The following is a 72089-nucleotide window of genomic DNA, read 5'->3' on the forward strand; positions in this document are numbered from 1 at the left end:
GATTAAACTTTTGTCAATGAAACCGGTCAGAATTTCTGTCTTTAGGAGATTCTTGTTACAGAGATGTACCACACAAAATATATCTCATCCAATCAAGGATCTATTGCAGTACAGAATAGACCAATCAAAACTCAAAAACAGCATAACCTGATAACTATCAGCCAATTGATGGAGAGCACTACCTAACCACTTAATTTCCTTGAGAACTGTACTGAGAGGCCTGAGGCCTACACTGCAGGGCAGCAGCAACACTGAAGGGAGTGGGAAACAAGAAAGGATATGATGAAGAGGAAGAGAACTAAAGGGCAGAATTTTCTCGACTGAGTTTCTTTTTCAGATGTCAGGACCATTTAGGGTCACCAACTGTGATTAAATGTATTCCTGGAGGTTCCATCACATGACTTGCCCCCACACTCCCAGGCATTAGTCAGCCAACACATCCATCCTCGTGACGCACTGCCTCCCTGCACCAATTGGAAAGCAAAAAGACTCATTAACCAATTGGATGATGCTTGACAGCCAGCTAAACAGCCTTTTTTCCCATTTTCAATCTTTTTATCTCTGAAAAAGAGAAATGTTCAAAGAAACTGACAAAAAAAAACAATTCTGGAACTCCCTTACTAACAGGGTGTACCTGCACCACATGGACTGCAGCAGTTCACCACCACCTTCTCAAGGGCAATTAGGGATGGGCAACAAATGGTGGCCCAGCCAACAACACCCACATCCCACGAAAGAATCAACCACATTGCTGTGGATCTGGAGTCACATGTTGGCCAGACCAGGTAAGGACAGCAGATTTCCTTCCTGAACAGGCATTAGTGAACCAGATGGCTTTTTACAACAATCGATGATAGTTTCATGGTTACCACTACTGAGACTAGTTTTCAACTCCAGATTTTATTAATTGAATTTAAATTCCACCAGCTGCTGTTGTGGGATTTGAACCCATGTCCCCTGAGCATTAGCTTGGGCCTCTGGATTACTAACCCAGTAACATCACCACAATGCCACCATCTCCTACTAGCACCCCCACCCCACCGGCCACATGGGTAAGACTGCAGTCTATCAAGCCCTGCATCTGACAAAATCCTGCATGCAGGCGGAGCAGATAATCCTCTGGGTTTGACTGGCCGTATCTGACTGGAAGCTGATGTAATCTGCTGCCCTGGCTTCGAGACAGCTGTTCCCTTGCAGTGTAGTTATGGGCGGCTGATTGCGAGACCCTGCAGGTGTCAGTAGCCACACCCTATCCAGACACACACAAATTCATTGCCACGGTTACCTTGACCACCAAGGGAAATAGATGGCCAATCACTCTTTCTGCCCTCAGGCACTCCTCTATTAGGACACAGAAGTCTGTGATCACCAGCCATGAGAGCCGCAACCTACTCAGACACTGGTGCTGTGACGGATCCAGGAACCTGGCCCTCCGCCTGTCGACCCTGCGCTGAGGGTAGCACCTTCTTCTATCTCCTGGACCTTGGCCAATCCCTCTGCATATGGGCGCATTACTTGCTGCAACGGCCGCCCCTCCTCCTGTTGCCATTCCTCCACCTGTGGCTGCTGAGGTGGGTCTTACTGCTGCTCCACCAGATCCACCGACGTCCGAATAGGTGGAACCCATGCCCCTGTGAAGCCTCAAATACACAAGGTTCTGTCACCCTGTTGAATTGGCAGAATATGCTGCAGGAGGCTTCGGCAATATCTTTCTCCCAAACACTATCAGTAGCCACCGTTATTAATGAGCCTGTCCTGTAATGGCATTGCCTCTGCCTACAGCTGACCTCAGCCGTGCCTCTTTCTCCCTTGATCGTACTGAGTGCCTGTCATTATCAGACCTCAATGGGTTCCTACTGTGTTCTCACTTCATTCTGAGTTGCTGAAGTCCAGACTATGCTTGGGTTCACTGTGCCTCTGGTAAAACACCATTGTTCCGGGAAAATGTTTGTTAGCCACCTCGATAGCAAGTCCATTTGTCTCCCGCCACTGCTGAGCAGCTTGGCGATAGCATACACAACCCTGGGAAAAGCAAGAAGAGGCAGGAACTTCTTGGGGAACAGGCCCACTGCCATTTTTCCCGATTTCCCCCACCCGGCTGCCTTGAAGCCTGCCTCTACGATGCTGGGAAAATTCCCTCTAGAGATGAAAGGCTGTCCAGCTGTACTTAAGATGTTTTTGAGGAACCTCCGCACTCTCGTCAATGGGACAGGTCAATGTAAGTGTGTGACATGGGTGAATCGGTCACATTTGTCCCACCAGCATGTTTGACAGGGAGATGCAGGCTTATTGCACCCATCACTATACCTGGCCAGGAAGGATGCTAGAGTCCCTCAATTGCCCATTCTTAATGTTACTCAATGTTACTCAGTCACCTTCACACTGCTCTTTAGAGAATGCGAAGATTTCAATTTCTCTCAATCTCATCTGGATTCTAGAAACAAAAACTGCAATGCCCAAGTTATAATTTTTTTATACAGAAACATTTCATAACTAACTGTGCTAATTACATAAAATTAAAGATTGTGAACCCAGTTTAAGCAATAATGTAATATAATAGCTGTGTATTCTGGAGTTGCCTCATCTACCTCATGAACAGCAGCTCATGTGTGATCATAAATGACTTGGCATGAAGCCTCACAGCTCATTTAGCAAGCCATCAATCACTCTGTGAGGCATGGTGACTTAACGTTATAGGGTTTAATTGACAAAGTTGTTTGCTTTGGGAACAATAAGGCTCCGAGTTGTGTATGCTGGGAGTGGACCAGGCAGTTCCATTATGGCTGGTGCAGTCGAAGTTTGTATCTTACACATGGCAAGATCGTAAGACAGAAATGACTGTCCTCCCACAGACACTGAACCCACACATAAGTTTATGGCTGCATTATAACAACCCATTTGCCTACCTGCATTTTAAATAATATTGGAAGCAAATGGGTTAAAGCTTCCTGATACTTGAGATTAAATATGTAAAGAGTATTAATATGTAAAGATTATATTATATAAACATTATAGCCCCCACCCCAATAAAAAAATACAGTGTGTCTATATATCATATATACACAAAATATATTTTTTCTTTACTCTTTCATGGGACTTGGGTGTCACTGGCAAGGCCAGCATTTGTTGCCCATCCCTAATTGCCCTTGAACTGAGTGGCTTGCTCAGCCATTTCAGAGGGCAGTTAAGAGTCAGCCACATTGCTGTGGGTCTGGGTCACCACTCCTTTTTTAATTTTCAAGATTTATTAATTGAATTTAAATTCAACCTGCTGCTGTGGTGGGATTTGAACCCGTGTCCCCAGAGCATTAGCCTGGGTCATGAGATTATCAGTCCAGTGACATTACCACTACATCACCAACAGTGCAGGCTGCTAGTGAGCAAGATTTTCTTGGTGAATTTTTTGTTATGAAACCCTAAATCAATTCTTCATAAAGGAGTTTATCATTTTTCCACAAATAGTGTACACAGGAATTGTTCTCCTAGCCTCTGCTGGAAGGCACACCTTCACTTGTGACCAACATGGTGACATAACTAACATCTTCCAGTTCGATAACACTCTAAGATCCCGGCCCTCCTCTAATTCTGGTCTCTTGAGCAACTCCAATTTTCATCGCTCCACCACTGGTAGCTTGTTTTCAGCTGCCCGGGCCCTAAGCTCTGGAATTCCCTCCCTAAACCTCTCTGCCTTTACAACGCTTCTTAAAACCTACCCCTTTGAGGAAGTTTTTGTCACCTGTCCAGATATCTCATTATGTGGACTGGTGTCAAATTATTGCCCGATTACACTCCTGTGATATGCCTTAGGGACATTTTGACTGTTAAAAGGTGCTACATAAATGCAAATGGTTGTTGTTTCTTTGCAGGTTGCTCACAACTGTTCCAGGAAATGAGCTTCTTTTGCATTGTGTGCAGTACAATAGATGGACTGTGTAAAATGACTCACTCAGGATTCTTTTGAGTGCTTGGAAGCTAGCCCAAAGCTGTCAATTATTAAATAACTCAGTAAGGGCTGAGTACACACTGATACTTGTCCAGCATCAAGCAGTTTAATGATTGGCTAAACTTGCCTGTTGCAGAGGTGCCATGTTAGAAGGCAATGCGCTATGTTAGGTAATTGCAGGAATTGGTTTGCCTGGCAAGAAGCTTTGGCTGCTGGGTGCACATATTACAGAATCGCTGAGTGCAGAAGAGGCCCTTCGGCCCATCGAGTCTGCACCGACACGTGAGAAACACCTGACCTACCTATCTAATCCCATTTACCAGCACTTGGCCCATAGCCTTGAATGTTATGATTTGCCAAGTGCTCATCCAGGTACTTTTTAAAGGATGTGAGGCAACCCGCCTCCACCACACTCCCAGGCAGTGCATTCCAGACTGTCACCACCCTCTGGGTAAAAAAAGCTTTTCCTCACATCTCCCCTAAACCTCCTGCCCCTCACCTTGAACTTATGTCCCCTCGTGACTGACCCTTCAACTAAGGGGAACAGCTGCTCCCTATCCACCCTGTCCATGCCCCTCAATCTTGTACACCTCGATCAGGTCGCCCCTCAGTCTTCTCTACTCCAACAAAAACAACCCAAGTCCATCCAACGTCTCTTCATAACTTAAATGTTTCATCCCAGGCAACATCCTGGTGAATCTCCTCTGCACCCCCTCCAGTGCAATCACATCCTTCCTATAATGTGGCGACCAGAACTGCACACAGTACTCCAGCTGTGGCCTCACCAAGGTTCTATACAACTCCAACATGACCTCCCTACTTTTGTACTGGGGTCTATCTTACAAAACCCACTAAGTCAATGTCAGGTGATCCACCTAGTTTTCTTATTCAATTTTTCTGCAGTGATTTTGATTTTTGATACAACTGAGTGGCTTGCTGGACCATTTCAGAGGGCAGTTAAGAGTCAACAACATTGCTGTGGATCTGGAGTCACATGTAACCAGACCAGGTAAGGACAGCAGATTTCCTTCCCTAAAGGACATTAGTGAACTAGATGGGGTTTTATGACAAATTGGTCATTTCACGATCATTATCAAGACTAGGAGTTCATTCCAGATTTATTCTGAAGTTCTCTGTAAAGCGTGGGATAGCATTGACATTAATGACTGGGAGGAGCTTGCTACCACTCGATCAAAATGGCAACAACTTATCCATCAAGCTGTATCATGCTTGGAGTCCCAAAGGCTTAATGAGGCAGAGTGACAGCAAAAAGGGAGCAAATCCTGCACTCAGGATCCCATTACCTCATGGGGCATCCTAGCCCCAGGTGGCTCAAGGTCTGCAGCTTGAGAATCGGCCTTTTCAGTCACATGAAGACCCACAACAGAAACTCGCAACCCTGAGTAGATGCCGTCCACCAATCGAGGGAGAGCCGATGATGGCAATGATGATTAAAAAATTGAATCTAAACTCCCCAGCTGTCATGGTGGGATTTAAACTCACATCTTCCACTCATTAGTCCAGAACTCAGGCTTACTAGTCTAGTAACATTGTCACTACACCACTACTTCCATATTACGCTCTTTAGAACAGTAACTACATTTCAAAGGTAAAAGCAAAATACTGCAGGTGCTGGAAATCTGAAATAAAAACAGAAAATGCCGGAGAGAGAAACAGTTAACATGTGAGTCCGTAAGACTCTTCAGAACTCTTTCTTCCTTTTTAAAGATGGTGTGCCATGTAGCTCCAGAACTGGCACATGTTTTAAGCAAAGCAGAGCATTGGGTATCGTGGGCAAGTCACCAACTAGCTCTAGATGCACCTATGCATTATTGCAGTGGTGAGTCACTGTGGAAATTCAAAGGATGCTGTTTTGAGAAATACTGATGCTGTCACTACAGTGGTATAAACGATTCTGAACACAAGTTGTCTACTTTCAAAAAGCTCACCGTAAGCCCTGATCTCAATTGCATCACTCGAGGCTGGGATGGGTTGAGAATTGCTTTGTGAAGAGGCAACATTAAAGAAACTATACTCGGTTATATAGTCTGCCACTCACACTGTCTTGAATTATCTAGAGTGTTACTCTGGCAGGTCAATTCCAGGGAATATGACATGAAAGCAAAGGGTGCATGAAACTGAAATCTCATTTCCTGACCGATCATAACCTAATTTAACAAAGCATGCCAGGCCAACAGGCCTTCAAAAAAAAAGTAGCTAGGTGCAAGCAGAGAGCTCATGGCAGGAAGGATGATGAAAGATGAGTGCTAACCAAGATGTGAAACAACAGAAAAACTGGCCTAAAAAGGACACAGAACAGAAAACCACGAGTTAAGAGGCTAGATAGAGAAATGGATAAAAGCTTCAGTAAGATAAGACAAGAGCACAGGAAAAATGACACACTGTGGTTAAGGAGAGTCAGAGGAAGATTTGGTAATAACAGAGAGACTTGCGCTTATATCTGCACTTCAGAACATCATGGGCCACAAAGTGCTTTGCGAAGTACCTTTGCAGCATAGCTACTGTTGAAATGTAGGAAACACAGCTGCCAATCTATGCCATTTGTGGGAGCTTACTGTGCAATGAAATAATGATCCAGAACATCTGTTTTTTTTTTAAAAAGTGACGCCGGTTGAGGGATAAGTATTGGCAGGACACTCCATCCCATTCTCTCAGTTCCTTCGCCTCCGTCGCATCTGTTCTGATGATGCCACTTTCAAAAACAGTTCCTCTGACATGTCCTCCTTACTTAACCAAGGTTTTCCACCCACGGTGGTTGACAGGGCCCTCAACCGTGTCCGGCCCATCTCCCGCACATCCGCCCTCACACCTTCTCCCTCCCAGAAACACGATAGGGTCCCCCTTGTCCTCACTTATCACCCCATCAGCCTCCGCATTCAAAGGATCATCCTCCACCATTTCTGCCAACTCCAGCATGATGCCACCAGCAAACACATCTTCCCTTCACCCCCCCTGGCGGCATTCCGCAGGGATCGTTCCCTCCAGGACACCCTGGTCCACTCCTCCATCACCCCCTACACCTCAACCCCCTCCCACAGCACCTTCCCATGCAACCGCAGAAGGTGCAACACCTGCCCCTTTACTTCCCCTCTCCTCAGTGTCCAAGGGCCCAAACACTCCTTTCAAGTGAAGCAGCATTTCACTTGCACTTCCCTCAATTTAGTCTACTGCATTCGTTGCTCCCAATGCGGTTTCCTCTACATTGGAGAGACCAAACGCAGACTGGGTGACCGCTTTGCAGAACACCTTCGGTCTGTCCGCAAGCATTACCCAGACCTCCCTGTCGCTTGCCATTTCAACACTCCACCCTGCTCTCATGCCCACATGTCCGTCCTTGGCTTGCTGCATTGTTCCAGTGAAGCTCAACGCAAACTGGAGGAACAGCACCTCATCTTCCGACTAGGCACTTTACAGCCTTCCGAACTGAATATGGAGTTCAACAATGTTAGATCATGAACTCTCTCCTCCATCCCCACCCCCTTTTTTTCCAATAATTTATATAGATTTTTCTTTACCCACCTATTTCCATTATTTTTAAATGTATTTCCATCCATTGTTTTATCTCTACCTTTTAGCCTATTTTGATTCCTTCACCCCACCCCCACTCGGGCTATCTGTACCTTGCTTGTCCTGCTTTCTACCCTTAATTAGCACATTCCTTCGATAATATCACCACCTTCAACACCTCTTTGACCTTTTGTCTGTGACATCTTTTGGTTATCTCCACCTATCACTTGCCCTTTATCCAGCTCTACTTGTCCCACCCCCCCTTAAACCAGCTTATATTTCACCTCTCTTCTATTTTTACTTAGTTCTGTTGAAGAGTCATACGGACTCGAAACGTTAACTGTGCTCCTTTCTGCAGATGCTGCCAGACCTGCTGAGTTTTCCCAGGTATTTTTGTTTTTGTGCCGGCGATAACTCTCCTGCTCTTCTTTGAGATAGTGCCATGGGATCTTTTATATCTATCCAAAAGGGAAGGCAGGGCCTCGGTTTACCGTTACATCTTGAAAGATGGCACCTCCGACCTTTGTACTAGAACTGGTGTCAGCCTGAACTATGTGCTCAAGTCTCTGGAATTGGACTTGAACCTGGAATATTGACTCAAGGGAATGTCAGCCTTGGCTCAGTGGCAACACTCACCTCTATCAGGTGATTGATGGTCATTTTATGCTGCCACACACTGAGCTGAGGCTATACTGGACATGTGGGTTCCCCTCACCTTTGGGGAAGTACACAAATCTTTGGCTTTTGCACAAGTAAGGAACTTTGCAATGACTCTGGTGCACAAATTTGTGGGAATTGTCCTGGGGGAAACTCAAAGAAGTGTTGAGGCTGCAAAAGAGCACTAGTTTCAGTCAGTGAACACCAACATGCTTGGACATGGAATCCTTCTCTGTTGACAGGCTGTAGCATTAAGCAAGGAAGCACATTTGGGCAGATGGGTGCAAACCAACCTTAGGGAACACCACCACACTAAAATTACAGCTCCTGATGGTCTGAGGAAGCAGATGAAGTTGCTAGCTCCATCAAATATTCGCCAGTGGCTGGAATTGCCCCATACAGCTTAATCAAGAGCAAATGCGACCTCAAAACCCACTGACAGTTGGGTTTCGGTCAGGTTGCACAACTTTAAACAGCAACCTTCTCAATATGCAGATAAATGCAGTCATGTGCACTTCCTGCATGTTTTGGTGCAGGAGTGCAAGCCTCAGTGCTGTCTGACTTCCTTCCATTGCACCCACTCTTTATATAAAAAAAATCAAAAAAAGACAAGCAAATTCCCCATGGGAAACCCATAGTGCTTGCAAAATGGTAACTCTATACAAATAGCACAAAGTAGTTGGCAACAGCAAAAGTAAAAGTCACAAGTAGGTTTCAAAGCAATGCAGCACATACTTCAAATGCACTTCCATTTTCTGCCATGTGCCAAAAAACCCTGGACAACCATTTCACAGAATCAAAGAATTGTTACAGCGCAGAAGGCTGCCGTTTGGCCCATCGTGGCTGTACCAGCTCTCTGAATGAGCAACTCACCTAGCACCATTCCACCCCCTTCTCCCTGTAACCCTGCACATTCTTCCTTTTCAGATAACAGTAATTGCCTCTTGAATGCTTTAAATTTATTTAAGAGATAGAGGAAGAGGTTCACAGCATTGCTTATATGCAGCTGCCCAAACTAATGCTTGCAAACCAGGCAGATGCAATTGGAAAAGTTCAGACTCCATTATTGTCATCACACTCGAAGGGGAGACTCTCCTTTTACCCCACTTTCACGTTAGTGGAAAGGACATGCATGCAATCTGCATGATACCATCAAGAACTTGGAACGCTGCATGTACACAAGTTAAAGTTGGCACGTTGATGTTAACCAACACGTAAGCTTCTCTAGGCATCTGGTTTGTAATTAGAAAGCAGGGCTTTGCTATCATCTATTGCAAGATGAAGGACATCCACTTATCCCTAAGCTTCAGCACCACCATAAATGATGTGTAGGATATTCTCCAGCTTAGGGGCTAGGCTGCTGTCTAAAAATGCAGGAGAATCCATTTAGCTTTAAAACAAAAGGTAATTTCACACTCCCAGTGGGGAAGTCACATCAGGGAGCATGGGTCAGAGGCTGGAATACAATATTAAAGACCTATTCCACCCTATGCTGCTGCAGGAATGTTGAATTATCCTGTTTTATAAAGAGTCTGCAAATCAGCCAGTTTTACTCCTACTCCAGGTAGTTATGGGTTCCAGACCAAGTGGAGAATATGTACATCTGGACTGACACTTCAGTGCTGTATTAAAAACACCCCCTTAAGTGAATGTTAAAGATCCCATGGTATTGTCCAATAATAGCAGAGACTACTTTGTTTCCTGACCAACATTCATCCAGCCACCAACACTGGATGATGATCTGATCATTTCTCATTGCTGCAGTCTTCGATTAGCAGGCATGGCTTGCCCACATAAGTGCCTCTGGATAATTAGTTAGACGCAATGTGCTTTGGGCCACGAGACTTAAAACAGTTCTGATCCAAAGTTTCCCACTCACCCACCTCCCCCACCCCCAAAACCCACTGAAATAGCAAGATAAAAGACCACTGAAAATAGCTGCCGCTCCCTTAAAAAAAGACAGACCGCATTGAGTAGTGATAACTGCAGAACAGTCCTTAAATAATAAAAGGCACATGAGTGAGATGGCACACAACCTAGAAAATGTTTATTTTGCCACATTTAGAACACCAAAAATCTCTCTACACTTGAATATATGAGAAGCCAAAGTAGCATGCGGTCAGATTTTTCATGCTAAAGAGATTGGAAAAATACTTTCTTCAAATTCTACCAAACCCCCCACATTACTGTCGGAGGTGTTAACAAAATTACAGAATAGCCATTGCTTGCAGGCTTAATCCTTGAAAGTCTGTTAAGCCTCTCCCAAGGCACAAGACTGCCCCTCCTTCAATCTTGGGGAAATTCCACCATTGTTCCTGCATTTTTAAATAAACAAAGTATTTTTGACATTGGGAAACTCTAAAAATGGGATCTTGAGCATTTTGGGCGTCAGGTGGCCAGGAGGGAACCCAGGGCCTCGCCACCGCCTCCCCCTTGCACCGCCCCCCCCAAAAAAAAAATCAAACATACTCAGGTCCCAGCTTTTTCTCAAGTGTTCTTTGGAAAAAATATGGCCTCCTGAAGATTAAGAAAGCAACTATAGCAGAAAAGCAGAGCTGGCATTGACCAAGTCTGGTGGCACACTGGATAGTTGCACTATTTTCTTTTTAGGCCACAACCTCTGGAAAGAGGTGGATATGGGGCAGGGGGTAAACAATCCATTTTATCCCCACAACACAAGACATCTCTCCCACATCTCCACTAGAGTACATGCACCCATCAGCCCAAATAAACCAGTGAAGAAATGGAGGAAAGGAAGTTAAATAACTTGCTAATAACATTGGACAGACAGGCCATGCTTTGGAAGGCTTCAGGCTGTGACACGGGTGTGCAACAATCGATCACTGCTGCAGTTAACCAGATGTCACATCTTGGCACGCACAATCTTCTCAAGAGCTTCAAGTGCCACATGCCATGAAGACGACACAAACAGATGGTCCAAAACACATTTCAGACTCCACAGTGGGAGCTGCCTAATACGTATCAGCGTACACGATTCTAGCAGAGGGATCCTATCCACCCTTTATTCCTCAATGTTGTTTGTCAATGTAACTTACAAAATCGCACCAGGACAGTGATGCAAAGCCTTCACAAGGGAAGAAATACATGTTCATGCCCCTAATATTGGAGAAATGTGAGTGTTTAAATGCACTGGAATTAAGATACAAAAAAAAAAAAGGGGTTGCCAGCTACACAGAATAAAAAGGGTTCAAGGACAAAAAGGATCTTGATCAAATAACCCAAATATAAATTTTAAGAACATACATTTTCACAAGTATCATAGAACCAGCTTTAATTGGGCACTCAATAACCCTTTTGAAAGAGCATTTTCCCAAAGACAGGCTGAAGGTGGCAAAATTGTGATCTTCACTTTTGTGATAAAAACTAGAGAATCCTGACCAGTACACAAACCCAATTGGGATGGTGTGGGCACAGAAGGTGGTAGTGGCACAGGCAAGAGTGCATTTCAAATGGAAGAATGCCAAGTGTACCCTGATCACCAAGGTTCCTGGACCAGTGAAATGATTTACACCATGCCTATAACACATTGCTTCGATTCCTTTGGACTCTACCTAAAAGCTGTAGGGGAAAGGTAAAGAAAGAGGCATTCTTGACCTCCAAGCCATAAAATTGATGGCAATGTCCTCAAACCTTTTATTAAGCTTCTTTCCCTCCACCCCACCCTTTTCCCCAGAGATTTTGCATCTGCTCACAAAAACTTAACATTGTCAGAAGTTACAGAAGCTTCTCAGCTGAACCAAGCTGTGGAACATGCTGAGTGTTTGGTTATCTCAGTTAAGGCAAACATATGTGCTGTCCAACTCAAAACCACCTAATATAAAAGGTTCCCTAGAACAAGGGGATAGGCCTCACGCTAGATCATGGCCCGTCAGCATTTTCTGCAAGGCTCCTACTAAGGCCAATGAGGGTGCCCCGCAGAAGGTGCTTTTCTTCAGAGGGCGCTGAATCTTTGTGGTCCTCTCGGGGGAACTGAGGATGCCCGAAAGAAACCGCAGATGAGCTGCATTTGGCAAGTCGATCATTTACATTTTAGTATTCATTCATTTTAAAAAAAAACATCAAAAGCAGGATAGAAAAAAAGGTACAGACATTAATTTCCTTTTAAGGAAAGAATTTTCATCGCGATTAACATTCACAGTTGTGGCAAAAAAATACAGACAAAAAAATATATATCGACAAAAGTCTGCATTTAAGATGGAGACTACATCACTTCATAGCCACTTCGGATGCCTTTCATCAGCACGCATGCGAAGATGATTCCAAGGAGCTGAAAGATTTTAAAACAAAACGTAAAGATATTTTATAACATGAAAATTGATCATTTCTCTCATTACTATTTGACAGATCTTGGAGCATACAAAATGGCCACCTCAAAACACCTCCTTACCAGTATATTTTCCAATCTCTACCACGCACAAATTCCAGCCCACATCATTTTAATTGCTGGCATTAGCCCCAAACAGTGCCATCAGGAAATATACCACTCCACTTCAAAGTGATTTACTGTTCATGAAGCATCGAGATGGCTGAGATGCAAAACAAAATCTAAATGTAAGTCAGCCTTTTCCAAATTCTGTTCTGAGAACAGCTGCTTTAGGAGGGTATCCTCACTAGAAGTAGGAGGCTCATTATTAAACCAATTAAGAGCAATGTCAACAAAGAAGTTCAAGCTTTACTGTCCACTTGAAAACCAGTTTTTTGTTGGAAGGGAGACTTGCAAGACCCTTCCCAGCATTTACAAGATCACTAACAGTTACAGACAATGGAACAAGAGAATACCATCAAGAGTGATTTTGAGCCTGTCTCTTATTTTAACTCACTTTCCCAAGGTTCTCTAAACCAAGAGACTTTCTCCTCCAAACGACAGACTAAATTCCAAAGTCAGTGTAACCAAACCATTACTTCCGTTTGGTTGAAGCTTGTTCTCCCAGTCCCGCATCTTCTCAACCTTGGTGGTTGGGCTCAGGAATACAGTTTTCACAAATACAATTTAAAAGTAAAATGTTGCTTCCTCAATAGGTTGACGGTCAAGTGAAACACTGACAGGACTGGTCTGCAGAAGAGTCTGACGTGAGATGGTCACTGCAGGTCTCAGCTGCCACGTCAATGAATAACTTGTGCAGAAGACAGCAGTGATATTATTGAAACAAGATCCTGAGGGGATTGGATAGGGTATATACCAGGAGGATGTTTCGACTTGTGGGAGACCCCAGAACCAGGGGACACAGATAAGAGGTCTACTGTTGAAGACTGAGATAAGAATTTTTTTCCTCTGAGGGTCATTAGTCTGTGGAATTCTCTTCCCCGGAGCAGTGGAGGCTGGGTCATTGAATTTATTCAAGGCGGAGTTAGATTTTTGATTGACAAGGGAGTCAAAGGTTATTGTGGAGAGGGGCAGGGGGACACAAAAAAAAGAGAATGTGGAGTTGAGGCCACAGCCAGATCAACCAGGATCTTGTTGAATGGTGGAGCAGGCTCAAAAAGGGCCAAATGGCCTACTCCTGCCCCCAGGTCCTATGTTCCTAGGTAGCCAGTATGTCATATCATAAGAGCTAAGTGCATTCTACTGAACTGCTGCACTGGAGTGAAAGGGTCAGAGCTCCAAGTAAGAATTTCCATTTCCCAGCTGCCAATCAAAAGTGGCAAGAAAACTGGCACTTTGTTTAAACGCTACCTACTTCATGCATTCACACCCCTGAAGTATCCATTCCCAGAAGCATTGGTCAGTTGTATAGTTATCCTGCATGCCTTTTGGAACAGTGTCAATTAGTGCCAGTCTAGAAATTGGGCGCCCACCTCCCCACCCTCCTAGAACGAGAGCGCAGGTAGCCTTCAGCACATCATGCCACAGAAAATGACAACACAGGTCAGTTGGCCCTTCATGAGTCACTTACACCCCGCCCCCAGCCCTGTACCTTCCTCTCTACCCAAATTCTCCTTTACAGGACGCAACATCCCTCAACTGTTCCATGTGGCAATTGATACTGTTCTGATAACAGTCTGCTGTAGAGAGCTTCCCCCCCCGCCCCCTCTCCACAAACCAATCTTCCCTCCTCACTGCGGTTTTTAAAATGTTGACACCTTGGCTCTCCAGAAGAGGTAGTCTTTCTGAGCTTGCTGTATCAAGTGCTTCAACATTTTTTTTTTTAAATCCTAAATTCTTTGGCTTTTTTTGCTCTAGTGAAAATAGTCCTCACATCTTGAACCTATCCCCTCAGGACCATTTTCGCTTATCACAGGGAGGTGCCCTGCCCAAAGGGAACCCAACAAAAAGACGAGTAAGGAGCTTAAAAAAAATGGTCCAACTGTGGAAACAACCCAATTCCAAAGGTTGTTTCCTTTATGTGCGCTACATAGCAAAATCATAAACCCATCTTTTGGAAAAAAAGTGGATTACAATGCAACAAAGGACATCCTCCCTTCCTAATCATCAGTCCCACTCATCTAGGTGTGGTCGCCCATTTCTGACCATTGCAGGCTCTTGCTTGGCTAGTTGTTTGAGAAGGGAAGGGAGATAATTGCACAGTGGATAGGACAATGTTTATACCAGCTACATTTTGACTAAACCAAGTAATGTGGAGGAGATCTTTAGCCTCGCCACTCCGGTTAGATGAAATAACTGACTGAAAACAGCCAGCTAGGGGTCTGCAATCGTGCGGGCTGTTAAATTTTGCCTTACATTTCTGTGCCACACAGCAACTGTAGAATTTTTCTTACCTGGAATAAGGCAATGCCCAGAGCTACGCCTGCAACAATCACAATGTTGTTTTTAAGCCAATCATTAATAACGTTCACACAACCCTATGGAAAGGTGGGGAGAACAAAAGACCATTAAAACAGTAGAGTGCGCACGCGCGTGAGAACGAGCGAGAGAAAAAGATAATTATCACATTACCCATTATTAGCAAGGCTGCATGACAACTCAACGCAAGGTAAACCCAACTTGCCCTAGGGTACGTGGGCAATTTTTAAGCTACACCCCAACCTCAAGACAAGATCCCCAAAATGCTCTATTGAAAGGGTTATAGACAGCAGTGCATCGCAGAGATAGTGCAGGGCAGCTTCACCATGCAATCCAAATTTTGTACTGCTCGTGCCTTCAGGTAGACAACAACTCGCCCAAGGGCGAGAGTCAGCTCTATATGCTGCACCAACCTTCGGCCTACCCAATCTGCACCCTGCCAGGACTTGTTGAACCTGCTGGAGGGGTGACAGGGAAGCTCGGTGCTCTCATCTTTCTGGGCTTCATCACAACAGAACAAAGTCCACTTGAGAGAGCATCTACCATATTGTTCAACTTTAAAAGCTTCGGGGTGTGGGCACTGCTGGCAAGGTTGGCATTTATTGCCCATCCCCAAATACCTGGACACAGTGGGGTGGCTTAGGCAGCTCTGGAGCTAGGAAAAAGACATCTGCATAAGGACAGCAGGTTTCCTTTTCTTAAAGGGGATTAGTAAACCAGTTGGGTTTTTACAACACAATCCAACAGCTTCATGGTCACTTTCACTGACCAGCTTTTTAGAGCTGATGGCAGAATATGAACTCGTGTTCTCTGGGTTATTAGGGCTGATTTCTAGATTCCTAATCCAGTTATATAACCACATCACTGCCCAAGTACTCAACCTGCTCCATCAATCACTTAGCTCCCAAACGTGTGCCTTCTCAATGGATCCCCACTATGGCAAAATGGCAGGTCATTCTAGCAACAAGGCTGGCTTCAGCATTTTACAGCGTGCATAGATTCTCATGATATCAGAAGGAACAATCAGCCAGAAGCAAGGCATGTTCTGACGTGTAGCAAGGCTCCCCTCCCCAAGTGCTGCAAATGGATGTTAAACTCCCCTAGCACATCAACTCTATCAAACCTGCACAGCAGGACAGGGACAGTGATGGCCACAATCCAAAGGATCAAATTCTCCACCATGTTTCTCTACTTGGGCTGCCTCAGTGACCATAACAGATTTGGGGCAGGAGGCACTCCTCTCTTCCTCCAAAGGCCTCCCGTTCCCATCTTGTGGGCACCTACACAATTGCGTGAAAGATGAGTAGTTATGAATGGATACTCACCTCTTGGTATATATTGACAGCAGTCACATTGGACCCACAGTCGTGTGCGGGAACCTTACAACAGGAATCAGGAACTTTACGGGGAAACCAGTCTGTGTAATAGGCACTTCCACAGCAGTGAAACTGAAAAGGGAACAGGATACACATTCAAGTGAGCTAATGCGCATTATGCTGCTGATCTCAGAGAGTACAATCATGGCTGCATGGAAGGTCAAGTGTGCCAACCCTGTACCACAAGGCTGGTTGAATTCGTCAATTTTTATTTTTTGGTGTGGGAGGTGGGGTCTGCAGGGAATAATTCTCAAGCAGTCAGTGCAATTTGAATTCATGTTCTCTGGCTTATTAATCTAGACCCAGGGTGACCAGTCCAATAACAACTTGCACATTTGAATTACGTTCTCCCTTCAAGCAAGTGAACTCCAGCTTCATACCTCAGGTTCAAAACTTCAGTGACATCCGAAAGTTGCAGTTTTGGCAGGAAATCTGAAGGGACTTGATACTATTGTGAAGACAACTTCAAAAATACTTTAAAAAAGGCAGCAGCATCACTGAAGGAGGTATGGTTGCCAGTGTTCATCTTCACTCGCTCCCCAGATTGCATCTTTGCCCATAATTGAACAGTCCAAGGAAGATTTTAAATGTGTTCGCCTGGAAATGCTGACCTTCCCCCCCGCCCCTTCTCCCTAATTTATTAATTTGACATCACACTGGAGAAATCTCTCAAATCAAAAAAGGTACTTGCTTCTTGCAACCTCCCCCCACCAAAACAAAAATTAATGATCACTTAATATTTGCTGCTAATTTCCCCCACTTGATGAAATTTAAGGTCAAACAGGTTCAAGAGCTATGAACTCACCTGTTCCTGTAAGCTGTCAATGTTGCGGGCATTGTCCGATGTGTTGTAATGCTGCATAGTGGCATTAAACGACTTCTCAAAGACACCACGAATCTGTCAGTGGATGAGAGTAATTTCCAAAGAAATCAGTACTACACAAGAAACAAACTCTAAAATGCACAAATAGATGTAATCTCTCAAATTTCAGGCATTTATGGACAGTGAACAAGGGTTTGATGGTCACATGCTCTCTACTGCTGTCTGAGGAGACAATACATCATAGTGGTCCCCTAGAATTCTTTGGCCGTTCTTTATGGAATACACCCTTCTTCAATAAAGCAGATTGTGTCAGAGCATTAACCTCCACCCTCCCCCAAAGATTCTAATACAAATTTATCTGCTAAAAATCTGATTTGAATGTCACAAAAGGCTTCTTTTCACTGCAACATTAAAACTATGAAGCTTCAGTTTGGGTTTCCTAGGTTATGGAGATGAAGAAATCTATGGGCTTTTGATGTCTTTAACCTGGATTATCCAATTGAAGAGAGGGTTTAAAATAAGGAGGGTTACCAAGTCGGAATGCGAGCAGAAACAGGAAAAGGTCAACAATGCCACTTAAGTTGCACTGCCCAGACCAAAAAGGAAACTTGAAAGTTAAAGCTAGTGTGTAAAGTTTGTTAGCAATATCCAATTAGTAAAAGGCATCAATGTTTTTAGTTGATAAGGAGGCTACAAAATAGAAATCCAAGCAAATTGGATAAAGTAATACTTTGAAACTTGCATTTGCTCATACAGCCAGAGCAATGGAAAGGTTTTATTTTGTCAGAAGAATGGCATCTTGAGGAACACCTGATCAAAGCCGATCATTCCCTGAAGTTCTAAGCCCATGAAGTGGCAAATTCTTGTGGTAGGCCAAATTATGTTACTGTGTGCTCAAGTTCTACAAAAGTCAATAAATTGCCTTTCAACCTAGCTATCTTGCGATCATAGACAGTCCAATCTGGCTTCTCAGTCGTCAAGGACAACAGCCCTGCTCGCGCGCAGAGTTTTCCCCAGAGCTGGGACAATGCACTACGCACCTGGTCCTTGAAAACATAACCAGCAATGGCAGCAGCAATTTCCACAATGAAAATCAGGAGGAGCAGAACTGCAAACTAAAGACAAAAAGTTCATTTTACCATCAGCAAAACATTTGGACAAAACAGCCCGCTTGATTGGCACCCAATCCACCACAATAAACATTCAATCCCTTCATCACCGATACACAGTAGCAGCAGTGTGTACCATCTACAAAATGCACTACAGCAACTCGCCAAGGTTCCTTAGACAGCACCTTCCAAACCCACGACCTCTACCACCTAGAAGGACAAGGCCAGCAGATGCATGGGAACACCACCACCTGGAAATTCCCCTCCAAGCCACTCACCGTCCTGACTTGGAAATATAATCTCCATTCCTTCACTGTCACTGGGTCAAAATCCTGGAACTCCCTACACTACACGGACTGCAGTGGTTTAAGAGGAGGTGGTGGTGAGCTACTGTCAAGGGCAATTGGGTATGGACAACAAACACATACTGGCCTTACTAGAGCCATTAGCATTCTGAGAGCAAGTTAAAAATTTTGACCAAGGACTTAATGAAGTTCTCTTCCATTACTGGACTAACATTGCCGTACACCCACCCAAAAACATAAGCATAGCTACAGGCAGCTCAATACCCACCAGGAGTACAAGAACACAGATAAATTCAGTGTGCCCAGGTGCCACAGTAGGACAGTGAATATGGGGAGGAGCCTTCCATTTTTAACACTTATCCTACAAGTCTGATGCAAATCTCACTGGAATGCAGATAGTGGTGACCTGCACACCTGGATTGCCAATTTGCACTGTGGCAGTGCCAAGGTGGAAGCTCACTTACCAGTTTTTCCTGCTGGCATAGAAACAATGTCAAAGCAGTCAAGCGGCCCTACTAGTCAATGAGTGGTGTGCAGCCTTCCCATGGGCAGTTGCGCCAAATCCCACGTTAGAAAGTGCTGCAAGTGCACTAGTCCATTGCTACACAAGACCGGGGCTATTTGGGCAGGCAGCAAGTGGAAAAACGATGATGTAAAGCTTGACTCTAGATTTTTTTTTAAAAACCCTCCTCTGAGCCACATCAGATTTACAGACTGGTGAATGACCCCCTACTATCTGAATTGCAGTTGCTGATGATTTAAACAGTCCAGACAGATCTCTTACCGTGGTCACCATGCAGTAGTTTTCCTTCCAGGCACCACAGCAACCAAAGAAGGCAACAAAGTTGATGACTACTCCAACTATGATGATTACAATGGGAGCTCCGGAGGCAGCGACACTGGTGATATGTAGGGTGCCATTCATTTTGGTCTGGACCAGAATACCAACCACAATGAGGGCAATGCCAGAGATCTGGAATGAGGCAGAGAAAGAGCAACAGTTAATACTGGGGCGGAGGGGGAGGAATACAGAAAAAGGGTTACAACATATTTAGAACACTTACTCCTTCAGGAATTTACAGTATTATAAATATTGGTGAGTAGTGCAAGAAACATTTACAATGATCAAACTGGGGTATAACTACACTCGAGCACATAAGACAAATCATACAATACATTCATTGATCAATAAAGCGGCACATCATTGAGTCATATTACAGCACAGGAGCCAGCAAGTCAGTCCATCAAGTTCATACTAGCTCTTTGGGGGGGGGGGGGGCAACCCAGTCAGTCTCATTCCCCCACTCTAACCCCATAGCCCTGCAAGTTTATTTCTCTCAAGTGCCCATCCAATTTCCTTTTGAAATCATTCATCATCTCCACTTCCACCACCCTCGTAGGCAGCGAGTTAGTCATTACCACTTGCTGTGTAAAAGAAGTTCTTCCTCACATCCCTTTTGCATATCTTACCTGAAACCTTAAATCTGTGCACCCGCCTGCCCCCAGTCCTTGCACCATCAGCTAATGAGAACAGCTTTCCCCACCCTCCCCCAGTCCTTGCACCATCAGCTAATGGGAATAGCTTTCAAGTTTCACAAGTGCTCATCTTTGGGCATGGTCACCACATTATAGTCAGAGATTGGCTTGGAGCCAATCAGGACCCTTCAAGTAAAAAGCTCAAACAAACAGTGTGCCCGGACAGCAAGGAGCCTCACTGGAAAAATATCCACAACAGGTAGCGTTTTCCAATTCTCTTTGCTCTTAGAAGGCAACTGATCCATATATACCTCCACGTGTGTGCTTGTATGTCTATTGCTCTATGTGTTTCAAATTGATGACCAATGCACCTTAGGTTAAGTGTAAAAAATAGAGGGGTAGCAACTCAACCAGGTCTAATTCCATTTGCACCTCATGTCCACACACAAAGCAGCAGCCATTGGATGACCAAGAAATCAGGCCGCATTGATTTCTTTTCACACTGCAGCCCCACCACCAGTCTCAAAATCCACAAGTCCAACTGTGGGGCCATTACTCCAGCTTAAACCAGCCAACACAAATCAGCAAAGCAAGCCAAGACCTTCCAGACTATGCATTTACTGGCTGAACTATTGCGAGGAGCAGGCCAAGACTTCACTGCCCGATAGTTAACCCAGAGGAGTTACAACACAATTGCTAGCGAGTGGAAAAATGGATATCAGAACAAGAGTCAACAGCATAACACACCAACATTTTAAAAAAAGCTATTTGTAATATGTTGAAGAGGAAAAGCAGTCCCAAAAGTGAGTATACTACCAACATTCAAAATAAACTCAAGGCACCCAGGCTCAATTCCTCATCTGCGTTTGAGATAGTTGATACCATTTGGGTGGTAAATACAGTTGACCTCTTCCCCAAAGAGCACAAGAAAGGGGAAATCTCTTAAAATTCCTACTGATTATCCAGTGGTCCAATGCTGAATAAATTACTCCGCATGGTTAATTCTGCTGCTAACACTAACCAGACTCATGCTCAAATTCTTCATGCAAGTTACCAAATGGCAGCAGGACCCCCACCATGGATTTCTTGGATTAGTTTGCTTAATTCCTAGACAACACTGGGACAGTTGCAGCAATCCAATAGGGAAGAGAACATGACGTTCCACCACTCAATAGCTGCTCTTTGGATGAAGGGACAAGGTCTGTTTCAGGATGTCAGAAACACGGCTGGTTACCTCTTTCGATGGTGCAAGGTAACGTACGATTAGTCAGCAACAGAAGCCATTTGGCCATTGAGTGGTCTGATATTCAGGCAAGAGCGGCCTTTAGGGCATTCAAGACTTAATTGCCTTAAGTCACACCCACAAACACACTTATCCTCGATGGAAGACATTCAGCGGAGAAGCACAAGATAAAAAAAAACCCACTTCATTAAACAGTTACTCATGCTCAGTGAGATTGAAGGCGACAATGAAGCCACATTATCAGATGAGCAAAAGGCTAAATAAAGTTCCCAAATCAACTTTGGAAATTGCTTTTTAGCTTTCTCATTCAGGGCACTCCAGGATTTACTGAATTTTGAGGAAAACGCCATATCACAAGTTCATTAGGGTTTGGACAGAAAAGCTCCTGCAAAACAGCACACCCCCCACCCCCAGCAAGATCAACCATTGTGTGCAATGCTCCACACAAAACTATTCAAATGCAGATAATGCAGGAAGACGAAGCAGCTTCATTTAAACGTAACATTTTATGGGGGCAGAAAGGCAGCTTTTAAAAAAAGGATTCGGTAGTCTTTCTCAGAACAGCTTTCCACATTGAGAGAGATATTGGAGAGGATTTCATTGGTAGAGTAGCACTCTTGCCAGAGTCAAGAATTGTAGAATCTTAGAAATTCACAGCATAGAAAGGAGGTTGTTCAGCCCATCATGTCTATGCTAGCTAACCAGTCTAATCCCACTTTCCAATTCTTGGTTCGTAACCTTGGACATGCACTTTGTAACCTACAAGTATTTTTGTTAAACATGGAGAGCATCTTCCTCCATGACCCTTTCAGGCAGCGAGTTCATTTTCCCTCCAATCTTCTACTTCTTACCTCAAATCCATGCCCGCCCACCCACCCCCGTTACGGGCCCCTCAACCAAGGGGAATAGGACCTTCCTACTCGTGGTCTCAACCGCTCAAGTTTACATACCCATTTAGATCTCCAGGTTAACTTGTAGGTTGAGTCGGTAGTTAGGAAGGCAAATGCAATGTTGGCATTTATTTCGAGAGGACTAGAATATAAAAGCAGGGATGTGCTGCTGAGGCTTTATAGGGCTCTGGTCAGACCACATTTAGAATATTGTGAGCAATTTTGGGCCCCGTATCTCAGGAAGGATGTGCTGGCCCTGGAGGGTCCAGAGGAGGTTCACGAGAATGATCCCAGGAATGAAAGGCTTAACATATGAGGAACGTTTGAGGACTCTGGGTCTATACTCGACGGAGTTTAGAAGGATGAGGGGGGGGACCTGATTGAAACTTACAGAATACTGAAAGGCCTGGATAGAGTGGACGTGGGGAAGATGTTTCCATTAGTAGGAGAGACTAGGACCCAAAGGCACAGCCTCAGAGTAAAGGGAAGACCTTTTAGAACAGAGATGAGGAGAAACTTCTTTAGCCAGAGAGTGGTGAATCTATGGAATTCATTGCCACAGAAGGCTGTGGAGGCCAGGTCATTGAGTGTATTTAAGACCGAGATAGATAAGTTCTTGATTGGTAAGGGGATCAAAGGTTATGGGGAGAAGGCGGGAGAATGGGGTTGAGAAACTTAGCAGCCATGATTGAATGGCGGAGCAGACTTGATGGGCCGAATGGCCTAATTTCTGCTCCTATGTCTTATGGTCTCCTCTCTCAGGAGGACCGTTCCAATCTCTCCAATCTATCCTCATAGCTGAAGTTTCTCATCCCTGGAACCATTCTTATAAACCTCTTTTGCACTCTCTCCAACGTGTTCACATCCTTCCTATAATGTGGCACCAAAAACTGTACACAATATTCCAGCTGAGGTTTGAGTGTCTTATATAAATTCAGCATAACCTCCTTGCTCTTGTACTCTATGCCCCTATTAAAGCAGCCCAGGATACTATATGCTTTATTAACTGCTCTCTCCACCTGTCCTAACACCTTCAATGATCTATGCACATATACACCCAGATCCCGTGCTCATGCACACCCTTAAAAATTGTACCCCTTATTTTATATTGTCTGTCCATGTTCTTCCTACCAAAATGCATCACCTCCTTTCTCCACATTGAACTTCATCTGCCACCTATCTGACCACTCCGCCAACTTGTCTGTCATTTGATTCATCAAAATGTCACGCTATTGCTTCCTCTGTAGGAAGCCTTCCCATGGAAGAAGTGCTTTGTCACAAAAACATGAGGCACAATTGTACGGTCCCAAAGTCAATGGAGCTTTGAATGGCTCGCCATATGCTGTCAACTCTGGTTTGACAAGTTGACGGCCTAGATTATCAAGTCATTGATAATCAAGTCAGTTATCAGGAATGCAGCTGCACCAGCACAATACTAAAGCAGCTATTAGATCAGTTTGACACAAGTGTGCTGCCCATCGATAAACTAGATTCAAGGCATGAATATTCAGATGCCAGCCTGTCACCCTCAACTTAAAGAGGCCTTTGAGACCAAGGCATCATCTAATTACTACTTGTCCCACCAAACAAACTCATTGAACTTCAGTGATGTCCTGCACCGTGGATTCCTATAGTCTGTGCTGGATTATTTTGAGCAACCTAATGTCCTCAGGACACTTAAGTCTCGACTCCGCTTTAAATGTGGCTGATACCAAACAGCTCAATTCATGTAATAAGTTTGCAGTCTACAGTAATTCGAGATGGTCAAGCAAGCCAATTAGTTCAAGGGTAATTAGGGATGGGCAACAACTGCCGGACTTGCCAGTGACACCCACACCTCATGAAAAAGAATTTATAAAAAAAATCAATTTGTATTGCTATAGTGCCTTTAACATAGTAGAATGTCTCAAGGGGCTTCACAGGCACACAGATAAAAACAAAACACTGGGCCAAAGAGGAAGACAAGTAAGCTTTGGGCGAGGGGGGTGGGAGGGGATGGATTTCAAAGCCAAGGATCTAGTCAGCCAAAGGCAAATCTGCCAATGGTGGATGCACAGGACGCCAGAGAGCTGGAAACATGCAGATTTCCTCATGCACGCAGAGTGAAGGTTTAAGAGATGGGTTATTCAAATAACCAAGTCAGAATTTTGACAGAGCCCAGTCAGCTGTTCCCCACGTGGACTGGACACTGTCTAGATGGCTGGAAAGAATCTCCTGTGCCAGGTCCTGTTTGCTCAACTCTCAAATGGCCAGCGTTCCAGGGGAAAACAAAGAAAACACTTAAAGACACTCTGAAGCTCTCCTTGAAGCGCAGGAGCATTGACATTAATGACTGGGAGGAGCTTACTACCAGTCGTTCAGAATGGCAGCAACTTGTCCATTGAGTTGCAACACAAGTCACCACGTCTTCACGCTGAGGCAAGGAAGGAAAGACATGGAAAGCAAATCCTGTACCCTGTGGTTGACTCTTAAATGCCCTAGCAAGTCACTCAGTTCTCAAAGGCAATTAGGGATGGGCAAATGCTGGCCTAGCTTGTGATGCCCACATCTCATGAACAAATGACAAACACTCCGGATCCCACTGCCTCATGGGATGTCCTGCCCCATGTGCCCAAAGATCTGTCTTTGGAGAATCGACCTGTTCAGTCACAAGACAACTCATGGCAGAAACTCGTGACCCGAAGTAGACGGCAGCCTCAAATCGAGGGACAGCCGAGTTTGGGAACTGCAACAACATCAAATTATCAGTAACTCATTTTATCACAAGAATTAAGCATGCTCTTTATTGCATGCTTAATTCTTGAAAACTAATAAATGCATTTGAACTCTATAATCTGGACGAATTACGACATTCACAACATTCATTTCCTAACAGTAACTTAGTGTCTGGGGAGAAGAACAAAGCTTACACTCATCGTAGTTCAATGATTCAACAGCACATGGCAGTACCTTGCAGTTCCAGCAAACAGGCTTTGAATACAATGTTTTGAACAGATTCACCGACTAGCATTTCATCAATTGGTAAGTTGAACTCAACTAGCACTCAAGATAAAAGGAGAGAGAAATTTCATTTCCTTCCATGGGGTTTGCAAGGAGCTAATGCATTACGAGACAGGACTGAAGCAAGGTCAATCACAACATTTTAGAGGGAATTAAGATATTTGTAGAGTGCTGGGGGCAAAACAGCATTCATTCCTAGTCTAGAAAACACACACAATACAAATGGAGAGAGTGACACCAATCAACTAATTTGCTCAACTGTGCAAGAGCAAAGATGAATAAGCAATCTGCTGTTGTAGATTGGGGAAAAAAAAACAATCGCGCCCAAGTAAAAATAAAAATGCTAGTATGGCTTCGGTTGGCATGCCACATCTCCTCAACTAATGCCCAATAGGATCACAGGAGGAGGCCATTCAGCCCGTTGAACCTGTTCTGCCAGTTAGACCATGGCTGATGTGAATTGGAGCTCCATCTACCTGCAGTGGTCCCATACCCCTTCAACTCAATCTTGAAAGTTCCGAGCGTGCCAAGCACACAGGCTTGGCGTGGGCCGGGGGGGGGGGGGGGGGGGGGGGGGGGGGGGCAAATTCCAGATTTCCAATACTAGGTGGTGAAAACAAAAAAAGTGTTTCCCAATTGCCCTTCTAAATGGCAATGAAACAGCATTTTGGGAGTTGTCATCTTGGATTTAAGAAGAACACAAGCATACAAGACCAACATTAGGTTTGCCAACCCGAAACATTAACTGCTGCCCTTGCCAGATGCTGCTGCGTACCTCCTGCATCCACAGTATTTTGCTCTTGGATAGAAATAATGGGATAGGCATTGCTCTCAGCACTCTGGCTTAAGAATTCTTTAGCAAAGCCACTTTGCCATCGCCACCCCACCATTTTAAAAGAAACAAGAAGTTTGCTAACCGTGTCCAACCCCCATTGGTCTCCCATTATCCCCGAACATTCTTGAGGATTACCGAGGTTCCACCAAATTGAGCGCCGTGTTACAGGTTGAATTAAGAGTACTTACGACTGAAATTAAATACCTTAATGTGCTTTTCTTGCACTAAGTCACAGTAATTTTACCCCATACCCTAATGATTCATCAGAAACAGTGGCAACACCAAGTACGTTACAACTCAGGCCGAATTGAAAACAGCAGCAATGGGAAAAACACAAGCTGCTCGGAAAGAAAGCAACTCTGGTCTTGATAAGACATAGCTGGTAATAAACTTGCAGTCTTAACTGTTGGTTAACAGCTCAGAATCGACAGTGACGGCCTGCACAGCAAGCTGGATTAATCAACCTAATCGGGGCAGTGTCCGAGTCAAATTGGGATTGGTTTCTGCACACCGCCCCCCCCCACCACCACCCATTTTGGGGTGGGGAGGTTTACAGAAGGGGCTTTCCTCAGGGCAGCAGTTGCATCACAAGAGGCCATTCAGCCCATCATGCCTGTGCCAACTCTTTGAAAGAGCTCTCCAGCTGGTCTCATTCCCCTGTTTTTTTCCCGTGACTCCTCAAGTATTCCCACCCCACTCCCAAAGTCCCTTTTGAAAGTTATTACTGATTGAGTTCAATCATCCTTTCAGGTAATGCATTCTAGATCACTCCTCACTGTGACACACTCATCTCTTCTCTGGTTCTTTTATTAATCATCTTAAATCTGCGACCTCTGGTCACTGACCCTTCTGCCAGTGGAAACAGTTTTTCCTGTGTTTACTCGAGCAAAACCCTTCACGATCTTGGGCACCTACCAAATCTTCCCCTTAAGGTTCTCAGCTCCAAGGAGGGTAGCCCAATCTTCAACTTTTCACAAAACTAAAAAGGCACTGTGTCCCTGGTATTGTTCTAATAAATCTTCTCTGCACCCTCACCCAGGCCTTGACATGCTTCCTTAGGTGTAGTAGCTTGAATTGGCTGCAAAACACCAGCTGAGGCCTAGCCAGTGCATCGTAAAAGGTGGAGCCTAACTTCCTTACCCGTGTTCTACGTCTCTGAATCTAAACAGAAGTATGCTGCACTTTGCCTGATGTTTCTTCCCAATGGGAGAGAGAGAGAAACAAAAACAGGCCAGGTGTATAAACAGGAGACCAATTCGCTACTGCTAGGTTTGTACCAAAGTGAAAAATGACCTCCAGCGAGTTTGCGCTTTGCTCCACTAGTGAAGGGCTGCACAGTAGTAAGCTTCTATGGGCAGTTGCTCCCCACTACCTGGGCAAGTGGCCAGCTTTCATATGTGAGCGTAGAAAGAATATTAATTATTTCACTTGGGCAAGGGGAAAATTAGGAAGACAGTTACAACGGAGTCAAATTCTACCAACAGATTATAACTTTCCCAAGAGTTTCTGGATGGCAAAGCACAACCTCAGGTCACATGGCACCCTTTAAATGTAATGAAATATCATAAGAGCCTAAAAATTGGGCAGTGGTAGGCAGGAAGCATGGTCAAAGTTGGTGGAGGAGGATTGTCAGAGCATTTTAGGTTTTTTGATCAAAGCCAGGGTTGATCAAAAGGAGACTCGAGGCAGACAAGTTCAGGGAACAAGTTGGTACACAAGGTTTATAGAGATGTGTAAAGCTGGAAAAATTTAGAGCTCGGAGATGAAACTGTGGCACAACAGTAGAAAAATTAGCCTGATCATTCTCTCCCTACCTCAGGTAATGGGAAAGCAATTGTACTGCCTGTACAATCATACTAGTCTCGATTAACTTACTCAGCAGGGACTGTCGACTGACACCACAGGGAGTTCAGATAAAATGCTAAACTCAATATATAGTTTAGGAAGAGAGGCAGGGGGTTTATTATAATGGTTGGAACAGATTTCTCTCCTCTCCCTAGGCCCAAACATAATCACTCTCCATTTCACAACAGTGCATCTTTAAAAATCAGCACTAAATCTACACACAGGAAAATGCCCAGAAGCACAAATAGGGAATCAGACTTACAAGCCTAATCACCAGCCCTTAGAAAAACACGAACATGATTTAACTTCACAGGGACAAGCAAATCACCGAGAGTTAAAACTGCAGAGTTGACAGACACCAGTCTAGACTCACTCATATTTGAGCTCAGACTTCACAATGCTGCATTTAGCCAAGTGCCAAAAAAGCATTTTAAAATGATAGCTCACAAAGAGGATTTTCCTCACTGCCACCATTCCCCCCACCACTCCAAAACAAAACCTCTAGAGGAACTCTTTAGCCTGTTGAGTGATCAGTAATTCAAGCAAAGCAATCTTGGAAATATGGGCTGGCAGGGGGTGGGAGGGACTTGAATTAGATAGAGCACAACCTTATCACTCAATTGTCTCATAGCACTTCCCCATGCAATGATTTTGTGTGACTTGGGCAAACATGTCAGCCATTCTCAACAGACGCCATGAATACACAATCAACAGGAATAAGCAAACAATTAGTTGCCCATTGTTTAGTGGGAGCATTGTTAGATCAGACACCAGGCAAACATCCTGCTCTTCTTCTCACCAATGATGTTTGACATACAAAGTACTGTGGGCGTAGGGATTTTTCCCTGGGCCGAAGCAGCACAGAACCAACCTACAGATGGGCATCTGCCCAGGGCACCATGGTCAAGAGTGAGTGGTGGTTGGAGAGGAGTGCTCTGCTCTCCACCCCACCTTCACTCGTGCTCAGAGCTATTGCTCCAACCTGTGCTTCAGCCAAGAATAGGCAGACTCCCAAGCGAGATGGTGCGCCTGCTTCTCATGTCTGTAAGTAAACACCTGTACAGCACTATCTAGATCAGCTAAAGTACGTTTTTACTATTGGGCCTGGCTTTGGAAAAGCTACTGGTATGAATATATCCTGTTTCAGATATGAAGCGGGTTGCCAACTCTGGTTGGATGCATTCTTGGACGTTTCATCACATGATTTTTAACTTGGATAAAAGCATTGGATGAGGGGGAAGTGTTCAACTAAAAAGAAAATAATTAAGTTTCTTTTAAAAAAAAACACTTCATGGACTTTCCCTCTGGGTTGCATATGGAGCACGCATGGATTGCTTTTCAATCCCTGGATAATGTGAAAATTGAATTACTATCCTGACCTTGCAGACCTGCCTGCAAACAAAATAGCTACTCAAGAGACCCAATAATCGTCAGCTGCTGTAAATAGCACGTAGCCACTGACATTAGGCCAGGCTCTGCCGAGTTAACAAATCTTTCATTGCGGTGAAAGGCACATCAGCGTCGCTGAATAAAACAAGCCAGGATTCTGCCCACTGGCCAGTGAGCCCCTTCTCATTTGTCAGGAAATGGCATGGGCTGAGCTTACCCGTCAAACTCCTCACGGCCAAAAGAGTTCAGCCTAGTGGCGGAGCTCAAAGATTGCTCCAGCCCTTCACATAGCCAATGAGTTCAAAGCTTTCAGGAGAGGAGATAGCAAGAGCAAGGACGAGGACAATTGGGAAGTAAACTAAGAAAGAAAACTTGGCTGTCCAGGTGACGCAAGGAAAAACCATCTTGGCGACAAGTGCAACTCAGGTTGGAAATCAACTGCATCAATAGAGAGTTTACCAGAAGATCCTAATCTCTTACTCAATGGACATTTTAATTGCTAAAAGAAAACACCAAGTTAAATCCCTGGTTGACAAACATAGTTGTCCATTCTTCCAAATGAGTGTACAAACAAGTATAAAAAGAGAGCAAGCTAACAATGTTATTAAATAAGACAAATAACCAAGACCCCACACCACTATTTTGAAGATCCATAAGAACATAAGAAATAGGATGAGTAGGCCATTCGGCCCCTCAAGCTTGCCCCGCCATTCAATAAGATCATGGCTGATCTGCCGCAGGCCTCAACTCCTCTTTCATGCCAACCGAGTCCCTGTCTCTCAGGTGGATGTAATAGGTCAGGGGACTGACCTATTACACAAGCTGGGGACTCTCCCCAGAGTCCCGAGGCTAATATTTATCCCTCAACATCACTAAAACAAATTATCTGGTCATTATCACATTGCTGTTTGTGGGAGCTTCCTGTGCACAATTGGCTGTGTTTCTTACATTATAGTGACTGGTCACTGTGAAGTGCTTTCCCAGAGGTCTTGAAAAAAAAACATACAAATTCATTCGTTCTTTATTTATCTGGGAAATACAACGTAGGAACCTATCCCAAGACTTTTTAAACAAGGTTACTTTTGTTAGGAAACAGCCTACATTATTTGTACGGGCAACCGATTGTTTTCCCGAGTAGGTTGGAGTGATCATTGTTATCAACGCCCAAAATTATTATTATTTTTTTTTAAATGGTGACACAGGCTGCATTAAACAGCAACTGTCTGAACTTATACGACCCTTTGCGCCATCGTACGGGAGCAAGAATGTACACATCATTCAAATGTAAAACCCAAAAAGAGACAGCGACTAACTCTCTCTCAATGTAGCTACGGATTTCAGGAACACCTCAAGCTCAACCAGCAACTAACACACTGAGTTAAACCTGAAGTCAGAAGTTATTTTTAAACTGATTATATGGTAGAGTGTAACCCAAATGACTCACATTTTAGTGACACAGACTTAAAATGGCAAGAGCCATCTGTTCATCTTTTGCCGGAAGATTTTATTTGCTATTTATTGTTTACAAACGTGCATCGTTTTCACCCCCCTCCTACACTCAACCAGGAATGAAAGAATGTAGGCCTACTCCAACAAGCTCCATAGTGACCTAGGGGCCAGGGTCCTTCCAGGTTCAATTCATAAACACTGTGGCTACCAGAGCAGGTCAGAGGCTGGGAATCCTGCCGAGAGTAACTCACCTCCTGAGTCCTCAAAGCCTGTCCACCATCTAGAAGGCACAAGTCAGGAGTGTGATGGAATACTCCCCACTTGCCTGGATGAGTGCAGCTCCAACAAGAAGCTTGACACCATCCTAATTGCCCATTTGCTCACTACATCAACGCACAGTGGCAGCAGTGTGTACCATCTACGAGACACACTGCAATAACTCACCAAGGCTCCTTCGACAGCACCTTCCAAACCTACCACCTCTACTGCCTCAAACTAGGGCAGCAGACATATGGGAATACCACCACCTGGAAGTTCCCCTCCAAGCCACTCACCATCCTGACTTGGAAATATATTGCCGTTCCTTCATTGTCACTGGGTCAAAATCCTGGAACTCCCTCCCTAACAGGGCTGTGGGTGTACCTACACCACATGGACTGCAGTGGTTCAAGAAGGCAGCTCACCAGCACCTTCTCAAGGGGAAATTAGGAATGGGCAATAAATGCTGGCCTAGCCAACGGTGCCCACATCATCTCTGATCAAACATCAAAAAAAAAAAGCCCATTATGGTTTAGATAAACTCAGTGAAGCACAGACAGACAACTTCTCTTCCTCAGCATACGAATGGCCATGCGGGTGAGGAAGGAGTTTGGGGGGGGGGGGTCATTAAAAAGAAAGTGGGGGAGGGGGGGGGGGGCGCGCTTCCAGTACAGCCTTTCACCAGAGCTGAAGAGGGTGAAGCAAGGCTGCTCAGTGCAAACTACAAACAGATTCACAAGCCAGCTGGAGCGAAATACCAGGAATCTGCAGCCTTTCTCCCTCCAGGTGGGCATCGGATGCAATAGTAGCCGGCTCACATGCAGTCAGTTGACGATCCACTGGCCAACATGTGCCACACCCTTGCCAGCCATAACACAGTCGACCCATTTCACTGCACTTGAGCCTTCCCCAAAACTAAAGGGGAATAAAAAGAATCATCAATGGCAACCATGGTGTCAACTGGGTACCATATTCATGCTCCTTCTCAGCCATGCAATGTGACTCACCCAGTGCTACCTCATCAAGCTCACCAACTGTATCCTCCTGGAAATGTGTAGTTGTGCTGGTGCTTGCAAACGGTGGTGAGAGGGACACAGGGTGCTGTCTTGTTCTGGGCCATTAACAGCCTGTTCTTCCAGGCCTACAATGATAGAGAAAAAAAAAAGCTCATTAGAACATTGGTTCCCAGACACACCTTTACTTACAATTAAATCACACTTCAGACACAAGTTTGCACTAAGCCACACCTCAAAGAAAAAGCATCAGGACATACCTTAAAGTTCACATTGCAACAGACTGGCGTATAATGTCCATTTGGGTGTATGCCAGAGAGTGAACAAGGAGGTTAAATAAGACAGCAAAAAACAAAAACAGGATAGGGCTCATCCCAAGCTTGGTGGGAGCTCGAATGTCACCTCTCGCTCCATGGCAGATATGCACAATTGCCTCCTCTAAAGGAGTTGAGGCCTCATCTCAAGTCCTCCTTTGGTTTGGGTCTATACACCTGTTCTATGGCATATTAAATTGCCAGCATTTAAATTTAGTCTTCAAAAGTTGCCAAAGGAACAAAGGAAAGTAATGCCCCCAACCCATGTTAGTAACTGGCCACACAGCTAGGTTGAGAGACTGTGCTGTACTGCGAGAAGCCTTTTGAAGATGTTGGCGTGCTATAACTTTCAATTGCAAGCTGCAGCTTAGATATGCGGCCTCCTGGAATATGGGTATGCTTGGTAAAAACAATGCTTAAATGGAGGTGCAAGAGTGTCTGAAGACCTGGCATAGACCAGCAGTAAATATGCAATACATAGATAAGACAAAAATTTGCAACATGCATACATGTGCCAACTACCCAGTAGATGGTACTGTTGTGCAGCCGTACCTTGGCAGGTTCCTCAAGATGGGCTATCTTCTTCCAGATCGGTTCCAAGTTTCTGCGGATCGTGCACACACCTTTCACCATGGCCGTCAGCCATGCTGCATTGCTACCCTCAGAGGGGGTTGCCTTGACGTGCTGAACAGAGCAACCCCCTCTCAACATACACCTCATGCAGCAAGGCCTCCATTTTGTCATCCGCTAAACAGGTTTCGGGTCCTATGCCGTGCCACTCCATTTGTCCAGAGACTTCCTCTTCTCCATCTCCTCCATAAACATTAAGAGCACCTAGAGAGAGTTCTTTTATTGGGACTGCCAGAATGTTTCTGCAGGCATCGCTTCCCTTTAATTAATACGTTCCAAGTTAGAAATGGTAGCTGCAGCCTTTAAACGGCACTAGATATGCTGGCACCAGCCCCTCCTTTGGCAAACTCCAAGCAAGTCTAGGGGGTTTCAGTGAATACTGCGATCAGGGCCGAGCCCTGCAAGAGTTAGTGCAGCAAACTATTTTCCGTGCAGCTAGAAAGCTCAGCAGTCTTGCAACCATATGACCACAATTGAAAGTCTGCAAGCTTCAGGAGAAGCTCCTCCTCCTCACCACTCAACTTGTGCGAGGGTAAGATTCGAGTCAAGTAAATCAGGACTTGCTCAACCTCTTGACCTCTGAATGGCTACTGGGCTGGTTCTTCTCCCAAGATCTATCAGGCTGCTTTTTCCACAGCAATCACTAGGCAACAAAATCAGGAGCAGGAACCCCAGTCAATTCCTTCCTCAGATGCACTTCTGCGTGTCAAGCAAGTAACCTCTGGAGGACTGACAACATTGGAACCCCACATTCAGCAACCTTCCAATGGCAGGTTTTGCCCCCTCCCACCCCACTGCCAATTGTGGCATGAAGCATAGAGGAGATGGGCATGTAGGGTTTTACAAGCCTGCATATATATTAAAAGAAAATAAAAGAGCTTGGCATTTTATATAGCACCTTCCACAGCCCTCAGGACGTCACAAAGCACTTAGTCACTGTTGCAATGTTGGAAATGCAGCAGCCAATTTGCGCACAGCAAGCTCCCACAAACAGCAATGTGATAATGACCAGATTTTTATTAATTTTTTTTAAATATGATGTTGATTGAAGGATAAATATTGACCAGGACACCAAGGAGAGCTCCCCTGCTCTTCTTCAAAATGGTTCCATATTTTGCTTTTAAATCTCCACCCCACAGTGCCTTACCTTAACATTGCATGTGAAAGATGACACAAACACTCCCTCAGTGCTGCCCTGGGATTATTGGCCAAGCTCAAGTCCCTAGAGTAGGGCTTAAGCCCACAACCTTCTGACCAAGCAGCAGCCAATTGAGCTGTGCTGGGCAGTTTGGTGGTGTTAGAATGCCAAGCAGGATCTGCCAAAGAGAGGGAGGGCATAGAAAATAGCAGAAATGAGGACATGTTAATACTCCCAGAAGATGGAGCTCCTGGCCATTTGATGCCATTTCTGAAAGCTCGCATAGGGTCTTGCTCCACTTACTGCCTTCATCCACTCCCTACAGACTGACTCTAAAAGGCACGTGTGCATCATGGGCCATGGGGAACAGTAAAAAGGACAGCTTATCCCCCATCAACTGCACTTGGACACAAGCGACTCGACCTGTGCTACTCAGAGGGGACCAAGAGTTCCACACCTCTCACTGATCTGGCCAGCCGCCCCCAGTGGAAATACACCAAGTGCTCAATTTCCTCCTCCCACCCTCAAACTGGCAACCACGGGCTTGCAGTTTCCAACAGTGGCAGCACTGGGCGATAGGTACAGCAGAAAATGTCGCACTTCTGTTCAAGTGCTGCCATCTCTCCCCCACACCACCCCTGACAAATATAGAGAATAATTTTTTAAAAGCGTGGGAGACAGGTTGGTTGCGCATCACGGAACAGACGCAAATCCATCGAACTGGGTCAGCAACTGCTCGAAGTTCAGCCTGCAAGGACATGAAGGGCAAAGAGAAGGATGGTTAAGCTGCAAATTGAAAATTAAAAATGCAGTTGTTAAAATATGATAAAGTTTAGAAGCCAGCCAACACCCTGGATTCCTATCAGAGCTGGGTTTTGTTCTTTGGTAAATTGGGGACATTTCTTGCGATTGTAGGGAAACTCCTTATACCAGGAATGAAGGAAGCTCAAACAACAACTACTTGCATTTATATAGTGCAAGTCATCCAGTAAAAGCATCCCAAAAGAACGTCACAGGAGTGGTTAACGAACAAAATTTGATACTGAGCCACATAAGGAGGTTCGGATGGGTGACCAAAAGCTTGGTCAGAGGTAGGAGCATCTCAAAGAGGGGAGGGTGAGATTTAGGGAGGTAATTCCACAGAAACTGAACTGGACGAGCCATATCTAGCCACAGTATTCAACAGCAGGTCAAAGCCTGGGAATCCTGCTGTGAGTAACTCACCTCCTGACTCCCCAAAGCCTCTCCACCATCTACAAGGCACAAGTCAGGAGTGTGATGGAATACTCTCCACTTGTCTGGGTGAGTGCAGCTCCAACAACACTCAAGCAGCTCAACACCTATCTAGGACAAAGCAGCCCGCTTGATTGGCACCCCATCCACAAACATTCACTCCCTCCATCACCAACGCACAGTGGCAGCAGTGTGTACCATCTACAAGATGCACTGCAGCAACTCACTAAGGCTCCTTAGGCAGCACCTTCCAAACCCACGAGCACAACCGTCTAGAAGGACAAAGGCAGCAGACACATGGGAACACCACCACCTGGAAGTTCCCCTCCAAGTCATTCACCATCTTGACTTGGAAATATATCAACATTCCTTCACTGTAGCTGGGTCAAAATCCTGGAACTCCCTCCCTAAACAGCACTGTGGGTGTACCTACACCACAGGGACTGCAGCGATTCAAGGAGGCAGCTCACTACCACCTTCTCAAGGGCACTAAATGCTGGCCTAGCCAGCAACACCCACATCCCATGGATGAATTTTTAAAAAAAACTTAGGACCCAGGAAGCTGAAGACATGGCTGCCATTGGCAGAGTGATTCAGATCTTGGATGTGTACAAGGGCACAATTAGAGAACCGCAGAGCTCACAAGGTTGTAGGACCTAGAGAAGGGGAAGGGCAAGACTGCAGAGGACTTTAAAAATGAGGAGAATTGTTCAAAAATTAGAACCAGATACAGCAGGAACATGAGCCAACGCAGGTCAGCACGACCAGATCAAACTATAGCCAGAGACCACGAAGCCCAATCCTGCTTGCGCACAAGATTTTTTCTCCTGCTGCTTTGTCGCATTAGAATGTCATGAGCTTGCGAAAAGGGGCTGGCCTTAGCGCTGTTGCCTCATAGTTGCATCAATCCTAAATTAAAATACCAAGAAGTGTTAGTATCCACAGTGCAAGATAGTGGCAATGGAAACAAACATTCATTTAAAACTTGCGTGTGCTTGGCCTACACACAAAAGGTCTGACACAGCTCAAAATACTCCCTGCGCAAACCTGTCTTGTGGGAGTTTCTTGCCACATGATTCAAGTACCACAGAGCAACAGCCAGCACAGACACGATTCCCCTGCCATCAGTTACACTAGGAAAGAGAAAAGTGCCCATGTGCCTTGCACCACATCGGAGGCCAATTTTTCTTTTTACCTGCCTTCAATGGCGAGGTCACGTTTTCACCCGTTTGTTAGTCTGTAAACAGTATATCAAAAACTATTGGACGGATTTCAACAAAATTTGGTATACAGATAGGGTGTGGCCCAAGGAAGAACTGATTAGCTTTTAGCAATGATGTGGATCCAGATTCTAGAATTCTTTTCTTTAAAAATAAAGGGTCCATTAACATTAGATTTTTTTCTTTTCAAAATGTTACAGGTCGTCTTATTTAGAATGTTGATCACCTCAGCTGCAGTGGTGCAATTTATCACAGCTGTCAAAATGTGAGCAGAGTTTTCAGAGCAGGTTGTTAGATGTAGATTGGCCTGAAGCCTCCTCAGTGAAATGGAAGCTCCTCATCAAAGATTTTTCCCCCCTCCAGCTTTGTAGTTACTGAGCATCAACTAGGCAGGGAAGAGCTGTGTAAATTGTAATAACATTGAGTTAGCATAGCATAGTGGAGGTACATGCTCCAAATGCCCTCTTTGCTTGGTCAGCTTTGCTAGCTAGACTTCCTGGCTTGACTTGTGACAGAAGGATAGTGGCAGGGGAGAGGAAAAGGAACAAATCATTCAAAAATCAAGAGCCATCAAGTTGGTTTATCTTCTCACAAAACATAGTAGTGGAAGGACTCTCGGGCTGATTAACAGTCCATGACACGAACACTTCTTTCATGATCATATCCACTTTGATAGGGAGGTTAGTTCTAAATTGCAGGAGGGTTTCATGGGCTCCAACTGCCCATATTATGAGGGTTTGGTGAGGGGCGGGCGGTTTTCTCACCTATTGGACACAAAGCGGCCACTGGACAGCAACCCAGAATTCAGAATTGGAGCTCTGGTCTCCACTTGTAAGATTTGGCAGGATTCAGACCCTGCACCTTCTGGCTCAGGAGGAGAGAAGAGCTCAAGGCCCCACCCCAGCTGCAAAGTAAAAAAAAAACCTTTATGTATTTTTTGTTCAAAAAAACACCCGTGTAAATTGGTCACTGGATGAGGGTCGATTTCAGAAGGTGATTAAGGTTTGATCTTTTACAGTGAACATTGGAAAGCAGCATCATTCAATGCATCATGTTCAAAGAAATCAAGAGGTAGCCCACCCCTGAAGTCTGGTTTTGGAAAAAAAAAGACACACAGGCACTGATTGTGTATAGCATCAGCAGTGTTAGTGCTGCCTGCAGCTAGGTGAACTTGGGAGATTCCTCACTGGCTTTTACAAGACTTGGAGACTGACACACACTTGCCTACTTCCAGCTGAACAGGAGCCAACAAGCAAAAAGAATCTGAACTGCAACTTAAGTGAAGAGCAACTTCCCTAATGCCAATTTATAATCCAGGGAGAAGGCACCTCCTGGACCACTATTCAATGTCCTCTGGAATGAGAATGGCCAGCATTTCTCTTGTGCAGCAAGGGCTGCTGGCTTTGCTGTGGCCCAGTTGCTTATGCGCAGACTTTTGGTGGTGCTTTTGCGCAGGCAGCCCAGTTTTTTTTTATGCGCAGGCTTCCGCTGTTCTGAATCTGACTCGTGTGCTGCAGCTCAGGGCCGATCCCAAACAAAACGCTCTTCAGAAATCACGAGTGAAGCTTTAAAAAGGAAAGTCCGATACAAGCCAGTGATAGCAAAAAAATTTTTTTAAATTACAAATGCTGGTCTGCGCACGGAGGTGTGGGAGGGGTGGTGAGGAGGTGCAGAGCTTGGTAGTCAGCAGATTTTGGCACTAAAGACAGTCCTTTCTGCCCATCTTTGCCTCTGGATGCCACTTGTACTCCACAGAATAAACAGAGCAAAGCTTATATCATGGTTTTAAAGCAAAAAAAAAAAAGGCATCCATTTCTCTGGATGTACTTGACCTATACTACAATAGAAATATTGCCCTGGTGAACTGGAGGCAAATGTATGTTTAACCTCAGGGTTAAAATCAAAAAGCATCTGCAACGACACAGTCACAAGGCAGTGAATAGTGTGCCAGAAACCTCCCAAAGTCTGATGATTTATCTGCCCTTCCTTGATAACATCGACAAGTGCCAATGTGGAAGTACACCACACCCCACCACACAAATCAACTTTAAGTCAGGTTGCTTCCTCTAAAAGAGAACACAAGACTGACACAAGGGAGAAATCCTCTACCTAGAGAAAGGAAATTTCTGTGCATGTCAACACCCAAACCTTAATGTATTTACACTATACAGTAGATAGGTGAAATATAAAACACAGAACCCCCTTCCCACTCCCAATTTCAGCCCTGTTCAAAGCCAATTCCAGGACGGAACTAGCAGATTCAGAGGCACAAGTATTCAAGCACCAATCTTCTGTTATGACCTATTCTCGCCAACTCAACAGCACCAATTTGGTTCTTCAATTTTAACAAATCCCAGAGTACTGCTGACCTGTTTGGGGGGGTGGGGGGGGTCAGGACCTGGAGTCTAGAGTTCAATATGCATGCAGCATCAAAAATCAGATTGCTCAGGCAATCTGAAGATGACATGCATTTTAAATAGAGCCTTTCATGACCTCAAGACACCTTAAAAGCACTTTAAAAGCAATGAAGCCCTTTTTTAAAAGCATAGCTGACTTGTGACCATCATTTCATGCAACAAGTTCCCACAAACAGAAAAGAGATGATGACGCAACATTGACAAGGATCAGGGGAAACGTCCCTGCTCTTCTTCAAAGTAGCGTCATGTATAAAACACCCAAAAGAGCAAACAGGACCTCAATTTAACATCTCATGTGAAAGACTGTACCTCCAACAGTGCAGCGTGCCCTCGGTACTACACTGGGGAGTATTAGATTATTCATGGCAAACCCAAGAGCAACACACCCATTACATAGAAGTCAACTATTCAGCACTTTCCTCCCCACCCCACCCTCCAAGAGGTCTTGTGCACTTTTGACGCCACTGACATCACTTCACAAGTCAGTGGAGAATTGGAGGCAATCAGCTTTCATAATGGCATCACCGTCAATGGCTTAGCAGTGCTATCATGGGCCTTTTTGTTTTGCCAGTCATGCATTATACAGCATCATCCTGAACCAGTTACATGCCTGAGGCCAGTTTTGAGATGGAAAGAGAGGGATACACTCATTTCCGTCCATGACTCTCTCAATGCCCACACATGGCTGTCTACAGTATCAAGCCACAGAAACCAAGCAAATTCCAAACTCTTTGATCTATACTGCTTTAGTTGGTGGGGAATTATAACTGGCTTCAGGAGAAATAAAAATATTGCTAAAACTTCTGGACTGCTGAGGAGACAGTACAGCGCTTGAAGAAAAAAATGGACATCATGATGGACTGGGGGATGGGCCATGGCCACAGGCGCCAGTGGTCCCGACAAACCCTTGTGACTGGCAGCTCCCAAAGTAAACAGAACAATTACTGTAATCCAGTAGTCTGTGGGAGGGCAAGGTGACTTGGCCACTTATCTACCCCCTCACCCCAGTTTCCTCCCCCAATTGCTGAGTGTGCCAATTCATCCTGAGGCAATAGCTCTATGGTGGGCTGGGAGTATCAGTGTTAGGACTCCACCCTCCCAACCAGACCACGTGCGCCTTCCAACGTGAGTAACTAGATACTGCTGCATTTTTCCAGCGTTTCCAGTTTTTTTACTAACTAGATAAAGCCAGGCTAACACACCCAGTGCTAAGGGATATGCTACACTGTCAAAGCTGCAGTCTTTCAGATCAGACATTAAACAAGGCCCTGTCTGCTCATGGAGGTTAAAGATTTCAAAGAAAGGTAGGAGAGTTCCCTGCAGTCTCCTTGCCATGATTTATCCCTCAATCAGTCAACCAACCAACGATTTGGTCATTATCACATTGCTGTTTTTGGGAGCTTGCTGTGTTCCTACATTACAACAGTGAATACAATTGAAAAAGTACTCATTGGCTGTAAAGCACTTTGGGACATCCAGAGGCCAGGAAAGGCATTATATAGAACTGCAAATCTGTTCCTTATTGGGGGGAGTTGAAAGATAAGCAAAGTCATCCATTTAGAGCAGGTTCAATATCTTCCTCAAAATGGCAGCTGGTAGAAAATGTGAATATTGCAACGCAAGTTCAAATCTGCTGCTGACTTTCCCCTCTCTGGAATTAGGCAAGGGGTGTGAAGTCCAAACTAAAAAATGAGGAATTCAACCTGGAATCTCCAGGTCTGGCTGGATCAGTACCTTTCCAAACATGCCAGGGGAAATCAGATAATGGCCACAGGTGACACAAGAAGTGGTGCATCTAAGTATTTAATTTAGAAGGCTGGAATTCATTCATTAATTACAATCCTCACCACTCCCTGCCTATTGGGCAGCTACTTGACAGCACACCATGTGGGCATTACTTTCAGGTGGAGAAAATGGAAAGGCCAAATTTGTGAAACAGCTGGCCTCTGTATTTGTTGTTTTGCAAGTGAGCAGCATTACCTCTCTTTCTCATTCCACCCCCTTGCACCGCACCCACCCCCCCCCCCCCCAAAAAAAAACACAAGAGGGGGCTACACAGAAGGCCTTTTCTCAGAGAACCAATGACCAGTCGGACACTGGCTGCCAAAAAGGTGTACAGGTATGAACAGGGAGGCCATTCAACCTTGAGCCCATTCCCCATTCCACTAGATCATGACTGAACTGTATCTTAACTCCATCTGCCTGCCTTGGTTCCATATACTTTAATATCCTTAAACCGAACAAAAACCAATCGCAGTTTTGACATTTCCAATTGACTCTCAGCCTTGTTGGGACGAGTGTTCCAGATTTCCACTATCCTGTCTGTGAAGAAGCACTTCCTAACATCACCCCTGAACAGGCTAGCTCTAATTTTAGGCTATACTCTTGTTCTGGACTCCCCCCCCCCCCCCCCCCCCCCGCCCCCTCTCCCTTAAGGGGCTAGCTATTTCTACACTGTAGACTTTAAAGATTAACCTATCGTCCAACTATACAGAGAGTTTGAGTGACATACAGGGGAGTGACATACTAGCAATTCACTCCTCAAAAAACATTTGGTAGCTGTATCAAGAGTTCTAACAGACCCAACTAAAGCAGCTTTAGAAGTTACATTTACTCTTGTTACACGACATTTCCACAGCCCCCGCCAGCTATCTATACCAAATGGGAATGAAGTGGAAGAATAAAAACTTCAAGGGATTCTAAAAAATATATTCCAGATGACTGAGACAGATGTCTGTCTACGTTTCTCAAGACAGGCAAAGACTCGCGTTGAGGATGGTTGTCGAGCTAGATTTATATCCTCAACTCTGGGAGCTGGCTGAATTCTGTTACCAGAATATTTGGGTGGGTGGGTGGGGAGAGGAGATAATGAGGTGCCATCACTTGGCTTACTTTGCACATTGTCCCAACACAAATTTGTGAAGTCTTTCATTTTTATACCCCCACTCCATCCCAAACCCCTCAACCTCTCCAACTCCCTCTCCTCCCTAAAACCCACCACTTCAACTAACCTTTTCACCATGTACTAATAACTCTTCCATTGGCTAATCGGTATTCTTTTATTAAAAAAATTGAAATCTCTTGGGACCTATTCCTGAGACCCAAAGTTGTAGGCACAATATCAAGTTCTGGCTGTACATTAAGGCTGTGAAGTTGCGGTTTAATGCTGTGGGATGCTTACTTTATAATCACACAAAAGGCAAAAAAAGCACAGCCCATCACTGTAAGGCTAGTATTTGCCACAGTTCAAATGGAAACCTCTTCTCACACCATTGACTGCAAACCTAGTGTGAACATCACTTTCTGTCTTAATGGGTGACTCAATGAAAGAAACCAAGTTCTTGTGGACTGTTCACACCTCCCCACAGTGACCGAGCAGCACTGTTCCAGCTTGTCCATGGACACGAAAGGCTGTTTTCTACTCACATTAATCGGACCCTAATCCCCTCCCCAAAAATATTGCTGAGCCTCCTTGGGCACAGCAAGATAATGGCCAGATTACATTCATTTCGGAGAGCCAACTCATGGCAGCCTCTGCACCGAAAACCAGGCACGTGTTATCATCCCAACAGGCTTCAGGGCAATTTAAGTAGCTAGTAAGAAAAAAAAAATAAAAACAGAAAAATAAATACACAGCTCCATGAGCATCAGAAGATAAAAAGGCCAGGTTCACATTTTTAGTCGAGACCCAAAGGATTTTTCCCAAAACAGGAAGATTTCTTGATGAACTTTGTGCATCAAGAGTTGCCCGTTTCGGATTCTCGTTTCACCCCCAACTTCAAATTTCTTCCAACAGATGGACATTGGCAGTGATTAAAACTCTCACCATCTTCAACGGCATAAATATAAAGCAACAAACTTACATTCAAAACAAACATCTGGGAACCAATGCTTCATATTATGATTATGGAAGTGGGTAGGGTGGAAAACAGCACCCCTTTTAAGTGCCCTCCAATTTGGTGTTGGGGGCAGTTGCAGGCACACAAGTAGCATTCAAATTAGGGCAAGTAAGGTTGCCAACTCTGGCTGGACATAAACCTGGTAATTTCATCACATAACCTCCCACCTCATCTCTATTTTGTTTTAACAACTAAGTGGCAGAAATAAAAACTTAATGCCTCTACAATTTCTCTCAAGTTGCTAGTGGCAGTGCCCAGGAGATAAAATCTTCAATGCCTGGAGACTTCAGGGCAATCCTGGAGAGTTGGCAACACAAGGGCAAGGCCCAGAGGTCACATGCCTCCATTTAGAATACCTGGTGCCCCAAAGAGTGCCAATAAACAAAAAAATAAACAGGTTTGAGAAAGGGCAAAGAGTTAAAACATCCAGTTGTTAAAATATAAGGTTAAAAAACAGAGCAGGGATGATTCTACACTTCTGAACACCTCGAAATGGAGGATTTAATTTTAAGAAACAAGCAGAGATCCACTTTTGAACTATTCCTTGGCACCAATGCCCTAATGCACACAAAATGACCTCGAATTTCCCTGGAGGAGAGCGATCAAAAATAAACTAAGCCTGCGTTTGCTCACAGTTTACAAACCAAGCAGATCAATAGATCCAATTGACAACAATTCAGTAGCTCCCCCCCAAACCAACACTCGTATCCTCCAAATGCTGATTTGTATCCTTAAAAAGAGCTCTTGTCCCATTTCCTTCTCACACATACCACCCCCCCCAGACTCTTCCTTCCTGCCATTTCCCCTCTACTTCCCTTGTCTCTATAGAGACTATTACTTTCTCTCTCTCTCTTCCCCCATGCCTGTATTTATTTATACTAGCTTGCATCCTACTCTTCCCCATCTTGTGTTTCTTTGCCCCAAACCCACTGGTTTGTCAGACTCTCTTCCTCCATCATCCCATTTCCTAGTTAGCTCTCCGTCTGCGCCCTCTTCTTTGCTTACCTCCTCCCTACCCACTTGTCATACACCACCCTGGCTTGCTTCCTTTTTCCTCACCCGTCATCGCCCTCTCCCTCCCACTTCCTCAATTACTTCACCTTCGTTTCTGCCTCAGTGCAGAGTAGGGTTGTGCAGCAGTTTCAATTGGGGCTGAGCTTTCGGGGTGGTATAGCCAGGATTCCCACTCCCAATTGCTAGCCACTCACCTCAGAGCAAGTGCAAAGCTGGAATGCGCTGCCAGGCCTCTGTAGTCGAATACACTGCAGGCACCAGCCAATGCTTCACATTTGAAGCAACACCGGGCAAGGTACCAGCGTTGAGCTCTTCATAAGAGCCAGTGCAGACTCAATAGGCTGAGTGGCCTCCTTCTGTGCTGTACGATTCTAGCTATACCCAGGAAGAGGTAGAACATGGAAAGAATGCTACCAGAGTAATATTGCAGTCAGGTTAGACTTCAAAGCACCTACTCCCAACCAACATAAAATTGCGAGCTCAAGGCAGTTCATGCAATAACTTCACCAAAGCTGGATGTAGCTGGAGGAAGGACCGAGGGTGGCAAAGGCACAGAATGTATTCTGGATGGGAGACTTCAATATCCATCACCACTACTGACCAGCCCTAATGGACATATTTGCCAGACTGGGTCTGCAGCAGGTGGCAAGGGAATGATGATGGAAAAATCTACTTGACATTGTTCTCACCAATCTGCCTGCCATAAATGCATCTGTCCATGTCAGTATTGGAAGGAATGACCAACAGACAGTCCTTGTGGAGATAAAGTCCCGTCTTCACATTGAAGATACCCTCCATCGTGCTAAATGGATGGATTTCAAACAGATCTAGTAACTCAAAACTGGGCATCCATGAGGGACTGTGGGCCATCAGCAGAATTGTATTCAACCACAATCCGTAGCCTCATGACCCAGCATATCCCCTGTTCTACCATTACTATCAAGCGAGGGGATCAGCCCTGCTTCAAAGAAGAGGGCAGGCATACCCAAAAATGAGGTGTCAACTTGGGGACACTACAAATCAGGACTTCTTGCACGTTAAACAGAGGAAGCAGCATACCATAGACAGAGCTAAGCGATCCCACAACCAACAGATCAGATCTAAGCACTGACCATATCCAGTCGTGAGCGGTGGTGGACAATTAAACAACTCACTGGAGGAGGCGGCTCCACAAATATCCCCATCCTGAATGATGGAGGAGCCCAGCAAATCAGTACAAAAGACAAGGCTGAAGCATTTGCTACCATCTTCAGACCTGGACAACAATCAGGCGTAGGCCAATAAACAGCAAGTAACATTCATGCCACACAAGTGCCAGGCAATGACCATCTCCAATTAGAGAATCTAACCTTCGCCCCTTGACATTCAATTGTATTACCTGAATCCCCCACTATCAACATCCTGGGGGTTAGCATTGACCAGAAACTGAACTGGACCAGCCATATAAATACTGTGGCTGCAATAGCAGGTCAGAGGCTGGGAATTCTGCAGAGTGCAACTCACCTCCTGACTCCCACCCACCATCTTAAATATTCACTCCCTCCATCACCGACACACTGTAGCAGCAGTGTGTACCATCTACAAAATGCACTGCAGGAACTCACCAAGGCTCCTTTGACCTTCTAAACCTGCAACCTCCATCACCTAGAAGGACAAGGGCAGAAGCTACATGAGAACACCACCACCTGCAAGTTCCCTTCTAAGCCACTCACCATCCTGACTTGGAAATATATCGCCGTTCCCTCACTGTCAGTGGGTCAAAATCCTGGAACTCCCTCCCTAACAGCACTGTGGGTGTACCTACATCACATGGACTGCAGCGGTTCAAGAAGGCAGCTCACCACCACCTTCTCAAGGGGCAATTAGGAATGGGCAATAAATGCTGGCCTCTAGCCAGCACATATCATGAATAAATAAATTTTTTTAAAAAGACACTGGAGGCCACGTGCAAGACCACATTCTGGCAGCCACGCTAATAGCCGTGATAGGTTTGCATGCTTGTTGTGACATTTCTGGTATGATATTGCAGTACAACATGTGGCACTTCATGACTGACAGTTATTTTCTAACTAGAAGAGAACTCAAGTACAGGAAAGATGAAGAAATAATGCACAAATTCATTAGGTTGGGCCGGGGGAGGGTTGGTATTGCTTGAAAAGTAGTTACAAGGTGGCAAAATTGGGCTACCATTCAGAGTGTGGCCAAGCTTAAAAAAAGCACTATTTAGTAGCAAGAAAAAGCATTACTTCCATTAATTAAAATCACTGGCCTGGCCCCCATGAGAATATTAAAAATAAAAACGAGTTAATCGCTGTTCCGCTCATCTCTGCGAAGAGAAATCGGAAAGAAGCATTCCACAAACAGTGGCAGCGCATAATAGACTTGGAAATATCAGCTGTTCCTTCACTGTCGCTGGATCAAAATCCAGGAACTCCCTCCCTAACAGCACGGTGGGTGTACCTACACCACATGGACTGCAGCGGTTCAAGAAGGCAGCTCACCACCACCTTCTCAAGGGCAACTAGGGATGGGCAATAAATGCTGGCCCAGCCTGCGAAGCCCACATCCCTTGAATGAATGATTTAAAAAAGTCTCTCTCAGTAAGCTGATGCAAGTTTAAAAAAAATAGCACAGGAAAAATACTCCTTTTAACAGCCCCAAGGTTGCCAACCCTCCAGAGATATTAATCTTCTGGACACGGCTGTAAGCAATACAGGTTAAACAGCATAGTGGCATTTAAAAAGTCACGTTTTTCTCAATAAATTCTTCTGTATCAATTAGAAAAATGAGAAAGAAAAAAATGCTATGACTGGGTGGGGCGGTTGGAGGTCATGTGATGAAGCTTTAAATCTAAGTTAACAAGCCTAGTATCATTGCCTGGGGGCCAGGAGGGAAGTAGACGAAAAATATAGTTTTAAAAAAGTGCTTTAATTAGAACTACCAATTTCAACAATGTACAGTTAGGCTGGCAGCAAGAACATGGCAGCCCATTTCCCAACATGCAGAGTGGCCAATGACACAGGGTGGGAAGCTATGCTGCAATGTCTTACGGGAAAATGTCAACCTACCCATGAAGGAGGAGCCTTGATATCCTTAAAGCATGTACACTGACACAACCTGCCCAAAGGTGGTGCAGGTAGGGCCTCGGGAGCTCCATTTTGGTGTTACAAATGCTGGCGTTAATAATTGGGACGGGGGTTGGGGGGGCGGGGGGGGAGAGAGAGAGAGAGAATAACCAGAGTGGATGGAGTAGGGAAGAAGAAAAAAGTAGAGCACCATGTGGTGCAATGAACTACAGCCTTCAACCATCTGGCTCAAGGCTACAAGGTATCAAAAGTCTTGCGGTTCAGACTTTCTGGGTGGCAAACAGCCTTCAAAAAAAAAAGGATCTCAATTTGATGAAACTTTCCCCAGTAGCCAGTCACAAACTTCACCCCAGAAGAGTGCAGTGTCTGCCTCAGGTGGTGTGGAACGCAGGAACAGGAAGTGGCTATTTAGCCCCTCAAACCTGTTCTGCCATTTAATGAGCTCACGATCGATCTGCAACCTAACTCCATATACACACCCCTTAGCCCATACCCCTCAATACCGGTGACTAAAATCCTATCCATTTCAGAGTTAAAATTAATTAATTTAGCATCAACTGCTATTTGCTGAATAGTGTTCCAAACCTCTACCACCCTTGTGTGTGAAGAACAGACTTCACTATTGCCTCATTTTCATTATTTTGGTAGCACTCACCACAAGTTCAGTTAGCACTTTTAGTTTAAAAAAAATGCTGCAGTCAGACCAAACTGTTCTAGCTGCACTTCACTAACAGAGGCTGTCCAGCAGACTGGCTGACTAAAGACTTAACTTCACACTAGCTAAACCCGAAGCACAGGCCTCGATGTCACACCTTTGCCTTGTTGTTGCTCTACATTACTTTGATAAGTCACAAAGCAAAAACTATATTGCAGCAACACAAGGTGCTACTGAACTGCCTTGGGCAATCTCAACGAATGCTGGCCATATAGAGCACCAATCTACAAGCATCTGCACTCATCTGAAGATGACGGAGCTCAATGAAACTTTATGGTTCGCTCTTAAAAATCCAGATGCCATCTTTTGAGTATTAAGAGGGTGAGGTTTGAGAGAAAGTGGAAAACAAAGATGCATCAACTCTGTTCCAAGGCCAATTGCCCACATTCTACTCTCAAAACCCAGCTCATCCAAAACTCTGTCTATCTTTACTCACACTAAGTCCCATTCACCTATCACCCCAGTGTTTGCTGACCGACATTAAGCAGCACCTAGATTTTAAAAACCTTGCCATCATTTTCAAATCCCTCCATGGCCTTGCTCTCCCCATCCCAAACTCCTTCAGCTCTACAACTCTCTTAGATCTCTCTACTTCAAGTTGTGGCCTTGAGCACCCCAAATTTTGAACCCCTTCACCATTGCTGGTTCAGCCAAAGTTGGGAACAAAAAAATCTCAAGAATTCTCACTAAACCTTGCCCCTCTTAAAAACCTACCAAGCTTTTGTGCAACTGTCCTAATATCTCATTACATGGCCCAGTGTCAAATTTTGTTTGCTAACATTCCTGTGAAAGTCCTTGAAATGAATTTATAATCATGCCTTTAATGTAAAGCAAGTTGTCATTTGATGCATTCTCAATCAGGGTCTGGCAAGGCAGTGGGTACACTTCATAGTAGACAGGATGTCAAAAGTCACGAGGGCATCCTTCAACACGAGACCATCTGAGTGGGGTTATACATGTTACAGAGGCATGCTATCAAAGCTATTCGTCTGGCACTCATCAGGATAGTTCGCAAGAATTTTCCAACTGTAAATGGGGGAAACAATTTATTGCTGAAGGAGAGAGACTTTTTTTGTCAAAGATTTTTGTCTTGCACTCATCAGGACAATTCATAAGAAAATTCCAGTGTCAGGGGAAAGCAACAAATTTATACCAACCCCTGTTGTTTCCCTCCCCTCAACCCTTGTGGTTTCCCTGCCCTTCCCCAGGGCAATGTCTCAACCAGAGTCAAGCTGCCTGGTTCAGATTTCAAACCATGCCTGGTCAGTCACCATCAACTAGTGCATTCTCCATGGCAACGCTTCCACCAGAGTCCACTTGCCAACCAATCAACACTCTCTTCTCATATAGAATAGTATAAAGTTGCTGTTTCCCCTGCCTTTGGTATTCTTGCAATTGTCCTTATGAGTGCAAGGCAAAAAGCTTCGACAAAAAAGTCTCTTTTTTCCCCAGCAACTCAAGTTCTGTATTACCAAACAACTATATATTATACTCAGTAGCTGTAGATTGATCAATATATAATAGCCAAAAAATGTCCCGTCCCAGGCACAATACCAGTAACCATTTAAGAATCCTCCCAGTTAGCAGTCATTACACCCAGATACACTGGGGAGATGGTGGTGTAGTGGTAATGTCAGTAGACCGGTAGTCCAGAGGCCCAGGCTATACTTTTAGGGACTCGGGCTCAAATCCCAACATGGCAGCCGGTGGAATTTAAATTCAAATTAATAAATCTGGAATATAAAGCTAGTCTCAGTGATGGTGACTGTGACAACTACGATCAATTAAGGAAATCTGCCATCCTTACCTGGTCTGGCCAACATGGGGCTCCAGACCCACAGCAATGTGGTTGACCCTGCATAGCCCTCTGTGGCCTAGCAAGCCATTCTGTTCAAGGGCAATTAGGGACGGGCAACAAATGCTGGCCCTGCCAGCGATACCCGCATCCCATGAAAAAGAAAAAAATCTCTTCTCAGTACATTCCCCGATTTCCACCCTGTCCCTCCCACGTCGGGGTACGGCCCATGATCTCATTCAAGAAGCATTTCCTTGAGAGGTTCTGGAGCCAAGTAGGGCAAAACTTGAGTAAGCTGGTGGAACCCTCAGTAAAACAGTGGAGTGTGCCCTTACCCAAAAGCTGTCTTGATTTAAAGTTAAACTCTCAACCCCTGTGGCTTCCATCCTCCCCAATCCCTGTGGCTTCCCTCCCCCAACAACCACAATTCTAGAAGCATCCATCTGAGAGAAAATAATGCTTCTCACTGTCAACATGACAAACATTTCACCAGCAAGAGAGATTAAATAGCAACATTAAAACAAACTAGGAACTGCTTGAGCAGCCTGATGGAATAATCAAGTGATACTAGCCCAGGACCCCAACGTTACAAAATAGATGTAAAAAGTGAGTCATTTTTATGCTTCGCATTCATCTCAATTGGAGTGGGGCTAACCCCAGACAGTTCTGATGAACGGTCATTGACCCGAAAGGCTAACTCTGATCACTCTCTCCACAGATCCTGCCAGACCTAAGGATTTCTAGCATTAGTTTAACAATCAGCCGCATTAACAAATCCACTACCCTCCCCTCCGGGCCCTTCCAGAGAATTTTCAGCTTGAAAAACTTGAAATTCCTGTTTGTAAACAATCAATTTTGAAAAAAAAAGGGTAGTGCAGGAAGTGGGACTGGGAGTTGCTGTGGGGGGGGGGGGGGGGAGAGAAAGAGACACGGAAAATAAAGCAAGGTTACCACAGCCCAACACATCTCACTTGTACAAAAAAAATCAGTCAACTCCCACTCATCCAGTCATGGAATCTTCAGCGGCTCAAAAAAAAATCCTAATCCTTCCATACAGATTATCCTAGTTTTTCTTAAGGAAAAGATTTTTTTTTTACCTGTTTTACCTTTCTCACCCCCCCCCCCCCCAAAGTAAAAAACGAAACAGACAAAAAAAACCAATTCTCCGCCCAAAACAACTGTTTTTCCAACCTCGGCACACACAATTCGGTTGTCTCTCCCACACACCCACAATTTCCTACCCCCCACCGCCCCCCCGACCTTTTACACACGCTAAATTTCCTTCCTCTCTCCCTAACTCCAACTAGATGACGAAGCCCTCTAACATATCTTGGATTTCCAAAGTCACACGGGGTGCTTTCCAAACTAAAAATCACTGTCCACGTAGCTGGTCCCTCGGTTAAAGGGAGCCTCAGTTTTGGCAGGCGAGTGGTGTTTTGTTCAAGGACTCAATATTGTGCATCGCAGTTTAACATTAATCAAGGAAAGCGCTTATCGAGACAAAAAAAAATTGCCTGTGGCAGTAAATAAGACTTTTCAAATAGAAAAAAGCCGAACCAACATTCTAAAAACGAGGACGATAGCTGCATTTTTGTTCCAAATGGAGTGGGAAACAATGTTAATTAAGTTTTCTCTGCGCGGTTCCAACACTAGTATAGACTGACATTTGCCAAACCTGTTACTTTGACAGAATAATGTAACTGTAGTCCAGTTGCATCGATTACTGATACTTACCCCCTTCGAGACCGCGCCATTCCTGCTTATTTCCACACACTGAAAAAGACACTCGGGGAAATGAACGGCGAAAGTGACATGAAACTCACTCACCCAAAACAAGAAGTTAAATATGAACATCAGATACTTGACGCACTTCATTCCTCCTTCTACAGCCATTTTTCACTCGAGTGGGGTTCTCTGAAAGGGGGGAAAAAACATACATATGTTCAATTTTTTTTAAAAGCGTTAACACTTAAAAGCAAGTCTGGGGAAGAAACAACAGGGGCCAGCACCATGACTTAAGGACGTGGCTTTTTGGTGGGGGTGGGAGAACCCCAAGGCCAGCCATGTTTCCCTACAGTCGGGAGCCAGTAGTCTGAGTGTCGAGCAGACACTCTTAAACACAACGAAAAAAAAAAGTGAATATCGAGATTAAACAGAATTAAAAGCCAGACCTACCTCAAATCCTAACACTCTGTTACAGAAAGACTATCACACTGTTACAGAAAGACTATCACACTGAAGCACAGGCGAGTAATTTGACGTCAAAACCACTGCGATTTCAACGTAAAAGGGGCAGAGCTTACACGTTAAAAAAAAAAGCCACAAACCACGCCAATGGTCCAGCCCCTTAGAAGAGGTGGAGAAGCAGTCAGGAGAGCGAGAGAAACAATTGCGTGGTAAAAAGGAAACTGATGGAGGACGACATACAAATGTGCAAATACTAAATAGTACGGAAGAGATTCATCTGCAGCAGACTTTGTGGGGCTGGGGCGGAAGTCATGGGCTCAAACTGGCAGTGGTCAACACACGGAAGGAGGCCATAGGAGTCAGTGTGTTTCAGGGGAGGAGGTGTGGGGGACTGTAGATTTTACTTAAGGATGGATGAAGTAAGATGAGCTGAATGATTTCCCTTCTGCTCTTTCTGGTGGCGAGTTTGGAGGCATAGACATTTACCTAGGTGGGATGGTGCCATACCTGAACCCCACTGCCTTCCCACCTCTTGTCAGAATTAAATTCTGGGCAGGAAGGTCCATGGTCGACCTTCCCACCCCTCCACCTATTGAGGCCCTTAAGTGGCCAATTAATGTCCACTTAAAGGCCTCATCCCACTGCCCCTGGTATTAACACAGCTATAAATCTCGACCAGCATATTTAATATGAGCGTTCTCCTGATCAGAAGCAAGGCCAGATCTATCACGGACTCCTAATGCTATCCATTGTTATTCAAAAGTGCTTGTCAAGCAAAATTAATTGGCCCAACATCTCAAAACATGGCCATCTTGCTGGCTCCAGTTCCATGGGAGTTAGCCATTCTACTGTACATCACCCCAGTGGGCAATTCCTCATACATACGCCTGGATGGTGGAAGTCAACAGGCTTTTCAACCATGGGGTTCCATCACAGTTGAGTCTGGCCCTAATCTTATCCATCACTCCACAACAACTACAGCTATGACTAATATTTACCCAATGTTCACACAGAAACGCTTTCCAATTAAGAGAGAGGGATTTCTGGAGTGGCTAGATGTTTTGTCCCAACGCTGTCTAATCTTTTCCCTCCTGAATTGAGAAAAGAACAAGACTAATTGTTATAGTCCAATTGACACCCTAATTACAATCAGCTATCTCAGAATAACCATGGCTCAGTTATTCAAGGACTCAAGTGCAAAACCTTGCCTGATGGTTTAAGTGCAATAGTGAACGAGGGCAGCATTGCTCAAGCAGTGTCTCTTTCACTTGGTGGAAGCGGGAATTCTGGGGCTTGACCTTAGTCAGTGCTGTGCAATTGGCCAACAGAAACTCTTTGAGGGTGTAGCCCGGAACTATGAATCGTGATGATAGAGGCTCCAAATCACATGGCTGACCAGGAATCTCTCCTGCCCTTATTGTCCACCATCAGCCCTAACGCACCCCTCACCCTCCAACCCTACCCTCTTATACATTTACCTTCTCCCTGGCTTCTCAACCTACCTGCTTTATGGCAGGTTGTGCTGTAAAAAAGGAGGCGTGTCTTACTTACCTCCAACTCAGCTGCCCTCAACACAAGGCATCAGGAACCTGCTGCACGACACTGTTTTCATCCAGACTGAGTCGGACAGTCAGGTGAGAAAGGGGTGGCTTCATTTCCAGGTATATAACTAGGAGCCAAGTGACAATCCGACTCTGATTGCCACTCCACGGAAGATTCGGGCCATTATTTGTAGTTATACCTTGGCACCTTGGGCACATTTTGCTCATCATACCATGGGCATCATAATCACCGCACTTGCAAATTTCAGTATCACACCTATACTTGATTGACTCACATATCACGTTCATAAAACACAGCAATAAATGACAGTGAAACTGACAAGAAACATCTCATTGAAAAGTAGAAATGAAAATGGTCATTCAGTAAGTTCTAAAGCTACAGATCAGAAATGAGCAGTCAGCAAACCGTTACCAGTCATGGAAAAGAGAAGGACAACAAGTGAGATTGCATCAAGCATGTTTTGAAAAATCTTTCCAGTTTCTCTCTTGTTAACGCAGGAACAGCAAGATTCCGTGAGATAATGATCGGTTAATCTGTTTTAGTGATGTTGGTTGAGGGATAAGTTGTTGGCCAGGACACCAGTGAGAACTGCCCAGCTCTTTGTCGAAATGGTGCCATGGGATCTTTTATGTCCATCTGAAAGGGCAGATAGAGCTTCGCTCTAAAGTTGCATTTGAAAGACGGCACCTCTGACGGTGCAGCACTCCCTCAGTACTACACCAGAGCATCAATCTTGATTTTCTGCTCAAGCCTCTGGAGTGGGGACTTGAAGCCCCGACCTTCTGACTCAGCATGCGATCAACGGAGCCACATCTGACGACATAATAAGGACAGGGGCTGATGTGAACGCACTTTGAATGCAGAATCAGAAGTTGCAGCTTTGTGGAGCACCAGTCATCCCCAGGGCTGAGCTGGTTCAGGAGAGGGGGCTGCGGAGAGAAGGGGAGTGCTAGCCATTGCACATGTAGATGTCAATTGAGAACAAGATGCAGCTCAGCAGTAATGCCATTCCCAGTCGAATAGCCAGATGACACACAAGCTTGGATTTTAACACCCGGCTGGGAGTTGTGCAGGTGGGGTTGGGGGCGATGGCCAAACTGGATGATAAACCATCTGGCCCTGCGCACCATGAGCCCTGGGAAATTTTAACTCCTGCAACTCACCTGCATGTTCATAGCCCCCTGGCCAATCCAAGCAGAAAGCACGAACCCAGTCCCCAGTCATCAGGTAAGCAGATAAGGGGGTTGAGATAAGCAGGTTGTCATTGGAAAGCAGACTCTTTAAGGGTGCAGAGATTATTGAACCAGGCAGGAAGAGTGTTTGATGAGCAGAGATTTCTTGATGAAATCTGCTCTCGAAGAATTTTGACGAAAGTAGAGTGTCATGGACAATGAGAATCACCCCCTGTCTCAGTATTACTGCTGGTTGCGTTCAGGGAAAAGGCTACAATACCTCAGAAATCAGGACAAATCAGTTCCTGCCCCTCACTATAAGAACGTTTAACAGGAGTTTGATGTAAGGATGAGGATATGCACTCAGGGTGGGACTCACTGACATTACTTTAATGCATTGGAATAGATTTTAATACATATTTAATTCAAGTTAGACCTCTGTGATAGGACAATTTTCTTTTATTGTTATTATTCATTTATATTTTTTTAACGTATGAGCGATGTACCCAAAATGAATTCCAATATGGATAATAACGTGAAATTGAATTGAATTGAAATTGATGTGAGGGTGTGTGGGGGTGGGGGGCTGCTGGCAGGGGCAGTGGGTCGTGTTAGGGAGGACATTTTGGTTGGAGGAACGGGAGCAGGAGAGGCCCAAGGTTGCCTTAAGGAGCACCTGTGCTCCTCCTTGGCACTGGGGAACAAAAAGAAAAGTGAGTTTCAGCCACTTGTGCCTGCGATCAAAATTCAGTCAGACGTGAATGATGTCATTGGAGCCCTATTTGCACATTTAAAGCAAGACCTCTTCTCCTTCTAACAGGCTGTTCCAAGTACCGACCAAAAAAAGCCAGGTAAAATTACAACCAGCCTTGCACCTTTTAACTCCCTCTTCACCAGCACCATCCTCCATCCCCTCTCTGTTGCCCAACCTATTCCACAGCCCACATTATCCCTCTAACCATGATGCTGTGCATTTCTCTTGGAAGCAGCCGGGTCAAATTGCGGGGGCGGGGCAGGGCGTAATTTGCAGCCCCAGTTTTAACTGTCTGACCCCTACCGCAGTTTCTGCCAGGCAAGCAGGTTTAAAATTGGGCATACTCTGGCTACATTCAAATTTTTTATTGCAAGGGGGATGGAGTAGGGCAGTCTTCCTACAATTTTACAGGACATTGGTGAGACCACACCTGGAGTACTGTGTATGGCTTTAGTCAACTTACTTAAGAAACGATACACTTGCTTTGGAAGCAGTTCAGAGAAGGTTCACTCGGCTGATTCCTGGGATGAAGAAGTAGTCTTATGAGGAAAAGTTGAACAGGTTGGGCCGATATTCATTGGAATTTAGAAGAATGAGAGGTGATCTTACTGAAATATATCACATTCTGAGGGAGTTTGACACGGTGAATGCTGAGGGAATATTTCCCCTTGTGGGGGAGACTTGAACTAGGGGGCCATGGTTTCAATATAAGGGGTCTCCCATTTAAGACAGAGAGGAGAAGGAATTTCTTCTCTCAGAGGGTTGTTAGTCTGTGGAATTCTCTTCCACAGAGATCAGTGGAGAGGCTGGGTCATTGAATATATTCCAGGCTGAGTTAGACAGATTTTTGATTAACAAGGGGGTAAAGGATTATGGGGAACGCGCAGGAAAGTGGAGTTGAGGCCACAATCAGATCAGTCATGATCTTATCGATGGTGGAGCAGGCTCGAGGGGCCAAATGGCCTACTCCTGCTCTTGCTCCTGATTCATATGTTCGTATGGTGTTATGAACTGGCCGTTTAAGTGAGGTACTGAAGGGCTGGCAGCAAAGCCACACTCTGAGTTGCTGACTTCATCAGTTAGGGTTGAAATGAGGGAAAAAAAGATTTGTAAAGGGAAAGTGCGAGGTAATTTCAGGCCTTTTCATCACAGCCCTTCAACTTCCACAAAACTGGAAACATGAGAATTATGACATTGCACTGACTTAATTCTTCTGAATTTTGATTGGATTGGAAAGGAACAGAAATAAGGAAGATATGCTCCCACAGGTCTGTTGTATTTAACTAACATCTCACATGAAACCTGACCTCATATGCAATGAGATTCAGAATCACGAGTGAGTCATGAAGACTGTGTCACAAGTTAATGATACTGTACATTTAACGGAACCCTGGGGATATTTTATCAGTCCCATGAATAATCCATTTAGATAAGCTTTTGTTTTGAAATTTGCAGGCATTTATCTTTCTTTTTGGGGCTCGGGGAGGGAAGTGGAAAGATATCTGGCCATATCATGTGTCATGAAGAGATATTAATGTATATAATGTTATTGGAAATTATTTTAAATTGGAGTTGTAGTAGGGTCTGTGGGTGTGAGTGTGTGTATCTTAATTGGATTAAAGCCAGCTAGTCTGGGTGCTTTGATGTATAGTAGTTTTGAGATGTTAAACAGTAAGGTAAAGAGTACATTTGCATTTTGTTGAATAAACCATTCAAAGGCTGGGGGTAAAATCTTGCACCTAGCTAGGAGACACCAAGCAATATGTTTATATTACTAATAAAATTGGTATTATGAAAGGGGTTTTATTGTTAGAAGAGGTGGAGTTCAAAGGGCCTGGTGCTACAAAGAGAATTTGCATTCAAAGGGAAGGCTAGGTATATACAGAAAAGAGTTTTGTGTGTGGAAGTCAGAGGCATGTAAGATCTAAGCCGCCTGTAAGCCTAAAACTGTCTGCAAAGGAAACAAATTGAAAGGAATCTCATTTTAAATTTGTAAGATAAAATATGTTTTGTCTGGTGTCTGTTTAAAGTCTATGGGTTATTGTTGCCTTGGTGAAGATTTCAGGAGTGATTACTTTGAGAATTTGTTTAATAGTTATTATGGTAGTAATCTGTAGATGTGTATGTGTTTTATACCTTGTAAAATTAATAAATGCTTAATTTAATTTATATAAACAAACCTCTGGAGGCTTGGTGGGTTTTATTCCTGAATTCAGAGTTGCATCTCAAACATACCAATTGAAAATATAGGTTATGACAGTTGTTTAAAGTTTCCCTCTAGGATTTTAAATAACTCAGCCTTTACCAACTGCTGTGTCATAACACATGGAACAGTGTCCCACATTTTTATGATTCAGTTGGTATTGTCTGCTTGGTTTGACCTCATTTGAGCATCGATCTGAAATCACAGAGATTTACAGCACAGAAAGAGGCCATTTGGCTAATCGTGTCTGTGCTGACTCTTTGCTAGAGCAATCCCAAGCAGATCTCACTGCCCCACTCTCTCCACATAGCCCTGCACCAATCCTAAACCTGCTTTCTCCCTATTGTCCCATATCAATCCTAAACTAATCTCCCTTTTCCACTCTCTCCCCATATCCCTGTGTCAATCCAAAATGAATCCCAATGTCCTGCTCTCTCCCCATTGTCCTGCATTATTCCTGGTGTGCACCCGCCGGCCGAAATATCGCGCGAGTGCGCGATGACATTGGGGCGCTCACCCGACTTATCACGTCATTTTATGCTCGTTCAGGTCGGGCGCGCAATTGTTAAAAACCTGTTGCTTCTAAGGGGGATACTACCCTTAAAATTCCATTTGCCATTGTATGCTGGCAAATTGGCTTATATGCAGTTAGAGTCAGCCAAGCAAATGCTGTTAATTCCAATTAGACGTATGCACCCTGGAAAACCAATTGGCAAAAATGCCCCAACGCAGATAGACGTGTCAAACTGGCCATCAGCATGCTTGTGCATGCATGTTATGGAGCTTGCTGTCCATTGTTTGAATAAAGTGCCTGGTTTCTCAAAGGTGAGAATGCAATTCAAAAGGTTGAGGAGTACAAGAACCAGATGTTTTTAATACATTACTTCATCATGTTTTTGGTTTGTCCACAAGAGGCGTGCAGCTAAAAAGCAATTCCATAAATAAATATACATAATACAACTTGTATTTATGTAGAACCTTTAATGGAGTAAAATGTCCCACAGTGCTTCACAGGAGCGATTATCAAGCAGAATTTTGACACTGAGAGATATAAGGAGATATAAGGAGATATAAGGACAGGTGACGAACAGCTTGGCCAAAGACTTAGGCTTTACGGAGCATTTTAAAGGATGAGAGAGATGCAGAGAGGTTTAGGGAGGGAATTGCAGAGCTTAGGGTCCAGGCAGCCGAAGGCACGGCTGCCAATAGCGGAGTGAGGAAAATCGGAGATGCGCAAGAGGCCAGAATTGGAGGAGTGCAGAAATCTGAGAATTGCAGGGCTGGGTGAGGTTAGAGAGACAGGGAGGGGAGAGGCCATGGAGGGATTTGAAAACAAGGCTGAGAATTTTACTGTTGAGATGCCACCGGACCAGGAGTTGATGTAGCTTTGCGAGCAGAGGGGTGATAGGTGAATGGGACTTGGTGAAAGTCAGGATACAGGCAGCAGAGTTTTGGATGAGCTGACATTCATGGAAAGGGCTAGGGATTGAATGGCCACTCCCCTTCCAACAAGTATTTCTATGTAATATGTCTATATAGGCCTATTCTGAGATCTTGGATTAGGAGACTGTGCACAAAGTCTCGATTTCACCTCTTGATACAAGGAGCGGAAGGGGCATGTCAGAATGTGCAGAATGGTTCCCCCTATTAATGAAAGGTCATGTTGAACAGAGCAGAGAAACAAACAGAATCCAGAACCTCAGGGAGACAGTATAATGTTCTTGAAAAAGGACAGGAATGTGGGCCCAAGGCTGGGAAATAGGCAGGGCCTGAGCAGAGCAACTTCATTGTTTGGCCCTACAGCAGCAGTGAAATATGTCTCATATATCAACTGAAACCCTAGTCGACATCTTTATTCAATCTAGCAACGGTATAGTAACACTGAATTTTATCCCCAAACGACTGGAAATAACCAGTGTCCAAACAGAAATTCATCTGCTAAAGTGGCCACAAATAAAGATGGGGGGTTTTCTTTATCCAAGGCGACATGTGTTCGATGCATGTATTTTGTGGTCTCTTTCTGTGCACTTCTTACGCTCTGCGTATTTACCTTTGGTGTGGTGCTTCCAATGGTAGACAATGGCTCATCTACCAGTGGGACTTCAGATTGTGAAGAGGCAATGATGGAGGGATCAGCTGCTGCCAGGGCAAGGAACATCACAGCCACTGTGTTGTGCTCATGGCTGTACACCACATAGAGATGTCAGCTTGGCTCAGTGGTAGTGCTAAGGGTCAGACGGTCATGGAGTGAAGTCACATAACCTTGGCTGGTACATCAGTACCCTTCTTAGGGCACAGATGGTAGACTCATGGCTCCCACTGATGTGTTTGAGAGTAGCATATGTACATCCATAAGACTGGAGGCCTTCTCAGGTCACAGACCCCATGATAAACGATGCCTCCATATTGATTGGTCCCTGGGTCTTTCAGGTTTCCACTTCAGCCAACATCAGTCCAGCACATTATGGAGGTCAGAGACCGCTTATTCGTTGAACATCTTTCTGACAAAGGAAGAAGCTGGTGCGAGTCTGCCTTCAACATTGGTTTATTCACAAACCTCAGTATAACGTAAGTGCAGACTATAATTTTCCCTTCCACACAGCCTCCCCAACTGGTTCTTATATATGTGCCCTAACTTTTCCCCAATTAGTATCAACTGCTCTTACTCACAACTAGAGCATGCACTCAATTGTCACAGTATTTGCAACATTAACAGAGAAAAGACATGCTCACGTCTGAGATGAAGGCGTTCATCTTTGGAATGAATACCTCCATCCTGTTCCCACTCTTTTCTATCTGAGCATGCAAGGAACAAGAGGAGGCTATTCAGCCCATCGAGCCTGCTCCGCCATTCAATTAGATCATAGTTGATCGTCTACCTCAACGCCACTTTCCCGCACTGTCTCCGTACACCTCGATGTCATTAGTATCCAGAAATCTATCAACTTCTGTCTTGAACATACTCAACGATTGAGCTTCACAGCCCTCTGAGGTAGAGAATTCCAACAATTCACCACCCTTTGAGTGAAGAAATTCCTCCTAATCCCAGTCTTAAATGGCCTGCATCTTATTCTAAACTTATGTTCCCTGGTTTTACACTCACCGGCCAGGGGAAACATCTTATCTACATCCACCCTGTATGCCCTGTAAGAATTTTGTAGTTTCAATGAGGTCACTTCTCATTCTTCTGAATTCTAGGGAATACAGACCCAGTCTCCCCAATCTCTCCTCATAAAACAATCCCACCATCCCAGGGATTAATCTGGTGAACCTCTGTTGCTCTCCTTCTATGGCAAGTATATCCCTCCTTAGACAAGGAGACCAAAACTGTACACAATACTCCAGGTGCAGTTTCACCAAGGCTCTGTACAATTGCAGCAAGACATCTTTACTCCTGTACTCCTTGTGATGAAGGCCAACATGCCATTCACCTTCCTAATCGCTCGTTGCACCTGCATGCTAGCTTTTAGTGACTCATGAACAAGGACACCCAGGACATTTGGACACCAACACTTCCCAATCTCTAACCATTTAAGAAATACTTTGCCTTTCTGTTTTTTCTACCAAAGTGAATAACTTTACACTTATTCACATTATATTCCATCTGCCATATTCTAGCCCATTCACTTAGCCTGTCCAAGTCCTCTTGAAGCCTCCTTGCATCCTCCTCACAACTTATGTTGTGATAGTAACATTGTGCGGAGGGCACTGGTGTTCCACTGCCCTCAGTTTGAAGACCATGCTGACCCCAGTACCTACCAGCCCCTCTGGATTCTAAGTCGTTGAATATCTGTGCTCTGCAATGGGTTTTTCAAGCTACTATTGACTGGGGGTAGTGGGGGCGATATGACTTCTTCCATATACTGGGTTGTGGAGAAGTGGTTGGCTCTGTCCCCATGCTGGTATTTGGTACAATAGTCTTCAGCTACAAGCATTAGCTATGGCTTAGTAGGTACCATTTTTGCTTCGGAGTCAGAAAGCCGTGGGTTCAAGCCGGTAGCTGGGCAATATAGAGTGCAACACAAATTACACCGACAATCAAACACATGACCTTCTAGTCTTAGATGGCTTGGATGACCTTACTGAGGAAACTCAGCAAGATAATATAAAGCTACCTACAGAAGTAGTACATCATGTATTGCAAGCCCATTCAGTGCTGTTGCAGGTGACATAAAATGTGTTTTATTTCACATATCATCAGTAACCTCGATGTAATATTGATCTTAGAGGATGGCTGACATTAGACTCAGTAATGTGATATCTGATTTCAGGAGAGCTGTGATGTGTGTGTGCAGCATTTTGAGTGCTTAGTTCCATTGTTGAAGAGCAATTTATTGATAGCCATCACCATATTCAGAAAATCCTATGCACATTGTACTGAATATGCCCTTAACAGCTGATCACAGGCTAAGGGTTTTTGGAATAAATTAGACATGCCACAATGGCTTGGTGCAAATACATCCCCTATGTGGCAAAGAAAGACGGAACAATGAATTTGGGGTATATATTTGCCTTGAGAGGGGGTAGCACAAACTAAGAGGTGGCGGATCAGCAGCCTGTTTTACACTCTTCCTGATTTTCTTTCCTGATGGAGGCAGCTCACTTATGTCAGTCCTAATGAACTTAACATTGAGTTCAACAACTTCAGACAATGCACTCTCTCCTCCATCTTTACCCATTAAAAATTTTTTAAAATTTTATTTTATTTATATTTATTCATTTTTTTATCCTTTTCCCCTACACAGGGCCATCTGTCATTTGTTCCTGTTTTACTTTCACAGAGTGCTAACCCTTGTTCTGTTATTAATACGTTCTGCTATCTTAACTTTATGCCACTATCAGCACCTTTTTTAGTCTTTAACACTACCATTAACACTACCTTTGTCCTCTGTCCATGACAACTTTCTCAATCTCTCCTAAGCTTCCACCTATCCCTGACCTTCTATCTTGCCTCACCTGCTCCACCCCCTCTTAAACAGTATAAAATCCTTCACATTTCTATTTCTCTTTAGCTCTGAAGAAGAGTCATACAGACTCGAACGTTAACTCTGTTTCTCTCTCCACAGATGCTGCCAGACCTGCTGAGTTTTTTCAGCATTCTTTGTTTTTATTTCTAATTAATTATAGCTTGGCTGGACTGTCGGAGGAGAATTTAGACTGAGGCCCTGTCTGCTCTTTCAGGTGACTGGTGGGGGGAGACTGTGGTGCAGTGGTAATATCACTGGATGTGTAATCTAGAATCCTAGGTTAATACTCTGAGGGCAAGGGTTCAAATCCCACCATGACAGCTAGTGGAGCTTGAGTTCAATTAGAGAAGGAAATCTTCCATCCTTACCTTGTCTGGCCTACATGTGACTCCAGACCCACAGCAATGTGGTTGACTCTTAACTTCCCTCTGAAATGGCTAAGCAAGATACTCTGCTGAAGGGCAATTAGGGATGGGTAACAAATGCCAACCTTGCCAGTGACACTCACCTCCCACAAATAGAAGACATAAACAAGTGGAAAGTTGCTGATCATTGACCTCACTGAATAGCAGAGTTTAAGTGCCCATTTTGCAATTAACTCATACCCATTTTCATTATACACCAAAACATTTCACATCCAATGACTTTTTAAAGTGCAATTATTTATATTTTGTAGGCAAACGTGGCAACCAATTTGCATGCAGCAAATGAATGAATGAATAGATCATCTGTTTGTTGATAATCTGTTCGCTGAAAGAAGAACATTGGTCTGGACATTGGGAAAATTTCTTACTCTGATCTGCATACTACCTTGAGACTATTAATATCTATTTGAATAAACAAGGTAGGACCTCAGTTTAAGTGCATATTCAAAAAGCAGCAGCAGCTCCTTGATAACTCGATCCCAAGCCAGTTGGTGAAGTTTGAAACTCTTTCGAGTTATCAACAGTCACAGATTGCAACTCATTCGAGTACAATCACAGTTCTTGGTTTCCAGGAGTGGGACATGAACCCACAACCCTCTGATTCAAAGGCAAGGGTGCTATGAACTGAGCCACAGCTGACACCTCTTCAGTGAAGTTTGAAACTAGACACCAATACGTTGCTTGATAATAGGTCAATTTACAGAATGCAGCATTACATATGTCTCATTCCAACAACAATGCCCTGTGTCCCAGCAATCTCTCTTTATACTCTTTTGAGTAAACCAATAAAATAAACTAATTAACAAATATACTAATAAACAAGTTAACAGCCCCTTAAAGGGTACATCCTCTTTATACTCTTTTAAGTACCAATAAAAATAAACAAATTATCTAATTGACAGTCCCCTAAAGGGGTACAGTCTCTCTTAATACTCTTTTGAGTACAACTTTAACAAATTGGCAAACTAGCAAATAAACAAATTAAATTAAAGTGATAGCTTCTTAAACAGTCTCTCTTTTTACTCTTTTGAGTACCGATTTGACAAACGAACAGATTAACCAATTATAGAAAGCCAATTAAACCAATTGATAGTCCCTTAAAGGGCAGTCTCTCTTTATAAGTGTTCTGGGTACTTAATTTAAAAAAAACTCTTCATCTGTGCATCTTAAACATATTATTAACACCATATTGAAGTATTAGCTGGTACTACGTGCTCCAGGACTGGAGCAGGGTTTGAACCCACAACCATCTGGCTCAAAGACCAGGGACTACTGACTGTGTTACAACAACACTGCCTGACTTGCCAAAGGCTGCACATTTGACCCCAATCTGTATTGAGTCAGTTGATTCAATTGAGTCAAAGTTGCATTTGAATCCCAACAGTTGGCCTTGCTACTTCTGGGCGAGGAAGAGGATAAATCAAGCAAGGGTTCCACTCCAGACGGCTATCTGGGGAGCCCCTGCTGGAAGGCATACGTGTGTGGACCTTTGAGTGAGGACAGGGTCAGGCTTGGCTGTGATATCTCCTGTGGTCGATCAGCCTCACACATAAAGCATGGCCACTCAATAGACTGCAGGGCTGCAGGTGCTCATGGAATTGTACACCAGCAATAATCAGCACTTTCAGGAAGGGGGAAGGGAAAAATCCCTTACAGTTAAAAAAGGATGTGGAATTTGATACAATAACTTGCCTTTATATAGCACCTTTAACATAGCATAGCATCCCAATGCGCTTCTCCGGCAACTGATCAAGCAACATTTGAAACCAAACCACATGAAGAGATATCAGTCAAAGAGGTAGGTTTTAAGGAGCTTCTTAAAGGAGGAAAGCAAGGTAGAGAGGTGGAGAAATTTCAGGAGGGAATTCCAGAGCCAAGGGACTTAGCAGCTGAAGGCTGTGTTTTACTTTGCTGGTCTTTTGTAGCAAAGGCAATGTGAATTTAAAATTAGGAAACTACACCCTTCAGGGGTGGCATGAGTGTGCATCTTAGACAGTATTTAAAAAATGCTCTCAGATCTCTTGTGATGTTCCTAATGGTCAGTCAGATGACATGCTGGTTTATGACAGAAGTGTTATAGCATGAAATTTTATGTTGGATCTCATGATCTGTGATTCGAGAAGAGAGAAGACTGGGCGGGAGACCTGAGAGAAGTCTAAAGATTATGAAAGAGTTCGATAGACTAGACAAGGAGATATTCCCCACTTGTTGGCGAGAGGGGGTGGCATTCCAGAGCTAGAGGCCATCAGTATAAAGATAGCCACTCATAAATCCAACAGAGAATTCAGGAGAAACTTCTTCACTCAGGGAGTGGTGTGCATGTGGAACTCATGATAACAGGGAGTGATTGAGATGAATAGCATTGATGCATTTAAGAGGAAGCTAGACAACACATGAGTGAGAAAGGAAGTATTTACTGATTGAGGTAGATGAAGCAAGGGAAGAGGTTTGCATGGAGTACTAACACTGGTATGGCCCACATTGGTAGAATGGCCTAATTTTATGCTATGTACTCTGTAATGGTCCCTTTCCCAATGGAACTGGTTTCTCAATCAACTTGGTTCCCAGTGGTACTTAAATCACCCACGCACTCCCAAAAAAAAATTTGACAGTATGCTGGGTGGGACGTGCCCTGATGTTACACAAGAATTATTATTAGAATGTGCTTCAGTACAGCCAAACACCACAGCCATTCCACATTGGCAACATTGCACAGACAACCATGAGAGAAACATGCAGTTAATTTGTTTTTAGTGATGATGGAAGAGGGGGCAAGTTGGTGCAGGGCAGCAGGGGAGAACCCTGCTGCTTTCCTTTGAATGGTGTCAGGAGATCTTTTACATCTCACTTGAGAGGGCCTCGGCTTAACGTCTCATCTGAAAGACAGCACCTCTGACATTGCAACACTCCCTCAGGGCTGCGGTGGGGGTGCAAGCCTGGATTTTGCACTCAAGTCTCAGTTTAGATTATGAGCTCAAATCAACAACACTCTGACCCAAAGGCCAGAGTGTTGGTGAGCCAAGCTGACATGAGTGGGTAACTTTTGCAAGGGCCCACATTGCCCGTGATCATTTGTTATTTATAAGGCCTAGGGCGGCCATTTGTCCGGTTTTATACCGGACAGTCCAGGTTTCAGCCTGTCCTGTATCTGATGCCTTTACGTCTGGTATTTTCGAGTATGAGGGAGTGTGAGATAAGAAGAGAGAAGCCACAATGGGAAAAAAGGTTGCACCAATATCCATGGATAAAAAGGGGTGGGAGAGGGGACGGATTGAGGGCTGCAGGTATATTGGGGGAAATTTCTTCTGTGCAATACGGACAGCCAGATTATCAAGACATTACTTTCTTACAGTCGTGTCACACCTTGGGTATAAAGGAAACCTGGTCCCATTAACAGATCTGCTCTATAACCTTTCTAAACTCAATGCAAATCTGAGATTTTGGGTGGTGAGAGAGGAGAGCGTAATTCATGATTGAGGCAGTCATGCATGGTCTGTGGAAGGAACAATCTGGGTGGACTTATTTTGTTCCAAGCCCCCTCAACAGTTTTATGGAATGACTCCACAGACTCACCAAAGGTATCCAAAACTTTTGGTGTTGTGCAGGACATTCCTGGACAGGTTGACAGACGGGAACGGAGACAGAAATGCAGAACAATTCAAATCAATGACGACAGTAGTGGGAAAAAAAAATGCAAATACTTTCGTTATAGTTACTGATTTTTTTCTCAATCACTCACAAAGTTTCCAGTAAACAGTACCCTTGGACTTCTGGTATTTTGTTATTGAATAAATCCAGTTTCTGTAACTGATGGGTAAAATGATATTGTATGTCATGTTTATAGTTCCCCTGATGACAGAGGCCAGAATGAACTCCAGTTCACAAAATTGTTTCCACTGGAGTTTACAAGAGTGAGGGGTGACTTGATCGAAGTATATAAGATCCTAAATGGTCTTGACAAGGTGGATGTGGAGAGGATATTTACTTGTGTGGGTCAGTCCAGAACTAAGGGGCACACTTTTAAAATTAGGGGTCGCCCTTTTAGGACAGAGATGAGGAGAATTTTTTTCTCTCAGAGGGTTGTGTGACTTTGGAATTCTCTGCCTCAGAAGGCAGTGGGGGGGGTCATTGAATATTTTTAAGGCAGAGGTGGATAGATTCTCGTTAGGCAAGAGAATCAAAAGTTATCGGGGTTAGATGGGAATGTGGAATTCAAAACACAAACAGATCAGCCATGATCTTATTGAATGGTGGAGCAGGCTTGAGGGGCCGAATGGTCTACTCCTGCTCCTATTTCTTATGTTAGCATTTTAGCATGTCTGCGTGGGGGTTGACAGATGAATGTCAAATACCTTCGAGCTCCATCAGTGGCCAGCCTAGTAAGGCCCTGTCTAAGACCTACCAACATTTAACCTTAAAAGTAGCTTATTTTTCCAACACACGAGAATCCTGTTCCCTGTGTTTTCATGGTGATGTTCTTGTACACATAAATTTTAGACCAGAATATCTTCAACAGTTTAATTGATTCCAACAATTTCTTGGGACATTCTCATGTATAGACACATGCACACACTCACACTTAAACGGCAGGCAGACACACATACAAAGAAGGTCAATGAAGGCTGTATATGATCTGACACATTGTTGCGATTTAGTTAGAAAATTTTGATTGCAAATCAAATTCCCCAGTCATTCGCTACAAGTTATTCTTTATCTTAAACACAGTAATGATATTACTTACTGTCTTATACACACTGGAACCCCTTAAAATAACAGAAACAATAGCTGAAGACTGAAAAAATTCCCTTTTTTATTTCTGCTCCTTCTGCCCCGTGTTTGTTGACCTACATTAACTCCCTTGTTTCACAATGCCTCAAATTTAAAGCGCTCATCTTTGTTTTCAAATCTCTCCATGTCCTCACGACCCTACCCCTCCCTCTCTCTGTAACCTCATCCAGCCCCTACAACCCTCCCTATCTCTGTAACCTCCTCCAGCCCCTACAGCACTCCCTATCTCTGTAAACCTTCTCCAGCCCCTACACCCCTCCCTATCTCTGTAACCTCCTCCAGCCCCTACAAACCTCCCTATCTCTGTAACCTCCTCCAGCCCCTACAACCCTCCCTATCTCTGTAACCTCCTCCAGCCCCTACAGCACTCCCTATCTCTGTAACCTCCTCCAGCCCCTACAGCACTCCCTATCTCTGTAAACCTTCTCCAGCCCCTACAAACCTCCCTATCTCTGTAACCTCCTCCAGCCCCTACAACCCTCCCTATCTCTGTAACCTCCTCCAGCCCCTACAACCCTCCCTATCTCTGTAACCTCCTCCAGCCCCTACACCCCTCCCTATCTCTGTAACCACCTCCAGCCTCTACAACCCTCCCTATCTCTGTAACCTCCTCCAGCCCCTACAACTCTCCCTATCTCTGTATTCTCCTCCAGCTCCTACAACCGTCCCGAGTTCTGTAACCTCCTCCAGTCACTACACCCCTCCCTATCTCTGTAACCTCCTCCAGTCCCACAACCCTCCCTATCTCTGTAACCTCCTCCATCCCCTACAACGCTCCAAAATTTTTTTTATTCATTCATGGGATGTGGGTGTCACTGGCTAGGTCAGCATTTATTGCCCATCCCTAATTGCCCTTGTTCAGAGGCCATTTAAGAGTCAACCACATTGCTGTGTGTCTGAAGTCACACGTAGGACCAGACCAGGTAAGGACGGCAGATTTCCTTCCCTAAAGGACATTAATGAACCAGATGGGTTTTTACGACAATCGGCAATGGTTTTGTGGTCATCATCAGACTTTTAATTCCAGAGTTTTTATTGAACTCCCTGTTCCTTGTCCAAGTCTGGTCTCTTGCGCACCCTTGATTTTAATTTCTCCACCATTGGCAACCGTGTAGAGGCCCTAAGCTCTGGAATTCCCTCCCTAAACCCCTCAACTTCACTTTCCTCCTTTAAGACGCTCCTTAAAAGTGACCTCTTTGACCAAGCTTTTGGTCATCTGACCTAATATCTCCTTATGCAGTTTGGTGTCAAGTTTCTGACTGATGATGCTCCTGTGAAATGCCTTGGTGTGTCTTGACTACATCCGAGGCACTATACAAATGTTATTCTGTGAGCGTTTGTTCTTGTGGTTGAGCAGCTTGAACAAGGCAAAAGTATCGGAGCAGGGTTGGGGAATCCTTTCCAATTAGCTTTGACTGAGCCAGAGCGTGTGCAATACTCCCTTTGGATCAGAGCCATACTGACACCTGTCCCAAACGGCATAGCTTGCTGTCGTCACTTTTTTGGAATGGCATCCATGTTTAGTGAGGAGGGCGCCGAGTCACATTTCCGCAGCATACAAAAAACATAAGCAGCGAGGACACAGTGAGGATGCCAATGTTGTGCAGTGCCATCAGTGAGAACATGCCTGTGTTGTGATTGCTCCACAATTTACATACAATCCTTTCATTTCCTAATTGAACTGACCGTCGGACTACGCCCATTTCAATGATAGTGACTTGAATAGTGAACTGAACTCATGCCAAGCAGGATTCTAGCATACCTTGTACATCTTTGCAAGTCTTACAAGTTCTGCACCACCCATGATACATCGAACATGTCACTGTGCAAGGTGAATGGCAGTTCTTGCATACTTCGCTGCGTGCAGTTGTATCCAATACCTCCGCATCTTGACGAGGTGACAAAACCTTTTGACCCCTGAAGTAGGAGCTAGGAGGTCACCTTGTACATTATCTGTGGCCTTCGTCTCTTTTGAATTCTGACAGGGTGGTTGCACACACCACTTTCTCAAGCACAGGTGAGTGCTCATGATGTGAGTGCTCGTATTGTGTATCCTGTTGGCTTTAAGTGGAGAAGGTGAAGAAAGGACAAAGTTGCATTTATGTAGCCCCTTCAATGACAGGTCAAAGTACAGTGCAGCCAACTACTTCTGAAGTGTGGTCAGTGTTATCATGTAAGAAACACAATTGCAGCAACGCCAACTTGTAATTAAATAGCATCTTTAACATAATCAATGCCCCTAGGTACTTCACAGGAGCGTTATTGTAGAATTTGACACCAAGCCACATAATTTGGGCAGGTGACCAAAAGCTTAGTCAAAGAGATAGATTTTAAGAAGCATTTTAAAGGAAGAGAGAGAGAGAGACGGAGAGGTTTAGGGAGGGAATTCCAAAGCTTGGGGCCCAGGCAACTGAAGATGTGGCCACCCTTGGTGGAGTGATTAAAATCAAGAATGACCAAGAGGCCACAAATACAGAAATGCAGAGATCTCAGAATGTTGTGGGGCTGGAGGAGATTATGAAGATAGGGAGGGGTGAGGCCAGGGAGGGCTTTGAAAACAAGGATGAGAATTTTAAAATCGAGGCGTTGCTTAAACAGGAGCCATTGTAGGTCAGCGAGCAGAGGGGTGATAGGGAATGGGACTTGGTGTGTGCTAGGACACGGACAGCAGAGTTTTGGATGACTGCAAGTTTACAGAGGGTAGAATGTGGGAGAGCAGCCAGGAGTGGGTTGGAATAGTCGAGTCGAGTGGTAACAAAGGCATGAATGAGGGTTTCAGCAATGGATGAGCAACCAATTTGTGCACAGCCAACTCCCACTGACAGCCCTGAGATCATAACCAGATCATCTGTTTGAACAATGTTGATTTTGGGACAAACATTGCCCAACACTCTGGGGAGAACCCCCTTGCACTTCTTCAAATATAGTCCTGTGGTATCTGCATCCACCGGAGAAGGGGGACAGAGCCTCAGCTTAACATCTCATCCGAAAGCCGACAGTTCAGCACTATGCTCAAGTCTCTAGGGTGGGGCTATGAATTCGTGACCTCCTGGTAACAAGAGTGCTACCAACTGAGCTGCAGCTGATGCCTGTGGTGAAGGCCCAAACAAAGGTTGAAAAGAGTAAGAGAGGAGGTGAGAAGAAATACTGATCAGGTGACATGGGTTTCAAAACCCCATGAATTGTAGTTGGATAAAGGGAAATAAGATACCACAGAAATGTATAAACTGCTTTGCTGGGGAGTAGGATTCATTAGTAGTAACTAGCTTCTGACTGAAATCTTAATTCACCGCTGGCTGTAAGTTACGACACTGATCTACAGGAATTACCTTTACACTCAAGTCGTGACTAGTCTATGACTTGTTAGCGCCGGAACAGTTTCCAAAGAGCTTCAATGCCTACAGAGCAAATAATTGGCCAAGCTGAATTGTCTTCATTATAGCTGAACACGATTCTAGAGCATGATGGAAAATACATTCTGGTAATACACAGTAAATAAACATAATGAGTTTCGGTATTAACCACCAAGTGCCACCTCAGCAATGAGTCTCATTTGGCAATGTTTGCCAATATTCCTCTCCTGTATCATATACACTGCCACGTCCCAAATGTAATATTTCTGCGCACAGTTAATGATCGACAGTGAACAGAGTTACCGAGTGCCTCTGTCTCTCTCATTTTCCCCGTTTCCCTTACTTTTCTTTCCTTTTCTAGTCGTGAATGGTGGCGGGCGATTAAACAACTAACAGGAGGAAGAGGATCCACAAATATCCCCATCCTTAGTGATGGGGGAGCCCAGCAAGTCAGTGCAAAAGACAAGGCTGAAGCATTTGCAACCATCTTTAGCCAGAAGTGCCAAGTGGATGATCCATCTAAGCCTCCTCTGGAGGTCCCCAGCATCACAGATGCCAGTCTTCAGCCAATTCGATTCGCTCCACATGATATCAAGAAACGGCTGAAGGCACTGGATACTGCAAAGGCTATGGGCCCTGACAATATTCCAGTAATAGTACTCAAGGCTTGTGCTCCAGAACTTGCCAAACCCCAGTTCCAGTACAGCTGTAATGATAGCACCTACCCAACAATGTGGAAAATTGCCCAGGTATGTCCTGTCCACAGAAAGCAGGACAAATACAATCCGGCCAATTACCGCCCCATCAGTCCACTCCATCATCAGTAAAGTGATGGAAGGGGTCATCAACAGTGCTATCAAGAGACACTTACTCAGCAATAACCTGCTCACTGATTCTCAGTTTGGGTTCCACCAGGGTCACTCAGCTCCTGACCCTCCTATGTCTTATGGTCTTATAGAATGGGGTTGAGAAACTTATCAGCCATGATTGAATGGCGGAGCAGACTCGATGGGCCAAATGGCCTAATTTCTGCTCCTATGTCTTATAGAACAGCCTTGGTTCAAACATGGACAAAAGAGCTGAATTCCAGAGGTGAGGTAAGAGTGACTGCCCTTGACATTAAGGCCACATTTGACCGAGTGTGGCATCAAGGAGCCCTAATGAAAATTGAAATCAATGGGAATCAGGGGAAAACCCACCACTGGTTGGAGTCATACCTAGCACAAAGGAAGATGGTTGTGGTTGTTGGAAGTCAATCATCTCAGCTCCAGGACATCACTGCAGGAGTTCCTCAGGGTAGTGTCCTAGGCCTAA

At 44.6% G+C, this 72089-nt stretch overlaps 1 protein-coding gene across 1 annotated transcript; it reads right to left on the reverse strand.

The window, feature by feature from the left end:
* Positions 1 to 10148: 10148 nt before the first annotated feature.
* cd63 (CD63 molecule) lies at positions 10149 to 51643 on the reverse strand. Its single transcript, XM_078534546.1, has 8 exons — positions 51539 to 51643; positions 51191 to 51277; positions 19289 to 19477; positions 18131 to 18205; positions 17073 to 17165; positions 16217 to 16339; positions 14867 to 14950; positions 10149 to 12416 (listed from the first exon to the last, which is right to left on the reverse strand). Exons 2-8 carry the CDS (start codon positions 51254 to 51256, stop codon positions 12351 to 12353), a joined length of 696 nt encoding a protein of 231 aa, XP_078390672.1. The 5' UTR covers positions 51257 to 51277; positions 51539 to 51643; the 3' UTR covers positions 10149 to 12350.
* Between the last annotated feature and the right edge of the window lie 20446 nt (positions 51644 to 72089).

Source organism: Cetorhinus maximus, chromosome X (assembly GCF_964194155.1).
Source record: "Cetorhinus maximus chromosome X, sCetMax3.hap1.1, whole genome shotgun sequence".
Lineage (NCBI taxonomy): Eukaryota > Metazoa > Chordata > Chondrichthyes > Lamniformes > Cetorhinidae > Cetorhinus > Cetorhinus maximus.

What these genes read in the sequence shown, in the direction of transcription:
- cd63 (XM_078534546.1), bottom strand. Translation starts at nt 51,256, where the DNA reads ATGGCTGTAGAAGGAGGAATGAAGTGCGTCAAGTATCTGATGTTCATA. An exon ending in TATTTAACTTCTTGTTTTGG is followed by an intron (nt 19,478 to 51,190) that starts GTGAGTGAGTTT and finishes GCCTCATTCCAG; the next exon opens with ATCTCTGGCATTGCCCTCAT. An exon ending in GTTATGTTTTCAAGGACCAG is followed by an intron (nt 17,166 to 18,130) that starts GTGCGTAGTGCA and finishes ATCCACTGACAG; the next exon opens with ATTCGTGGTGTCTTTGAGAA.